This window comes from Uloborus diversus, chromosome 2, assembly GCF_026930045.1.
Source record: "Uloborus diversus isolate 005 chromosome 2, Udiv.v.3.1, whole genome shotgun sequence".
Taxonomy (NCBI): domain Eukaryota; kingdom Metazoa; phylum Arthropoda; class Arachnida; order Araneae; family Uloboridae; genus Uloborus; species Uloborus diversus.
The window spans coordinates 109,720,734-109,792,822 of NC_072732.1; the positions used below are offsets into that span (position 1 = coordinate 109,720,734).

At 32.1% G+C, this 72,089-nt stretch overlaps 2 protein-coding genes across 2 annotated transcripts in view; one reads left to right on the plus strand and one right to left on the minus strand.

Moving 5' to 3' along the window:
* Nucleotides 1-11,438: 11,438 nt before the first annotated feature.
* LOC129217231 (heme-binding protein 1-like) lies at nucleotides 11,439-47,146 on the minus strand. The gene is made up of 5 exons (XM_054851505.1): nucleotides 47,096-47,146; nucleotides 41,645-41,730; nucleotides 31,280-31,409; nucleotides 24,577-24,748; nucleotides 11,439-17,075 (listed from the first exon to the last, which is right to left on the minus strand). The coding sequence occupies exons 2-5, from the start codon at nucleotides 41,720-41,722 to the stop codon at nucleotides 16,868-16,870; spliced, it is 588 nt and encodes a 195-aa protein (XP_054707480.1). The 5' UTR covers nucleotides 41,723-41,730; nucleotides 47,096-47,146; the 3' UTR covers nucleotides 11,439-16,867.
* Nucleotides 47,147-48,344: 1,198 nt separating this feature from the next.
* Nucleotides 48,345-72,089, plus strand: part of LOC129216476 (prolyl 3-hydroxylase 1-like) — a 42,906-nt gene continuing 19,161 nt past the window's right edge. The window contains exons 1-6 of the mRNA XM_054850691.1: nucleotides 48,345-48,773; nucleotides 57,615-57,767; nucleotides 59,908-60,079; nucleotides 66,804-66,929; nucleotides 67,248-67,384; nucleotides 67,834-67,923. Coding sequence (XP_054706666.1) covers nucleotides 48,345-48,773; nucleotides 57,615-57,767; nucleotides 59,908-60,079; nucleotides 66,804-66,929; nucleotides 67,248-67,384; nucleotides 67,834-67,923 — 1,107 coding nt within the window. The remainder of the gene's footprint in view (nucleotides 48,774-57,614; nucleotides 57,768-59,907; nucleotides 60,080-66,803; nucleotides 66,930-67,247; nucleotides 67,385-67,833; nucleotides 67,924-72,089) is intronic.

Genomic DNA, 72,089 nt, shown 5'->3' on the forward strand with positions numbered 1-72,089 from the left:
GAAATGATCATTTTTCTTTGTATGAAATGCGTACACACCTTTTCAAAAAAAAAAAACTATTAAAGTTTCTTTGGAATTTGAAACTTTTCGTCAAATCATTAAATTAGATTTACAGTTGCTTTAAAACTCTATTTAGCGAGTGAAGCGGTTTTTACTGCAATTTAAAATGTTTCGCCAAATAAACAAAAAAAAGGACATCAAATAATATCTTTTAAATGTAAAAATGGTTCCGCAACTCTATTGTTTATCGCCAAACTCGCCCATCAATCATGCTATCATAATCCATCTGTCTAACGAAAAAAAAACATCCAGTGGAACATTCAAAAATCATCGTCAGAAAAAAAGAAGGAAATGTCGTACATTAAAGTTTCTTTTCTTCAAAACAAATCGCCAAAACAATGAATTACATTTACGGTTGCTTTAAAACAATAATCCTAGACTGAACTGCTCAGCACCTAATGCGCCAAGCGACCACGCTACCGGATCCTAGCCCTTTTGCGAGTAACGCGGATGTTTTTTTCTTTGGCAATAATAAATGTTTCACCAAATTAACAAAAAAGTATAAAATCACATTAACAGTAGCTTTCAAATCTTTATATATAAAGAGCTGCGTCTCCCGGCATTGCTCGGTCTACCTTGAGAATGAAAATTGTGTCAAGTGACATATATTCAACATTCAGGCTTGAATAAAAAAAAAAAAAAAAAAAAAAAAAAAAAAAAAAACACCATGCAAAATTACTCTTCCAAACAATGACGACAGATATTAAAATACTTTTAAGAAATTAAAATGCGAAAGATGGATTTAAAAAGCGTAACCGTGGAAACGCGAAAATAAAATGATTGACAACTTGAATCAAAATGACATTTTTCGAATTTGATTTAAAAACGTTTGTAACTTTTTTTCCTTTGAAGATAGAAACAAAGTTTTTTGACCATAGGTCGAGAGAGATCTGGAGTAAAAAATGTTACTTTTTTCAATGGTGTCAAAAAAAAAAAAAAAAAACTGTAGCACAATTCCTTCACTTTTGTTGATAGATTTAATGAAGAAAGTAGTGCCTAAATTTCAGCTAAGCCAAAAAACGTTCGAGTTAAAAATGCAAATTACTCCCGCAGTAATTAAGTTAGAGCATGGAAGTAAATTGTTTAGAACGCAGAAAATTCTACCCTTTTCAACGATATATAATATTAATATGTGCAAGTAATTTTTCACTCCCATATTTGGGAATTTATGTGAAGTTTGTGCCTAAATTGGAACAAAAAAAAAGAACTATTCATGTGATTTTTTTTTCGAACTATAGCCTATGTTACTGAGTAAGAAAGCACTTTTCATATAATGAAGGAATTTTTCAAATAGGTGTAGTGGTTCCGGAGATTACTTCGAACATATAAACACAAAAAAATGCGCCCTCTCTCTTTATAATATTAATATAGATTATTATTATTATTATTATTAATTTATATATATATGTATTATTATTATTATTATTGATATATATATATGTATTATTATTAATAATAATAATTTTATATATTATAAATTATTATTATTGTTGTTGTGTGGTTTTTATTATTAATTTATACATTAATAATAATATTTATTATTATTATTATTATTGTTATTGTTAGCTTTATTTTATAAATTTCATTTAAATTTTGGCTGCGAATTAGGAAAGTATGTGCAAAAACTCTGTTTAGAAATTGTTTTTTGTATATTTGGACAAAATATGCATGTGGAGCAACTTATTTGTGTATATCTACAAATATTAATTTAAAATACTCAACAAGTTTTCTCCTCCCAATAGTTAAAAATAACAATTACTGCCGTTTTAGGGGGGCGTATACCCTTTCTGAAAGCATAAAATAAAACTTCTTCGGTTGCGGTAAAAAAATCTTAGGAGAACCGCAAGAATTTGCGAGAAATTACTTACAACTGACGCATCATAGCAAATCAAGTCTCTTTTTTCTTAAACACATTGTTTGAAATAAATCATAAATAATTTCCTTTATGCAGAAAATCATATGGTAAACAACAACGTTTTGACGCGCAAAATTTGCAAATTACTGCATACACATGTTTCGAGGTTTTAGGGAACCTATTTTTCAATGCAAATAGGAATGCTTTTATATGAAAAGACACCCTGTAAAAAGACTGGATACTTTTTCATCCAGAAGCTCACTATTTACATTGAAAAAGAGGCTCCCTGAAACCTCGGAACACGTGCTAATTTTATGTGTCGAAACATTGCTGTTCACCATATACTTTATTTTTTGTTTTCATTTCTTTATGAACAATGACGAGTGAACATGGCAGGTTAAAAAATAATTGTGCTCCATTTTTGAATGTCATCTGTTTTACTGCCATGGGCAGGTAAACGGCGGCAGTATCTGGAGAAATGAGTTTTCAAGATATTTGAAGAAAAGCTTTTTAGATTCAATACTAACAATAGAGTAATGTTGGAACTATACGTTTTTTTCCAGCAGAAACCAAATAAGCAAGTAGTGCAAAAAAGCTAACGTCCAATAGATGACAAAAAAGCAAAAATAAATAAACAAATAAATAAATAATGAAAAATTTGCAGTTACTGCCCTTTAGCTGACCATGGCAGTTTAGTGGTCGGAATGCAAACAAATTTGGTATTTGAACTCATTTCAGCACGTCAGTGTACGACGACCTTAAACGTAATTTTTGAGTACTTTAAGAAGATGTGTCTTTCTTCCATACTCTATATCGAACAGCGCTGAAATGCATATCTGGCTAAAAATAGAAATATGACTACCGGCATTATTTTCAACTAGCATTGAAACAAAATGCGGAGGAAAAAATCCAATTATTTGCCGAAGATTAAAGTCAAAACATTTTTGATTTCTAACAATTATGAAAATATTTGCGAAACATTTTGAGGCAAGAAAATTTGTTGATACATATTGTATAATGTTTCTAAAAATGTAACTATTCTCAAGCGAAAATACAATAGACATTGCGAAGTGTTGCCATGGTGTCAGACATTTAACTCAAAAAGAAAAATTAATGAATCCTCTTTCATTTCTTCTTTTGTCTAAAGAGTGAATGTTATGGGAAAAAATGAATTGTATTTTTAGCACGTTTCAAAAGTAATTACGTAAGAAAATCCAGTTCCAATTTGTGCTCCAGTTTAAAACGGCTCAATTAACTATTCATATTACAAAGAAAATATACTTAGATATTCTTGAAAATAATACTGAAAATACAAGCAATTTTCAGAAATTTATACTCATGTTGTAATAATGTGTTGCAAGTTAAAAATTGATTTTGTCATTATAAAATCATAAATTTTTTTTTCTTAACATTTTAAATATAAAATGAGCCCTAATAATTTTCGGTGAAGTATTTATTTGTTTAATATTGAACTTATTTCTATTTTGAATTTTTTATGTAATTAGATAAGTGCATGCGGGGCAGAGTAGATAGGGCAAAGTGAAAAAGTTCATTTCATTAACTTATTCAATAATTTAATAAATAACTTGCTTATTCATTAATTAATTTACACGCTTTCATTTAATACTTCACTTATTTATTTCTTTTTTTTTTTCATTCGTTCAATTTTTTCCTTATGCATCTCATATTTTATTTATTCATTTATTGATTCTCTTACATTAATCAGTTAACCAATTTATTTATTCACTTATTGTTTCATTATCTATTCATTTATTCATTCTTTTGTGTAATTCATTTGATCAAAAATGTTTTTTTTTTAAAGGGAGCTTGTCGTAATCACACACGTTAGAAGTGAAACTTTTGTGTTGAAGGAAAACGTTTTAATTAATAGTTAATTAAATTAACTAACATTTAAATTTATTTTAGTCATCAATCACTTTTGAAAAGCATAGATTGTGTTTATCATTCATTTATTTACATAAAACTATACACAAATGTGACACTGCGCATCATCTTCTTCATTCTTAAGCAGAGAAATTATCCGTTTATGATAACTACTAGTGGTACCCGCACGGCTTTCCCGTAGTTGAAAATTAAAAGGTCATTCGGTTCGCCTGTATATTTACGAATAATGGATGACGAATTTCTCGCCAATTGGTTATGTTCATTTGCTCTCCCATTCCAGGTCATGATAATTTCGTAATTTACTCGTCCAACTTATGATAATTTTGCTCCGGAAAATGTTCTTAAAATTGAAATAGAAGAAAAACAAAATCGAATTTTCGAAAAATCGCTTCGAGGTGCACCCCCCCCCCATGCTACAAACTAACTTTGTGCCAAATTTCGTGAAAATCGGTCGAAGGGTCTAGGTGCTATGCGCGTCACAGAGATCCAGACATCCTACAGACATCCAGACAGAGAGCCTTTGAACTTTATTATTAGTGAAGAAAACAAATACTGACAACTATCGATTCTAAGTTTTCTTGAAACCGCGAGAAAACTGCATCAGTTGTTGGTTCATGACGTGCAGTTTTTTTACATTCTAAACAATCACCGTTCTCTCACTCCACGCTCTTTTTCTTTTTGTGCTGACTTATGGATGTTCAGAACAAAAATGTATATTTTAATGAAGAAAATAAATTATAAACAACGAGAACACAAAAAAATACTTGAAATGCATCGTTATACACATTTGTTTCAACGGATGCTCTGTAGATAACCAACAGCTGTACTCAGTGATTGACACGCCGCCTGAACGCAGTACAGCCTACCACAGACAACGAGGAAGAAAGAAAGTGTGAAGAGCGCATGTCGCGCTCCTCTCCGATTCCCGAAGGGTAACGAGACATTGCTCCCACTCTACCCGACAGAGTTTATCTCCACCACTTTTCGTCACACAAAAAAAGTAGCGGATCAGGATTAGCATAAGAAGTTCCACTTCAATAATCAAATAAAAAATATTTCATCAGAAAATTATTTTATTTTTCACTTGCCAAGCGAAAAAAAAAAATATCCACTTATACGTAAAGAGGTACAAATTTACTGCAAAAAATTAAAAATAACGTTTCAATGCAAGTTTTATTATAAAATACATTATGCTTTCTTTATGCATCCTAATTTTTAAAAGAAACTGCATTTCGAAAAAGGCAAGTTATCTTAACTATTTCATTTTGCCCCACATTCCCTATATGCATAGATATTAAACTTTTGCAGAAGCGGTATATGAAATATTTCGTTTAATAATTATATCTTCGACAGAACTTGTATAAAAAAAAAATTGATAAACTGTTTTCTTAGATTTGCCATGAAAATCAAGTTTTAGTGCCGTTTTTGCAAATAAAGACGTTGTTCAAATATGTTTCAATGGTGGCAGGGAAAAGTTTTTAAATTTGTGTTTAAAAACAATAATTGAAAAAAAAAACTGTTCTTTTTTTTTTTTTTTTACATTTAACATTTTTCGTAACTATTAAACTAAGCGTTTTTTTTTTTTTTTAATTTTCTTTGTTGATGTAACTTATACTAAAATCTAAAATTAAGAATTTCTGCTGTTGATAAGCCAATTTCCCATTTTTATGTTCATTAACTTAATGTTTTAAACGTAATCTTATAGCAAAATAACCTAATGTTGTTGTTGTTGTCTTGTGCCAGCTAGGCTGGCAATATGGAGTGCGCTGCTTCACTTTTCCAACTGTAACCTAATTTGGTGTGAAGTCCAACTTCTCCACAGTACAGACATGCCATAAGGACCCGTTTAAAGGGTAGGCAACCATTCACAGCATATCAACACATTCACACAAAGAAAGGACAAGGACATAAGAGAGAAAGTACATCCAGGTCCGAGCCGGGATTCGAACCCGGGACCTCCCCATCGAAAATAACCTAATAAATGCATAAAAAAGAATACTTCAAACCTAATTTATATGACGCTCAGATGCAAAATTTGTTCTCATAAAATGAAGAAAAATGAAAGCGACCGGTCGCCTTGTCTAGTGGTCAGATAAATCTGACTGCGATGGGAAGGTCCCGGGTTCGAATCCCAGCTAAAGCATGGATGTACTTTATCTCTCTTGTCCTTTCTTTGTGTGAATGTGTTGTTATGCTGTGAATGGTTGCCTACCCTACAAACGGGTCCTTATGGCATGCGTTTACTGTAGAATTCGGACTTCACACCAAATTACGGTACACTTGGAAAAGTGAAGCAGCGCACCCCAAGTTGCCAGCCAAGCTGGCACACGACAACAGCAACAAGAAAGAGATACATTTATGCGCTCGTACTAATTAAACAATAACCTTCAATCGTACAACTTTCATGAACATAACATCCAAATGCTCTTTTGTTCAGCAAATTTCACCTCTTTTCTATTACTATTTCCGACATAATAGAATTATTTTACAAAACTTTGACGTCCTTTAAAGAAAAAGTGTCATTACAAAAACCAAACCTCCAGTGTTGAGTAAAATAATACGAACTGTATACACCTAACAACGCCTTATTAATCAATGTCATTGGTACAATGGAAGAAAAGTCATTTAGCCATTCCCACATCTATTAAAAGCAGCATTAAGCCTCGTACTATTTCTGACTTGAAATCAATCATGTGTGTATCTGGGTTTTATTTATTTATTTATATTTTTTTGAAGACAAGTTTCATCACGTAATTAATACAGGTCAACAAGAAATTTAGGATACAAGGTTTCAAGTTTTGTTGAATTAACATTTTATAACAATTAGTTGTGTTTTAAGATTTGTGCTGTTTGTTGTCTTTTCAAGATCAATTTCAGTTTTATGAAAACATTGAAAGTAGTTTTTTTAAAAAATATAGCCCTACAAGTACGGGCATAACCACTGATTACATGAACAACGGTACTTTTAGAAAAGTGAGTGGTAGTTAAAATACTATATATATCAGCTACAATCGAGTCTGCTTATTTAAATAGCTAATTTGCCACGATAAACTATAAAAATAAGAGGAATACCCGAGATTACAATGACAAATCACAATGGTTTGGTACATTGAAAATCAATTAGGTTGAAGGGGATATTCTTTTAACCAATATTTCAATAGTCCCGAACTTAAACTTTTCGAAGGGCTGAATTTCTCAATTTGCCGAATGGAACTCCAAGTTTTGCCAAGTGATGATAATTTCGCCGAATACAACTCGAAACTTTGCCGAATGATGATAATTTTGACGAATCATCAGCCAAAGTTAGCCGAATAAGGAAACTTTTTGGAAGGTCACAGTAACTTCACGTCGGTGCGCCCCTGTTTGCTGGGTGTTTTACATCATTACGACAGATTTATCGAGACTGGCCGAGCAATAATGCACTTACCCTGTATGGGGAAAAAGCAACGTGACAACGTGTGGGGAGGCATGTTTCCCTCGGACCATTTTGCCCTAAATACATTCAGTTGAAAATTTAATTATTCCGTTGGGTGAGCTAACATAGCAATTGCTATTCTTGTAGTCATTGATTTTAAAACGCTGGATGAGAAATTTGAAGCAAGTATTATTTAAAAAAAAAAGTTTAAAAAACTAAAAAAAAAATAAATAAATAAATAAAAACACGCTTTTGTAAAATGAACTAAAAAGTAAAAAATAAACTTTGGATGACAGTAATTGACCAAACAACTTAATGTAACAAAAAAAAAACCGTGGGGTGCTGTCGATTTACATTTTGGCATGGACAACAAATCGAAGAAATTCAAGACAACTGATAAGAAGCCCCCCACGCTTTTTGTATTACATTAAAATTAAGTGTTTGGTCAATTACTATCATCCAAAGTTTTTTTTTTATTTTTTTAGTTCATTTTTCTACAAAAGCGTGTTTTTTTTTTTTTTTTAGTTTTTTAAACTATTGTTTTATTTTTCTTTTTTTCTGTTTAGTTTAACTTGTTTACGAAAAAATATTCATTTCAACATAAATCAAAATCTTTTATATTCAAGAAATCCCCCCCCCCCACCCACACACACACAGAAACGACTAAAGGTCTTGGGCAGCATTCGAAATGCGGTCTCTCGAACTCCAAAAAGAATAACTATAACCCTTAACGTGTAATAGCCGAGCTCTAAAAACATTCAACTGCGCTGATATATTGCCTGTCGAGTAATTGTCTAATCCAGCTAATCCATCTCAGTCATCGATATATGTGTGCGAAAATCATATTTACATTACTTTGAAAATTTGAGATACATTTTAATAGACGTATTGTTCAACAATGGCCTGATCAGTAATGAATTGCCTATTGAAGGCTCACCTAAATTTTGGCATTAAATTAGTTAAAAACAATAATAACTCATGTTCTAATTATTTTAGAGCAATGAAACAAATTTTGTCTGATGCAGAAAAATCAAAGGCTTTTATAGATATTTTTTAATAATTTTTGCGGCATTTTTAAATATTTTTTAAAAATTGTTCTTCTTCACATTGTTGGAATTAAGGCCAAAATATTGATTTTAATTGGAATAAACTAACAATTAATAGTTGATTAACTAATTGGATTATAGAATATTGCATTGTCATCGGGTCTGAGGTCGCGTGCTAAATTTCAAAAGAATCCGATCGCAGGAAGTGGGCGAAATTTGAGTCGCAAGATTCCGTTACAAGATACATACATACATACATACAGGTGAAGCTAATAAAAGCGTGTTGAAAACGTTACAATATAGTCAAAAGTAAACTCCTGCAGCTCATTTCTTTCATTTTTCTGCAGAGCAAAGTCAAAAACGTCCTCTTGAATATCAGTATACTTTGTTTAACACATTGGGTACTAATGAGGGATAAGTAAGTCCTCTCTTCATATTAATTTTCAATAGAAGACATTTTGCATGAAATCATACAGTGTTGCACTTAGGGTCACGTAGTTGCTTTGCATCTAGGTCCAGATCCTTATGTTATTAATAGAAAATCTCCCGTTAAGGTATGACAGGTGAAAATTACTTCTACATTTGAACTAAGCAATTGCTCATTTGATGATATTTTGGTAGTTGAAATTTTAACCCTTACTCCGGTGGATGAACCTTAAACTCCAGTAGATAGCGTTCATTATTGACCACTTTTTCGTTTCTTCATTCTCTTAAAATGATAGTTTAACCAGAAAAAAGTTAAATTACCGTATCCAGTTCAGCATTGTCAAAATAAAACATTTTTCGGCATGTCAAACTTTGCCAGAAAATATCGTCAAATTATCATGCCGTGGCACGAGTTTCATTGTTGGTGATGTCAGGAGCGTTACTCGATCAGTGAATTCGCTATTATATATATATATATATATATATATATATATATATATATATATATATATATATATATATATATATAGGAGGATGAGGATTTTAATGAAAAAGATTTTGGAAGTTAGTAGAATGATGATGTTTACTCTTGAGGTTTAGAACCAGTTGTTTAATAATAATGAATAATTTATGCAAATACATAAAATTTCAACTAACAACTTATTGCCTTAAAATAATGGAAGCTTAAACAGTAACTTAAATGAAAAACCAATGCTATGTGCTGATATTGTTACTTAGATAAAATTCACGTGTAGTTGTTTCCCATTCATTATGGTTTCAAAACTTTGGATAATGGTCCTAGAGGTACAGTGTCTTAAGCCAAAGGCCATTTGCAATTTTATTATACAGAAATGAATATTTTCAGAATTCATAACCTAAATGGAGTGATTGATAGTATAACAATGCGCAACAAATGAGTTTCACACTAATAAATAAGTCGGTCAATCCACTTTTGTGCAATAAAAAAAAGCACCCCTAGATACACAAGTTCCCTCTAAATTTGGAACTTCAGATTTCAACAATTTCTTTAACAAAGAAAATAAACATACTTTTTCCAAGAAAAAAAGTAGCTTAAAAATAATGAAATTCATCATGCAATGCACAGTTCATAGTTTTTTGAAGTAACATTTTAATTTTTTAATTTTTATGGAGGATATTCATCTATGTATGACAAGGGGGGCCCATCTCTCCAAGAGCAATGGTGTATCTCTTCAAATGCTTCGCCACCTGAATCTAAACCTTTCCCATATGAAGTATAATTACAACAGTGTCAAAGTTACTGAATCAGGGCTTACAGAGTAATTGACCTTTTTCTGAAAATTGTTGACTTTTAGACTGTATCATTAAGCAACTTGATTCGATTCCCTGGGTAACAATGAAGTACCTTTGTGCTGAAAATATAATACAAATTTAAATACTACAAATTCGCAGGGTACTGCAGACATGTGTTTTAGTTTTGCAAGGAACCTCTTTCTCAATGCAAAGAAGCGATCTAATGGATGAAAAAAGCAGTGTGTCAAAGTTACTTGCCTACGTCTTGGAGTAATTTACCTTTAATTTCGATTTTTTTTTAAATTAATCGCCTTTGAGACTGTTTAATTGAAAATGTTGATCAAGTCACATAGCTTTCAATAATAAAAGCTTAAAACAATAATTTTTATACTTACAATATGTTTTTTCAGAATAATATATTATATAGAGCACAATATAAGTAATTTAAGAAGGTGCAATGAAGTTTTCCCACTTTTTATTTGCTTTAGTGTGTGAATTAACTTGCAAAATTACTCAATTTCAAAGACCTGTATCTTTTTTGCAAAGCAAATACACAAAACAATATATATAACATGCATAATACTTGAATGGAATATTCAATTGGCCAAGCTGGAAATTGTATTTTTAATTCCATCCCCTTTTGGTTTACAGGGGTTTAAAAATGTCATTTTTCAGATTTTTGAGCGGCTGTAATCTATAAAGGGTAAATAAACACACAGCAACAGTTACATATTCTTATTAGTGTGGTTCCAGTGATTAGTTTTTGTTATATTTCATTTTGTGTTTCCGTCCACAATGCGAGTTATCCCCCTTTGAAATGAGTACAAATTTTACATTTGACCTTGAACTTGAACCTATTGCCATTATTTTAATTATTAAGTTAAAGCCACATAACTCAGCATGTAAGACTATCATCTTATGTACTTTAACATCAAAGCATAAAATTAACTGCCATAAATGTAATTCAAATAGATTTTGGCGAAAATGCAAAGGTCTAAAAAAAGTTCCATTTTTTACTACAAAAACCACTTTTGATAACCTCTAAAAAAATCAAAGGTCCAGTTTAGAGAAAAAATAAAAGTGGTTTTAAACATCTTTCATATGCAGATTTTTGGGTTATGAGTTTCAAAAAAATTTAAAATGGTCGAGCACACTCATCCGTCGAACCTGTATGGTTGACCTTTTTTATTTGAATTGGCCCAGAGCCGGTTTCTGGTCGCCACATTTGTATTGGTCTCCAGAGCCTGTTTCTGGTCGTCACATTTGTATTTGTATTGGCTCAGATCCTGTTTCCTGTCGTCACATTTGTATTTGTATCGGCTTAGAGCCTGTTGCTGGTCCTCCCATTTGTATTTGTATTTAATATGCCATAAAATAAAAATTATAGATGATTGCCTCTAGCCCAAATTAACTGAAAATGTGTACAGAAGTGTAAAACATAAATAAAACACAAGTATGAAACATTCAAACTTTCAATTTAATTGCAATCCATAGAGTTTGATACATATTTTTCACACCTTGCACAAAAAAATTAATATGAGACTAATATGGATTTTGATCAAAAAGACACAATGTACGTCCCACAAGAATTTGATGTGAGACATTTAAAGTTTATAGTATGAATGAAATTTGAGTATATACATCAGAAATAGATGCATTCGGCAAACAAAACTTCACAATTTGTTAGTAATTTTATTACTTGTAAGTATATAATAAAATATCACAGGTCAAGTAATTGCAACCTACATTCATGAATTGAAGTTTACAGAAATATCAAGTATCTTATGCCATTCAGCAATCAAACATTAATTATATACATAAATAAATACAAAGAGCATAGAAATAAAAATATCTATCAAAATTTTAAACTTATGCCATAAAAATAAGGCAATACATACAAAAAGGAACTGATTTTCAAAGATTTCAAATAGTTTTGCACATGACGAAAGTAATTTCAATGATTTAAATATTATGCACATAAATTAGATGCAAAAATAATGTAAAATATACCCAAGAACCTTGAGGAGCTGAACATCACTTTTCTTTCATGAAACATTTATACTAATATTTTTAACTATTATAGTTTGATATTTATCCTTTTAGCCTGATAATTGAATTTCATAGTGACAAATTAAGAAGGAAGATTACATCTTTTTATATTACCCAAGAAAGAAACATATATTTCCTCTCAGTTTCTTTTTAAAATTAAATCAATAGTAAAGCTAATAAAGGGACAATGTAATCCTACTGCATTGGTGTTTTCATTCAATGAATAAGTAATGAAATAAATATGCATAACTAAAAATACTTAAAATATATTTAAACAGTTCCGTTAACATTTAACTAAAGAAACTCAAAGGTACGAAAAACATACGTACTCGTTCATGTGACTACTAAAAAAACTAATGTAAACATTTTGTTTCAACAGTTCTGTCCTCACGGAAAAAAAAGGAGAATCTATAAATTATTTCATTGCTCTAAGTGTTAGATTAAAAACATCTTTTTGCTAAAAGAAAAACAGTAAATTTGCTTTATACAAATTTAGTGATTAGTATGATTTAAAAAAAGTAACTTTTATCACTATTATTATTTTACATCAGGAAGGAACAAAAATTAGTAACTATTTTGCTTCCTTTTTTTTTATTTTAAAAGCTATTGATAATAGCTTCTATTCTGATTTCCTCATGGTATAATGACTTTTGCAGAAAAGTAGAGCCTCTATCTAACATGTTGGACAAAATTTATATTTGCTAGAATATTAGATTCAAGTCAATGACTCAGAAAGTGCTTTTAGAAACCTAAACATTTTTTAACATTTAACATTTTCTTTGAATCATGAGTGAAAATTACGGAATATTAAAAAAAAAAAACACTTCAGCATCATTTCCAGGTCTCAGGATATACAATACCAAATATTCTGAAACTAAGGGCACATATTCATGAATGCATTGATCACTGCTTTAACTACAAATACAAATATTAAGAAAGATGATTTACATGTTTTCACTTATATTAACTAAGAAAAAATCATAAAACTTCCCCCGAAATCGAGGAATGACGGTCATTAAATATTGCATAGTTCAGACATACAACTTTTATAAAATTAATCCAAACAGCAAGATACTTGAATATCAACAATAAAATACTTTCATTTATAACAATTGAATTAAACTTCATGAGGCATTGATTAGCCATGACTAGACATTTGTAATTAAAAACAATTAAAAACAAGTTACACAAAGCTTGTATGAAAAGTTTCAATATTTTGTGTATCAGGCACTGAAAATATCATTAAAAAATTTTTGCAGTTTAATTCAAGAACTTTCAATTTATTATCTTTGTAAACACAGAATAATAATTAAAATAATTACATAAATAGATTGATTTTAAAAAAATAAAGAACAAAAACAAAACTTTAAATGTGCATAGAATACTAGAAATAAATGTGCCTTAAAATAGAAAGAATGAAAAGGGCATTCTTAAAACTAAGTGAATGAACAAAAATAAGGAATGAGGTAGAAAAAGAAGGTGAAAGAAATTGTAATACATACATTTTTAGTACTATTCACATTAACTTGAAAACTTAATCAGGCACTTTCTAAGAACATATTTTAAAACATTAACTATGCGTTGTCTTAATTGTGCTAAATTCATTGCCATGAGAAAGTTAAACATATTTTACATGAGGAGGAAAACATTCAATAATTACATCATCAAGCAGAAAAGAAGAGGTTATAAAGGCAGTACTTCGCTAAAATTAGTTGGCTATATCGATTAGTCTTCATGCTTTATTTTGTGTTAATGTGACATTATTATTATAAGTACTCTAACTGCTTACTGTAATCATTAGTATTTTAAAATATGGATTAAATGAAACAAATAATTAACATTGAAACTCTTGGCATCTGACAACTGGGACTAAATGTTTAAGTATCAGAAAATATGCAAATAAATAGCCCTATAATGAATGTACTTCCTAAAAATTTTTAACCTTGGAGGAGAAATGCATGCCGAAAATTTAAGTACCACTGTTCAAAACAATACTGAAGTGCTACAGGAAAATTACTCCTTCTGAGTAGCTTTTTAAGTCATAAATTTTGGTTTGAAGTACAGTTTTGAAAAAAGTACATTACAAAGCGAACATTTGCGATGCTTTTGCTTCTATAAAAATACATTACAATCTAATGCTAACAAATAATAAAGGCTTGAAATACTTTCAAAAGGAAGCATATTTCATTTATAGGCACAATGTTTCTTAAAATGTTTTATCATCATGTTTATAGTAATAGTTAAACTGACCAAAATGGTATTGTTTATATGAAGACCTAATCTAGCCATGAAAATTTAGTAAAATACTGCACCTTGAGACAAGATTAAGCACTTTTAATACAAATTACATTCACCACAAAAGCAATTTTGTGGGAAAGAAAAAAAAATCCAAAATGCCATTTTACACCAGTTAACTTGTTTTAGCAAACAATACTGTACTTACAAGTTTCCATGAAACAAAAACAAATATCCAAAGATTTTTAAGATTCATAAATCTTATAAATATCTGTATATTCTAACACTGAAGAAACACTTAAGATGGCAGTGTAACATGATAAACCTACATTAAAGCTTTTCCAAACACTTTTAAGTAACTACCATTTACATGATATAACACACATCTATATAATGTAGAACTTGTCAACAGTTTCATGTGATTCATTAAAGCCCAAAATATAAGTGCGTGTTTAGAAGATGAAAATTTGCTTTTGACAAGGCAAGTACAAAAATAATATGAAAAATTAAATTAAGGATGCTACTTTAAAATGTATATACTATACATCTTTAACATTTAAATTAACATGAAAAGTAAACATATTTTTTTAAGATCACATTTCAACTTGCTTTTAAGTGTCAATTTGGTTTTAGTTATACAGTACTTAAGACATAAAATTTTGACACTGATTTGCAGCTTTTGAATTACAATTAAAATTTTTTAATTGAAAATTTGAAAGGCCAAATTGACTTTCATGTAGATTTTAAAGTATTGATTTTAAAAATTTAGTACTTTTCTCTAAAAATTACTTTTATCATCAGCAGTAGACAATATTTTGCTACAGGCATAAAAATATGCTTTTTTTTATACAAAAGTTTATTTTCTAATCACATTTAAAAGTTCAAGGACTTTTTGTGCTCTAACTTCTTGATTCAAGACTACAAAAGATGTTCATGCAAATGCAAATTTATGTCTTGCAGTCAAATTAACAGAGGGAAAATAAAATATAGGCATGATTCTACTAAAACATACGCTTTTTCTGGTACCATAGCAAAAATCTTTTGGAATTTATAAAATGTAGCATATCACACAATAGCTTCAATAGAATACTACAGAATACAACCTTGTTAGCTTCATTTTATTGGAATAAGAATGTTGCCAACAAAGAATTCATAACTTAAAACTTAAAAGTACACACATGAAAATTGTTTTTTCTTAACCAATTAGAAATAAGCAAGTAAACATTCACTGAAAATATAAAATCTCAATATAATAAAAATAATTACAAAAATATCAAAATATTTTTGGAATACCAACAGAAAATTAAAATAGAAACATGTCAGAAAGTAGGAATATTTAATATAATCTAATATAAAATGAATGGAATGTTTGATTTACTGACCTATTTTTTACTCTACGTAACTTCAATGCTAATTTACCCCTAATAAAGTTCCAGATCATTTTCTGTACTGTGTGAGATCAAATAAAATGATTTCAAGAGTAGAACTTAGGTTTAAAATTTAAAAAAAAAAGCATTTTTAATGAAGAAAATTTATACAAATACACCAAATATTTGAATTTCTACATTCTAGTACAATATGAGTAAAAGTAAAAACAGGGATCAATCACATAACACACATTCTAGACATAGAAAAATATTAGCAATTTTCTAAAATGCATAGCAATTAAGTATGTACTAAAAAATGATATTTTAAAAGTGATATTAAAATATACAAGAATTAAAAGAAAAATATAAAAACTGTACCAGAAACAAAACTTACAAATTGATAAAATACTAAGCACAATTAAACTAAACAAAAAAATGTTGCATTTTTCAAAAAACACATTTTATGTACATTTTATACACAATAATAATACAAACAATTGTGTAAGTGTGAGCACTGATTTAAATCACAACACTATGTTATTCTAAAAAAACAAAAACAAAAAAAAATCTTCATAAAATCTGCAAATTAGTCTGTGCATTTTTAGAAAACTTCTAACTGTATTATTATAAGTTTCGCTGATCTAAGGAAACATGTTATATAGAGTAGTAATCAAGAATATCAAGTATTCGTAGATTATATTGCACAAATACTAACATCAACACTCATCACAGCAATCTAACTATTAGAAATATCTCAAGGATTCAAACAAAAATGACACATTTTTTTTCAGCCTCAATTTCAGCTCAGTTGATATGCTAACTATCAAAAACAAAATGAAAATGTATTCTACAAAATCAATTTTTAAGTACACTTAAGTATAGTATTTTTAAAAAGCTTTAAGATAGATTTTTATGCAATATGATACATTGAAATCTATGTAATTAGATCCATTTTCGACAGCTCACCATTTTATGGAGATACATAATTTAAAAATATGTATAAGTGACCAAAAGTAAAAAAGAAATATTTGGCATATTTATAAAATTTTGTTTTCCATAAAACATGCAGAAAATCTTGTTTAAGTAAATATCATTTTCAACTTTTAATTCTTCAAAACACATGTGCGGCATATGACATACATGCAACAATGTTAACATCTAGTTTCACATTGTTTTTGCATGAATCAAATACGATTGCTCTTTCTCTAGAATATAGCAACACATACTTTAGAATGATCTACTCTGTAGGGGTTTGTGGATCGACAATAGATGATGATTTCTTAACAATCCACACTTCATTTCTTCTGTTGAATGGTTTGAAAGGGGGATCATACCCAGCACGGTGATACTCAGACAGATCAATATCATCTGGATTTTCTAATTTTGATTTTAAATATTCAAATTCTCTTTTCCAGTCAGCATCTTTTGCCATGCCACCAAAAGTCCTATAAAAAAAGTGTTACATTGAGAATAAACTTTTGAGTATTATTAAACCTTGAACAGGGTTCATACTCATATTTAAAAGTGAAAATAGAAGACTTTTTAAGGATTCTCAAAAAATTTTAAGGTTTCATCGGAAATGATTAAATAACTTTAGGTATGTTATTACGAAATTTTAAGTAGGTTAGTGTACAAAAGACAAATAAAAACTATGAAAGCTTTTTACATAACTTGCCCAGACACATTTGAACAGAGCCGTTGAACAGGTCTGAAATATAAGGGGTTGTACAAAATTGATGGCCCTTAATTCTTGCAAACATATCTCAAATACAGGAGAAAATAATAAGTTTCAGTTTTTTGGTTTAAGAAAAAGTCACTACTAGGTCTAAGTTTTGACAATATGAACCTAATCCTGAGTATAACATTCAATCCATGCTGTGGCACGGGAGTGAGGGGGTCTTGAAGCTCCCACCGAAAAAATTTCAAATTTGTATTAAAAATGCATTTTAGCTTAATATTTTTCAAAAATTTGCAATTTCACTTTGGGTGACACCCGGGGCGGACCGCTTCATTTCATCATGAAATTCCAAAAAAATTTACAGGCTACGAAGCCTAAACCATTCGAGATTCACCATAAATATTTTGAGTGTTTTTTTAAATACATAAAAAAAGCAACCATACCAAGTTTCAATACAATCCGAGACTGGGAGTTGGACCGCATGTTTTTGATCGACTTTTGCATTTTTTCTAAAATAAATTTATGAAGTAAAAATATCATAGAAAAAATGAATAAAATAAGCAGGTTTTGAGTAGCAGATGGTAAAAAAAAAACTTCCAAAATAAAAAAAAATGATTGAAATATTTGCAGGATGCAAAAAGATTCAAATCTCAAACAAGGCATGCAATTTTCGGCAAAACACGTGTTTGACGTCGTTGGCATGTTTTCCAAACAAGGCTAAAAAGAAATCTTTTAAATTCTCAGCACAACTATTTCCATCCAGATACAGCTTGTTAAAAATGAAACTTAATTATTTATAAAACTACTAAAAATAATAAGAACAAACAAAAAGAAACATCTCAATGGAACTCTTATTTTTTTACCATTAACCCTTAACTTATTTAGTATTAGGAAAATAATTTAGATAAGTATGGCCAGCTTAATAATTTGTTGAAAGGGTCCATGAAACATAAAAGTATCAGAATTTTAAGTTAATAGTGCTTTCTTAAATTTATAACATATAGGTATATACAGAAGTATAAATTCCTGAAGTTTGATTCCTTCAAAAATAAAGTTTCTTTTCAAAAAAAAAAAAAAAAAACTCTACAAATAAAAGCAAAATATTTTTATGTTTCATTCTGTAGACAGCATTATTAAAAGTACCCAATACTACATAAAAATATAGAGGTTTTTATAATAATCTCTAAACGTATCAAATATAATTTTTAAGAAATGATGCATGAAATATGTTGTTTTGAAGCAGCATTATATAAAGAATAAAAAAAAAACAATTTACTGTCGGAAAAAAAAAATCCCAACACCAAGAAAGACCTGTGCTAGATAAACGAAATTTGGTGGGCATGTTTATACATCTGAATCAATTAAAATGTCCTGCTTCGCACATAAGCGTGGTGCCTTTGCTGACCACTCAGAACTTTTAAATTAGGGTTGCTTTAAATGTGTCCAGTAAAGTTTGAGAGCGTTCTTTTTCTGTAAAATTCGACATATTGAGTTGATGTTATACAAGAATGCCTTCAACAAGACGAAGAATGCATTATCAACAGCTCACGGAGTTTGATTGAGGTCGTACAGTAGGGCTACAAGACGGCATGATTGTTGGGAGCAGTGGTCCAGGGATGCAGGGGCCTCAAGGAGATCGGTTTCCGGGCGGCCACGTGGTAGTACTGAGAGGGAAGACTGCCGTATTTGTCATACGGGTGTGGTGCATCATACTGCATCTGCAACACAAATTCAAGCTGCAGTTGCGGCCACAGTAACACAACAAACTGTCAAAAATTGATTACTTCACAGACAGCCCTGAGCCAGGCACCCTGTAGCGTGCATTCCACTGACGACAAGACATTGCCGTTGCAACTCCAGATGTGTCAAGCCAGAGCTCATTGGAAGAGGGGGTGGAAATCTGTTGTGTTTTCTGATGAAAGTAGATTCTGGTTTGGTGCCACAGATGGCCGTGTGTTGGTCAGAAGGAGACCAGGGGTAGGCCTGCAACCAAACTGTCTGTGGACTAGATTCACTGGACTTATGCCTGCAGTTATGGCCTGAAGAGTGATTTCTTATGACAGCGGGAGCACACTCCTGGTTATTCCAACACACTGACTGCAAATTTGTACGTCAGTCTGGTATTTTAACCTGTAGTACTGCTATTCAGGGATCACACTCAAGGGGCTGTCAATTTTCCAACAGGATAACGCTCAATCTCACCCAATGTTGCAATGTAAAGTACTCCATAGAGTGTTGACATGTTACTTCGGCATGCCAGATCACCATATCTGTCTCCAATTGAGTATGTATGAGATATCATTGGGCGATAACTCCAGCATCATCCACAGCCTGCACTGACCGTACCAGTATTGACATAACAAGTTCAACAAGCATGGAATTCCATATCACAAAGTGACATTCGGCACATGTATGACACAATGTACCCACACTTGCAGGTTTGCATTCAAAATTATGGACGTTGCACGTGCTATTTATGTAACAGCATTGCACATTTGAACTGCATTTTCTTGAGCTTGAATTAATCTATGATCTTGAAAATTTAATCAATTAAACATTGGGGTGGGCCGAAAAACAACTTTTTTTTCGATGATGGGTAGAGCGAAAAAAGTGCCATTCCTAGAGAAAAGTGCACATAAAAAATTTGATTTTTTTCTGACAATTTCTTGATCTGACGCAATCGGGTTGAAGTTTCGAAAAAATGCTGTTTTTGACGTTTTTAGCCAAAACTATTCAAAAAAGTACGTTTTTTTTTTTTTTTTTTTTTGATGATTAGTTACTATTAAAAGGTGCCATTGGTGGCACTTAGCTCCTATAAAAATGTTGGGGTGTGTGGTATAGTTCTTTCTTTCCTTTTCCACAAATGAGTAGAAGTTTTGGCAATTTTCAATTTTTTAACGTTTTCAATAAATTTTCCAAAATAGTAAAGATTTTGTTTTTACCATATTTCTCCCATATTTCTCTGCCATAATTATGTGGTTTTTTCACATGTGATGCATTTTCAGATGCATGGTACGTCAAAAGTTAATTACTTATTGCATATAAAATTTTTAATTTGAAAGGTTCTCCTCGAAAACTTTTTGCAGTTGTATTCAAAATTAACCCATTAAGCGCCGCTATATGAACCACATTGAAAATACTTAAGTTTTCATGTGTTTTGATATTCAATACACATCTCTAATCATATGTAGCTGAAATTTCGCAAAAATATTTATTAGGTTAGGAGATATGGTATGGTCCCAAAATGGGAGACTTGGCGTTTAATGGGGACAACATACATATCCCTGCCACTATGTTGATACTTGAATAATTTCTGGCTAAATCCAATTAGAAAGCCCTAAAATCGTTTTTATGTAATTAATATGGCTAGGTATTGGTACTTTATGTACATATTTAACATATTCAAGCTTTAAAATGTAGAACTTTTAAGTTTTCATGACACCCAAAGCTATACATTTTGGGCACCCTTGCAACAAAAGCTGTGGAGGTCAGCCCCAGAGGTTAGCAGTGTATATTTGCAACATTAATAAGTATTAGTATGCTAGTTATTTTCAATTTCTTGAGCCGTTGGGGCCCCTTAAGAACGTCCCCCCCCCCTCCCTCTGCCCGTGCATCACTCCCTGTCTGGTTTTCATTCTTGTTCCATTCCTTCTTATACATTTTTGTACAAAACGGAACTTTCTCACACATTTTACTACCTTTTAGCAAAAAAACTTAGGATTTTCATACACAAAAAGAGAAGTGGTACCTTTTTTCTATTAACCATGTAGGGGGATCGAGCAATAGTAAATGACAATGACATGTTGACATGAAATGTCATTTACCATTACACAATACCACACTATATGAAATGTATCTTATAAAATGGAACTAAGATATTTTTGGGCTCCCTGATGGTGTAATTGTGTTATAGGCAAGAGTTTTTTTTGCAGTCAACATTTCGGTTGCCTCACAAAATGTTTGATGACATGATTTATTCATCATCATAATGTTTTTAGAGATAAATGTCTAGCATGCTTCGCATTGAGGAATTATCAACGGTCATAGATTCTCTGATTTCATCCAACAAATTACGATAAATGGTAAAAATATAAAGTGAGACAGTTATCGCATTATCTGTGATCTAAACGATTTCGATTAAAGTTTTTTTTTTCTCAACTATCTGAAAAGAATTTGGCGATTCACAAACAAGTGATACTGCACTCATCTTCTTGTTTTAAGCTAAAATATATTATTTTAATAGTGTCTGAAGCTCGTAGCAAAGTCAAAAATTCTTACAACATTTTTGATTTCAAAAAAAAAAAAAAAAAAGGTGAAGAAATTTCTCTATTGAAATTCAATCTCCCTAATTGAAGGGGGAGCACCCTCAAGGAGGAGGGGAGCATGGAGCTGACTGAGCTACAAAATATTTTTATGGAGGGGGAGGAATATTTTTAAAGGGAATTTGAACTCCTTTTACGGAAATATCTTTCGTGATCTGTAGAAATTCAGAGAGATGCGTCATCCTCCTTAGGGAGGATTGGCACCCCTGTTTTTTCAGAACTTTCTTCTAAACGAATGGAATGTTACTTGTTTTGATGAAAGCACCTGCTCTTGACCTTGAACAACAAAAGAGTGTTTACAATGAGAAACTACAAAGGGGGCTGTGACTTCAACAGGAAAAAAGGGGAGAGTTCATTCATGCAAAATGGGTGAAAATGATTTCTACTGGGCATGACTTGCTCTGCTAATCAGAACACGCCAAGTCTCCCATTTTGGGACTTCTGTAAATAAAGTCCTCTAAAACTACTTTAAATTATTTTTCTTGGCCTCTGTTGGATGTGATTTGAAAAAAGGTCTATTGAGCTTCATATTCCATATTCCTAATTTCCTGCATTTGCATTTATTATTTTTAGGGAATTTTTTCCCTGTGTAATGCAAAAACAAGAAAATTTCGCAAAATTTAAATATTTTTCAAAAAAGAATTTACATTCCAAACCTTTTTGAAAAAATTACCAATAAAGTTTGGTTCTCTATCATTCATTTCAAAAAACTTCAAAATGATATCTTAATTACTTGATGATGAAAAAAATTTTAATTGAAGGTTCCCAAAATGGGAGACTTGGCGCTTAATGGGTTAAGGTTAAACAGCACATAACTCAACAAAGAACTAAAGATAGTATGGATGTACAAAAAATTTCTGCTTGTACTTTCAGCAGAGAGTCTGTATCTACACTGATTTAAGCAATGAAAACTTTTTTCGGATTGAATTTCTGCATTTTAACACTTTTACTTCTGTAACAGTATTGCTACAATGAAAGCATCTTTCTCTTCGTGGCCATCTGCAAGTTACATGCTATTTTAATAGTATTTCTATTTCTACACAGAACTGGCTTAGGACTTGAATTTCAAAAATTGTTTCGGATACTTATCGTGGATCTTCGGATGCTTATTCGTTTCTTGTGACGAAAAACCATGAATCGAGGTTGGCTGACATTGGTTGAAAACCAAACCAAAAATATCTTCGTATTCAGTTAACCTGAATTTTAATTTTAGAACTTTAAACCTTAAACACTTGAATTTCTTGATCCTTGTTTCTTCTTTAAATTGCCATCTATTAATTCAGTTAATATTCATCACAATGTTTTACTACCTTGGTTTTCATCAGTTTCCATTGTTGTTGTTATGAATTCTTAGGAAAGCCATGATATTTAGTTTTCTAAATCCCCTTCGTGTACCCTGGTTGTTTCGTTAGGCGAATCATATGGGCAAATCAATTCATTTTGCAAACAGTGCGAGACATTGTAAGGCATCTTTGGGTTTCGAGGTACTTAAGTGCAAGCAAAGAGTTTTGTAAGCAACTGTGAGCCACTTAGACTACGTAAAAGGTCCTGGTTGGCTGTCTTGTAACTCTGGAGAGCACAGTTCAGTTGAAATAGTTGCACAACTATCATTATGTGTTTTGGATTTGTGCTCAAATTTTCAGTATTCTCCTTTTCTTTTGCCAATGCAGAAATACATGACAGAGGTAACCTAGAATGATAACGCAAGTAGATTTTTGCATAACACCAGCTTTGGTTTGATTGGACCAGAACGTTCTTAGGTTCAGTACTTTCTCTATCTTATTTATCAGGTGTCAGACCAGGAGTTGGTTCGTATGAAAAATGTAGACCAAATGTTGCAGTTCATTATTTATTTCCTTCTTTTTTTTAACACCTGCAATGACACAGTTGTTTTTTGTTTTTCTTTTCATGTTCTTACGGGTGTGCCGTTTCACGTGACTGTTTTTAGTTAAGATATAATAACTTTGTTCTTATTTTAAAATATTTACCAGAGATTAAGAATGAATTCTGCATTACTCCCATTGGTTTTGAATGCTAATCAAACAGAGAGCTGCACTAAGTTTTCTAATAGCATATTTTAAATTATAAAATTTATATGCAATAATATAGCACACCATACATCTAAAAATGCATCACATGTGATAAAACCATAGAATTATGGCAGAGAAAAATGGCTAAACAAAATTTTTACTCTTTGAGAATTTTTATTGAAAACGTTAAAAAAAACTGAAAATTGCCGAAACTGCTACTCATTTGTGGCAAAAGAAAGAGCTATGCCACACAACCCAAATTTTTTATAGGAGTTTAGTGCCACCAACAGCACATTTTTCATGCAACTCATCATCGAAAATAGAAACATACTATTTTAACTAATTTTGGCTAAAAACATGAAAAAACAGTATTTTTTCGAAACTTCAAACCAATTGCAGCAGATCAAGAAATTATCCGAAAAAATTCAATTTTTGTATGTGTACTTTGCTTCATCAATGACAATTTTTCCGCACTACCCATCACTGAAATAAAAAAAAAAGTTTTTCAACTCACCCTATTAAACATGTTAACTAGATAAATGCATTGTCCAAATTTCATCGGTCTGCAATAATTTTTTCTTGGGGTAGGAATTTTTTTTTTCCGTCAGTGTGCAATTGAAAGCAAATGTAGAACCAGATATCCAGTCCAAATATCCATACTTGTCAGGGCAAGATACACCAAATATCCGATATAGAGTAAAGTCATTATTCACTGCATTTCTAATTCTTATTGTCTTATATTGTTGAAAAGATAAGTATTGAAAGAGATATTACTGCATTATATAACAACACAATTAGTTTTTAAAAATCATTGTTTTTGAATTTTAAATAAAAATTTACTACATTAGTTAAAATTTAAAATATAACTAAAGCAGTAATAACAGTATTGGATGTGTGAAATTATAAAAATGCCTACCTGGCATAAACTTCTCGAGCTCCAGTTTCAGATAAAGCCAAGTCAGAATCTGTAGGATTTGGTGGATTCTCTAACTTTGAAGGAAGAAAGAATGACACAGAATAATCTTTCGCTCTCTCTTCAACAGGACTCACATGGAAGACAACAGGAGTAGTCATGTCAATTGACAAAGCTACAAAAAAACAAAATTAATCTCACATTGATAAAGCTTTAAAACTAGAAATATTCAAATTAATTTTATGAAGATACTACATTGAGCTCTTTATTGCAATAAAATCATTGGAAATATTTTAAGTATGCAAAAGGTGCATCTACTAAATAAGCAATTATTTCAGGAATCAATAAAGATGAACAAAAAGAATAAATGGTAAAGAAATTTATTTTTATGCAAAAACTGATATATTATATAGGGTAATAAAATTCTAAATGCAGTAGTTCAGTGAACAAATTTATACCCATACATGAAATGCACATAAATATATTAACACCGCTGAAGATGAATAGAGAATAAAAGTACTGTGAAAAATATAGTATTAAGTAGTGCACCATTCAGAATTATGAAAAATTATAACTATAATATAGAATAAACAAACAGAATGGTTAACCTAGAAAAAAAAAAAGGGTGAGTGGAATTAATTGAAATTTTAAAATGAAATTGTATTGGCCTTTCAAGCTCTCAATGTCATCCTTGTTTATTCACTGTGCTGAAATGGGAGAGTTTATAGCAATATGAATTCAGAGCAAAATCTTGAGCGCAATACCATGGTGTAGCACAGAAAAAAGATTAAATAGAAGAGAAGTTTCTCTTCCTTCTCTCACCATACTAAACAAATTTTGCAGGGTTCTGTCTTTCATGGCATACTAGGCATGTACAAATTTCGCGACCCTTTCCCCGTCCCCCATGTCACCTAAAGCCCCATGGAACCTTCCAAACGTTTGGAGCTCTAAAACACCCTACTCTCATAATATCAAAGACAAAGGTGTAAATGAAAGGTTTACACCATGTACAAATTTCTTTTTTCTTTCACACTTTATCCTTTCAAGATTTAGTATACTGTTAAAACCCATGCGCGTCTATCTGTGTTTGTGAACCTATATCTTCTAGACTATCAATGTCTACCAGGTTAGTTCTAGTACCGATGGACACAGGACATCCAGGGAAAGCCATTCCACCTTGTCTCATTCCTCTAAGCCTTAGGGGGCCAGACATCCGGTCCCTGAGGATATCTTTACCTTTAGGTATCCTCGGGACATCTAGGGACGAAAGCATAAAAAATCATCAATTGTCACCCACGGCACGCGAGCATTGAGCCATCCCAGGTGGGGAATGGAGATTAGCGAGCAATAAGAGCAGGAGCGGAGCCCTTCTAGTCAAGATTATGAAAAATGTTCAAGCTAAAACTGAGAACTATTTATTTTATGTATAAAAATTTATTGCCATGATTTTACAAGGACCCACCATTAAAAATTTACGTTTACTTTATCTAGAAACAAATCATAATTGTTGGCTTTAAAAGTACAGCAACCGACAGAGTGCAATAAGAATACAATAGCAACAAATAGGAATACAAAATATCATGCTTATAGCTCATGAAGTTTAAACAGACTCCAAATAATATCTACACAACTACTAAGGATATATTTTTTAGATTAGTTTGAAATGTTCATTTCTTGGGTTTTGCTAAGTTTCTGAAGTTGGATTAAATAATTTCAGCATTTCAATTCACAAGTGCTTGAGTCCCAGAGTGAACTACCCGTTTAAACTATCAACAGCAAAACTGGTTTTGCACTATGCTGATTTGAAAAGCTTGCAATTTTATTTCTATCATTCACAGGATACCCCAGAAATTTTTATAATAACCTTAAATTACACGGCAGATGCAGAAAATATTTTCTAAAATAATATTCCAATTGGTTTTTTTTAATAGCATTTCTGTCATAATAATGCAATAATACTTTGGTATACACATCTTGGCTACATGGCATGCAAGTGGGACCACTCACAGCAGGGGGCTAGACCAATATGTGGAGCAATTCATCTTAACAACTCTTGGCAAACCCATTACCCATTGCCATGTGCAAATGACATCAAGATAACATCAAGAAAGGTAACGTAACTCTCACATCACAGGTGAAGCCACTTATCAGTGAAACTCACAAACTAATCAATTTTAACATTTCTATGCAACCTGAAAACTGTTCATTATAGAATAAAATATAAATTAAGGAAAAAAAAATAAGTTAAATATAATGTTTATTTTTAAAACCAAAATATGAGAACTTTTAAACTAGTTTATAATAGGGTCATTCCATGTCAAGTGATCCAAAGTTTTTTCCCTCAACTTTTTGAATTTCTTTGAAATTTGGTTCATCAATTGTACCCTTCAATGTAATTAAAAGTTCAAATTTTTAGAATTTCATCCATATTATTTTTTTTATTTATGACACTTTGATTTTCCGAAAAATCCTCTTTTTTTCATGGATGCTTAAACATAAAATGGACGATAACTCAGCATCAAATATAGATATAAAGATTTGGTAAAAAGCATTAAAGTAAATTAATTGCTGTTTAATAGGATATGCAACATGACTAATTTCAGAAAAATTTTAATTTTTAAAAAATGAAAGTTAAATTTCTCAGAAAAGGTATATTGATTTTTTTAAAAAAATTGTCAAAAATTTGTGTGTATTTTATGTTCATTTGTGCAAAGTTTCAAATTGGGATCTCAGTGGGATCATATTTTTATGAACTTTTAAATAAAATTTGACTTATGAAACAATGACATTTTTCAGATTCTAACTAGTTAAATGTGGGGTTCTCTTACTGGGGATGGTCTAGTAAGTAGTAATTGATCATGACTATGCTTGAAATGAGCTGACATGAATTTGTAGATTGGTACCTCTCCCCCCCCCCCCCCCCTCCAACACACAACTACTTTTTATCTTTTTTTTCCCAAAACTGTATTCAAAAAAAAAAAAAAAAAAAGCTGGCAAGTGTAAGAGTTATAATCATAATAAACTGGGATGCACACTGCTAAACATCAGTAGTTACTAAGGCTTATTAATGGGGGGGGGGGGGGTGTCATAAAAACTAAAAGTCAGAAAAATTTCAACAGACAAATAGAAGCTCTCGTTTGCAGCTTTTTTCTTTCGGAAAGTAGGACAGTAGGGGGGTATGGGGGCAATCTGGACTGAAACTTAACAACATGGAAGGTTATGCTCAAACTAACAAAATTTGTTTGATCTATAATTGCTTTTAATATATGTATAAATAGATCTCGCTACATTGCTCTCCTTTACAACTGAAATTAAAAAGAAAACTAGCATTAAAGAAAAGAAAAAAAAAACAGCTGCACTCCAAATGTTGTAGAAAGACGTTTAGTTTTATGTGCACAAACATATGATCTGATACTTAGATTTATTTTTAGTTTAGTGTGAAAGGAATGGAATAATACTGAAACAACACAGGGGGAAATACTTCTATTTTGCTATGATCTTGGGGCAAACTATTTCTTTCCTCCCTCCAAAATTGAAAGTTGGTGCAGGGGTAGGCAATGAAATGAATCATAACTTTCTTTATCAGATAGTGAATTAATCAAGTACACTTTGTAAAGTTCGGATTGAAAAAAAAAAAACACTTGGTCTGAGAAAAAAGAAAGCATCAGGTGAGGCATGATACTAGTATAGTGTTCATCATATGTGTGTACAGGAAGGGGGGATAATGTACTTTGTTTTGCTTTAAAGAAGAACATTTACCAGCTTTTAATATGTTTTCTATTCATTTTGTTTTATTTTATTCATTTATTTATTTTTTACATTTTAAAAATAGTTTTGAAAAAAAAAGTGGTGATGTGGGGGGGGGGGGGGGGCTTTTCTTGCTTTAAAGAAGAACATTTACCAACTTTTAATAAGTTTACTATTCATTTTTTTTTATTTATTTTTTACATTTTGAAAAGTTTTGAGAGAAAAAAAAAGATTAAAAGTGGCGGGGAGGGGGGTGCTTACCAATCTACAAATTCATGTCAGCTCATTTCAAGCATAGTCATGATCAATTACTACTTACTAGAACATCCCCAGTAAGAGAACCCCATATTTAACTAGTTAGAATTTGAAAAATGTCATTACAGTGAAATCTGTGTAAGTTGACCACTTGAGGTGCATTATTTTAGTGGTCAACTTAAACAGGTGGTCAACTTATAGAGGTTGAATTATATGACATAGATCTAATTCTGTGCCTAAAAATAGCGGTCAACTTAGAGAGGTGGTCTACTTACAAGGGTGGTCAACTTTACAGGTTTTACTGTATTTCACAAATCAAATTTTATTTAAAAATTCATAAAAATATGATCCCATTGAGATCTCAACTTGAAACTTTGCACAAATAAATATAACATACACACAAGTTTTTGAGAATTTTTTTGAAACAAATTCATTACATCTTTTTTGAAAAATTTAAAATTTAAAATTCATTTTTTTTAAATTAAAATTTTTTTTGAAATTAGTCATGTTGCATATCGTATTAAACAGCAACTAATGTACTTTTAAATGCTTTTTACCAAATCTTTCTATCTATATTTGGTGCTGAGTTATTGTCCATTTTATGTTCAAGCATCCATGAAAAAAAAAGAGGGTTTTTCGAAAAATCAAAGTGTCGTAAATAAAAAAAATAATAGAGATAAAAAATCTAAAAATTTGGACTTTTTACTACCTCAAAGGGTACAATCGATGAGCCAAATTTCAAAGAAATACAAAAGGGTGAGGGAAAAAATTTCCCAAATTTTGGATCGCTTGACATGGAATCACCCAATAATGACATATAGTATAATAAAATGATAATATTTTTAAGTCTATCAAACTAAACATAAAGATTTTAAGGATCATAAGCACCTCAAACTTAGTATCTTACTGTCGTAGGAGCCTTTACTGTAGTTCCGTTAACCTTTCAACTAGGGATGCGCCAATAAGTAAATTGGTTGATCACAAACTACCTAAAGCGCTCATATTCAAAAATGACACAATACAAAATGTTATTAAATTCAAAAATTTTCTGGTACAGATGTGATATACCCCCCCCCCCCCATTTGGTAACATCCGATTTTTTGCACAAATTTTAAATATTTTTCTCGCCAATGAGGCGATAATTTTTTAAGCATGGTGTCCCTGGCGAAACTAACCTGTGTTTGGCAACCTGAAGGCAATCTTAGATCTGTTCAAACTTGTTCACTTTTTATCGGTTCCACGTTAGATAGATTGTTTTTTTGTGCAATATACCTTATAGGAAAGCTTATTTTGCGTTGGTTTAAACTCAGTAGTTGTGTTTTGATGAATAAATATTAGAAAATGCCAGTTTCTTCAAGCTTAAGTGTTAATTAAGAGTAAAATCCAACTTGGGATGTGTCTCGGTAAGGGGCCAAATTGTTTCATATGTTGTATTTCAGCCTGAGTGTGAGGATTTATACAATAAAAATGTAAGTTTTTCTCTTTTTAGAATTCAAAAAAAAAAAAAATTCTCACTTCTGAAATTCTTTATGTTTTCACAAAATCTTGAGGGTGTCTTATAGTTTTAAATTTTATGGTTACTGCATGTAATTTTTTTTTGCAAAAACAATACAGTTATTTTATTCTAAAAGTTAATTCTTATTGATGTCAAGAACTATTCAGGCATATTCTGTAAACGTGCCTCCTTTAGGTACTGAATTGCAGAAAATAAGTTGAATGTAAAATATAATAGATATTCTTGGTATGTATTTTGAAAGCATTTCTGGATAGCAAATTAACGCATGGTATTTTTGTATTGTTTATGTTTGCAATGTTCTGTCGAGACATTTTTACTTTTCATACATCGAAATTTGAATAACTAAGCATTTTTTTGGCTGAAATACTTATATTTTGGGGATGTTTTCTGCTTTAAACATCACTTATTGAATAGCTTTGTTCTTTTTTAGTAGAGTAAAAGAAAAGTTTGTTCGATGAAATGCATATTGGAAAATAGCTTTTATTTCTATCGGAACATATTTCTTTGGTGAGCTGTGATAGTAATTTGTTAATTTAAGCATTTTAAATACTTTTTAGTAGTTTTTCTTTGTGTACAAAAACTTTCTAGTTTCTGGTATTTTTGAATCAAATATTCGCGATGTTTTTTGCTGTGGTTTTATGTTGTTTTTACATATTGTGATCTGAAGTGCTTTTATCATGTTTTTTTATCTGAATTTTTCCTGTTGGCGCTAAAAAAGCATCCCTAAGAACGATGTATGACATATGTCATCACAAATCGTTTTCTTGGCAACACTTTCTTGGCGCCAACATGAAAAAGTCGCGAAGGGTGGGGTATATGACATTAGTTCCATTTTAATTTAAACACAAGAAGATCAGAAAAGAGAAAAGACAACACAAATGGAAATAACATATACACCCAAACCTCTTTTTGTGCGGGAGATAGGAACTGCATAAAAAAATTGTATAAAAAAAGTTTGTCCGTTTTATAAATAAAATCGTCCCTTTTATAAATACTATCGCCAATTGACTCCCAATCTGATTGAAATTTTCATACACCGCACAAAAAAGTTCACACACAAAAAAAAAATCGCACAAAAAAAAAGACCGCACAAGAGGTTTGGGTGTATATAAATAAAAAATGAAAAAACAATACAACTCAACTCGTTTTTAAGTTTACATTCCATGTCTAGATTAATCATTTTCATACCTGCTTCATTTTTTCCATTGATATAATCAAAGAGCCTGCGAAAATCTTCTCGTGAAAATTCGTCAGGTGTTTTATCATGAACTGAAAGAGTCACCCACTGACATTCAGGATATGATCGAAGTTCATAGTCCTATAGGATTGTAAAACAAATTTAAAATAAGAGAGAAAAGCATGACTAAGCATTGCAAAAAATTAAGTTCAGTCACAGAAATATCTGTAAAATGAATATTTTATGTAAAAAATTTTAAACAATATTACAGATGTTTTATTTGATACAGATGTTTTATTTGATACAAATACAAATACAAATGTGACGACCAGCAACAGGCTCTGGGCCCAGCTAGGCTGGTCCTAGTCAATTAATTAGTCCCCAATGAAGATCAATGGCCCTCTTAAAGCTATCCACTCCCTTGCTCTTTACCGCCTCTTCCGGTAAGCTATTCCAAGTGCCCACGACCCTGCTAAAGTAGTAGTTTTTCCTGATTTCCAAGTTAGCCTGACATTTAAATAGCTTAAAACAATGACCCCTTGTCCTGCTTTCCCCGCAAAAATTTAATCCATTTACATCTTTCATTTTGATAAATTTAAATAACTGAATCATGTCCCCTCTGACTCTCCTTTGCTCCAGGCTATACATGTTAAGCCTATTAAGTCTGGTATCATAATCTAAATCTGAGAGTCCCCTTACTAATTTAGTTACCCTTCTTTGAACCCTTTCCAATACAAAAATATCTTTCTTAAATAAGGTGACCAAAACTGAACAGCATACTCCAAATGAGGTCTTACTAAAAACCTATATAAAGGCAGAAGAACTTTCTTAGATTTGTTTGAAATAGATCTATTGATGAACCCAAACATTTTGTTGGCTTTGTTACTAGCAATAATGCACTGTTGACTAAACTTGAAGTCCTGATTTATAAAGACACCCAGATCCATAACATTTTCTGCCTGATTTATGACTGAACCCTGTAAACGATATCTCATACGCTTATTTCCATGACCTAAGTGTGGCACTTGACATTTCCCTACATTAACTGCCATACCCCATTTATCTGCCCACTTAGTAATATGATCTAAATCCTCTTGCAGCTGTTTTACTTGTTCTTCATTTTCGACAATCCCCATAACTTTTACATCGTCAGCAAAACAATTCATGCTTCCAGAAATATTTTCATTGATGTCATTCATAAATATAATAAACAAAAGAGGCCCTAAAACTGATCCCTGAGGAACCCCACTTAAAACATCACTCCAATTAGAATGATTTCCTCTCACAACTACTCTTTGCTTCCTACCAGTAAGCCAATTTCTAACCCAAAGTAAAGTTTTTCCTCCTATTCCAATTGCTGAGAAGAGCAACATGCGGTACCTTGTCAAAAGCTTTTTGAAAATCAATATAAACAACATCCACACATTTTTTGTTATCTAAAGCTGAGGTAACCTTGTCGTAGAAATGCAATAAATTAGTGGTACAGGATTTACCTTTCCTGAATCCATACTGCAAACTACTCAACAGACTATAAGTCTCTAAGAACATCATGATCTTAATTTTGATCAAAGTTTCGAAAATCTTACAAATCACCGAAGTCAAACTTACAGGTCTATAATTCCCAGCAATACCTTTAGACCCCTTCTTGAAGAGTGGCGTTATGTTAGCCAGCTTCCAGTCCTCTGGCACCGTCCCCGAGTTTTAAGAAGCATTGAAAATATTCAAAATAACATCCACTAATTCCTCTGCACATTCAACTAAAATTTTTGGATAGATATTATCTTGTCCCGGAGCTTTAGTTGCTTTAATCTTTTTCAAATGAAATAAAACCTCCTCCCTGGAAAATACAAAATCCTCAAGCTGTATAATAGCTTGTGTCTTGTTAGTGACAACTGTTGAGATACAGTTATCGTTAAACACACTGGAAAAAAAGTTGTTTAGAACATTTGCAATATCCCTATCGTTTTGGATTAAATTTCCATACTCATCAACCAAAGGCCCAATATGACTGTTTCGAGCTTTCCCAGAATTAGCGTAAGCAAAAAACCTCTTAGGGTTCCCATCAATGTCATCTGCCAGCCTTTGCTCCAATTCCCTTTTCTGATCTGTACCAAATACTTAAAATTTCGCCTCGCCTTACCATACTGGAGCCTCTCCGCACTCTGACCAGTTTCTTTAAACTTACGAAAAGTGGCTTGCTTATAATGAAGAGCTTCTTTAGTCTCCCTGGAGAACCACATGGGCCAAATTTTGGTACTAACACCTTTTCTCCTAAATGGAACATAGTCCCCAACGGTTTTAGCAAGTTTATCCTTAAATTCCGTCCACTGCTGATCTACGTCGCTATTTTCCAACCCTGACGAAAAAACCTCTTTCAAGCTCTGCCTAAGTGCAACAAAATCGGTGTTTCTGAAATTGGGCACAAACCTAAAATTATCATCTCTGCACACTTCAAATTTAACCCGGAACCTAATGCTGTTATGATCACTATCTCCAATATGCTCGCCTACACTCCACCCCTGAACAAAACTACCTATGTCACAAAAAACTAGATCCAAAATGGCCTCCTCTCGAGTTCCCTGAGTTACAACTTGATCTAAGAAACAGTCACCAATTTCTTTTAAAAATTCCTCTTCTTTGCCATTACCAGGATAAAAATTATTCCAATGAATACCCGGAAAATTGAAATCCCCCATTATGATAACGGATCCCTTACTGGACATGTCACTAATAATACGGTACATCTGTTCATCATGTCCCTGGTTTGAATTAGGTGGCCTATAAATGTTTCCAAAGCGTAGCTTTATGCCCTTACTGCTCATCAATAGATGAGCAGATAGTTTACAAAATTCCTTACATGAACATAAAGAAAAACTGGACTATTATAGAAATTTAGAATACAAGCAAAAGTAAGAGTTGAATAATTTATTAAATATGAATCTGCTAAAAACTTTAAAAATATCGACAAGTTTTATAAAAAGATAACCACTTTTATAATACGTACTACAAATTTAACATTAAGGAATGGCCAAGTAAATTTATGCTTTTCCCATTGTGACTTCCTGGGACAAATTTTCGTTTACATAGATTTTCGTTTTTGCGTGAATTACATTACATGACTTTCAAAATGTTTCCGACACAATTTTTGCGGAATCTTATGTAAAACGATCCCCTGAATCACCCAAAAATTAAATTTCAGAGCTGCATATTGCTGTTGCAAAGTAAGAGGCAAATTTCAAAAATTGCCATTCTGCAAAAACTAAAAAAAATACTGTATTTCAATTTGTTTCTTCTATTTAAAATAGCTCAAGAATTGAATTTTTTTTAAATGAAGTTATAAAATTCAAAGATACCTAAAGATTATTTTGAAATAATAAAGACACTAAGAGAACAGAAATTTAAACTAATCAAAAATTGTTGAAATTTTCATTGGGGAATTCATAAAAATCATTCAATAATTGAAAAGAAATGTCACACTATAAAAAAAAGGCTCAGAAAGTAAGATTAAGTCAAGATTAAAAGATGCTGTACCTACTTCTTAGTTATTGGTGAAATTATATTGTTTTCTCTTTATAGTAAATAAAAGTAAGGTTTCTAAGAAATTCTGGAAGGAAGCCTGTGGCGGACCTGCGTCCAGGAGACCCCATAGCACCTACAGCCTTGAAATTTTGTAAGAAATTACTTCAAGCCCCGGGGGTGTGCACCTGGTGTTTTATTTTTTAAAATTCGAATTAGTTTTTTTTTTGTAATTAATTTTTTTAACTCAAAAATCGTGTAAATTGCCAATTATTGCCAATTAAAGGGGTAAAAAATTACTTGCACATATTAATATTATATATCGTTGGAAAGGGTAGAATTTTCCGCGCTCTACGCAATTTGTTTCAATGCTCTAACTTAAATACGGCAGGAGTTATTCGAGTTTTTAGCTCGAACTTTTTTAGGCTTTGCTAAAATTTAGGCACTACTTTTTTCATTAAATCCATCAGTAAAAAGCAAAGGAATTGTCCTACAGTTTTCTTTTTGACACCACTGAAAAGAGCAGCTTTTCTTACTCCATATCTAACTCGACCTATGGTCAAGAAACTGAGCTTCTATCTCCAAAGAAAAAAAAAATTAACAAGCCGTTAAAAATAAAGTTTGAATAATCCTCATCTCCATTAAAATCATTGATGTTTTATTTAGCGTTGCCATAGTTGCGGCTCGTTGATTTGCATGTTTCTTTTTTCCCTTATTCACAAACTTTAAAGGTTTCGATTTTCACAGAAAATCTTACAGGGTTCGTACTCAATTTCAAAAACTAAATAAAGGAGTTTTGGAGGAGTTTTGAAGGAGTAAAATGAGGATTTGAAGGAATACATACTAATGGGCTGTCCTTAAATGTTGTCGATTTTTTTTTTTTTCAACGTATTTGAACCCCTACCCTCTTAGACACAAAGTGTCTCACTTCATCTTACTCCTCTTGTCACAAGTTATTTTTATAAACATATTGTTATAATAACTGTGTGATGTCACTTCTTGTCACCCTCTCTCTTCCCCTTGTCACAATTTCGTGAATCAGTCTTCCTCTCAAGGCATGACATCACTTGTAGATGATCCATTTTACAATATTATAACTGCCATTTGCTAAACAATTATGTTTTTAACACAATCACTTAATATAGCACATCTGCTTATGTATCTTTAAATAATAGAGAACTTTTGTAGCTGAGAGTGGTGGAAGGAAATGCAGTAATCATGAAACTTGAGAAATAGTCAAGCCCCATTTAGGCATGGTTTACTTTAATTATGAAATGTCTTATTCATCTAATAATATTTTCACCCCTTCATCACCTTTATACCTTCACCTTTGTGACAAAGTTAAGTTGTCGATCAAAGTATGTATTTTAAGTTACTGTCATAGAGGAAAACTATGTAGTCTTCAACTAAAAAAAGAAGGAGTTTTGAAGGAGTTCAAACCAAAATGAAGGAGTTTGAAGGGCCCTTCAAAAAAATTCCCAAATGAAGGAGTATTGGAGGAGTTTTGAAGGAGCGTACGAACCCTGATCTTAGGTTCAACTCAATTCAAGCCCGAGCTCTTAGCCCTTACTGCTCTGCAAGTTGGTACAAGTTACTTTGAAACCCGGGGAAGGGCACCCCTTCCCCGGAGCTTTTTTGATCCAAAGGGAGCTCATAATGCGTTTTTAATCTGTTTCTTTCTAACTGACGATTTAAATCTTTGCGAATCAAATAAGATTGCGAAGCAATCTTCCGGTGTTGGTGAGCATTAGCGAGCGGGGTTCAGAGCCCACTAGTGTATTAAAAAAATAATTAAGACATTTCTTGATACAGTAATAAATATAAGGGGTGGTGCATCCCCACCTTATTGCTACATTATAAACATACTTAATTTCATTTTAAATCTTACTTACATCTGTGAATGCAGCTTGAATAAATATAAAATATACTAGAAGTTTCTTTGATGAAGAATTGTGGTGCAACTTGTGTGTAACACAAAATGTTTCTAAATTTTTTTATTACTTTTTTTTTACAATTTTGTTCAGACATGGGGCTTATAGGAATGTGTTGAATCATCTGGTTTTGCACCAAATATAAATAAAATAACTCCTAGAAAAAAAAAGATCATTTCTGATGACTTTTAAAATATTTTAGAGAGAAATGCCTCCATATCAGTCTCCTTTCTTGCTACAAATTTTCATGTTTTTAACTTTTTCACCTCTCTACTCCGCAAAAGAATGTTAATAGTTAATATAAAACTCCCTTCCCCCTTCACATCAAAATAATGGCTATGAAACTTGAAAGTATTAAAAACTGATTATGACAAAATGTTCTGCTCTATCTCAAAGAAGGCTTAAAAAAATTACATTATGAGTTAAAATTATATATATATATAAACAAAACCTAGTGAATAAAGTTTATTGATAGCAAAGGCCAACAACAGGCCATGTCAGCCTAGTTAGAAAATAGGGGTCCTCCGGCTCGGAATAGAAATGGTATAAGCTTTATGTCGAAAAGGGGAACCCAATGACTAAACTAGTGTTCTTGCTAGGCCGTTTTTGAAGGGCGCAGCGCCCTGCCCTTTTCCATATCAGCAGAAAGTGCCCTATCCTTCTTTTAGATCGCGAAATGCGCACGGTCCTTTTCAAAAGTAAGAAATTGCACCCTGTGTTTTTAACCCATTAAGCGCCGCTATATGAACCACATTGAAAATACTTAAGTTTTCATGTGTTTTGATATTCAATGCACATCTCTAATCATATGTAGCTGAAATTTCGCAAAAATATTTATTAGGTTAGGAGATATGGTATGGTCCCAAAATGGGAGACTTGGCATTTAATGGGGACAACATACATAACCCTGCCACTATGTTGATACTTGAATAATTTCTGGCTAAATCCAATTAGAAAGCCCTAAAATCGTTTTTATGTAATTAATGTGGCTAGGTATTGGTATTTTATGTACATATTTAACATATTCAAGCTTTAAAATGTAGAACTTTTAAGTTTTCATGACACCCAAAGCTATACATTTTGGGTCCCCTTGCAACAAAAGCTGTGGAGGCCAGTCCCAGAGGCTAACAGTGTATATTTGCAACATTAATAATTATTAGTATGCTAGTTATTTTCAATTTCTTGAGCCGTTGGGGCCCTTAAGAACGTCTCCCCCCTCCCTCTGCCCGTACATCACTCCGTGTCTGGTTTTCATTCTTGTTGCATTCCTTCTTATACATTTTTGTACATAACGGAACTTTTCCCACACATTTTACTAACTTTTAACGAAAAGCCTTAGGATTTTCATACACAAAAAGAGGTAGCTTTTTTCTATTAACCATGTAGGGGGATCGAGCAATGGTAAATGACAATGACATGAAGCACTATATAAAATGTATTTTATAAAATGAAACTAAGATATTTTTGGGCTCCCTGATGGTGTAATTGTGTTATTATAGGCAAGAGTTTTTTTGCAGTCAACATTTCGGTTGCTTCACAACATGTTTGATGACATGATTTATTCATCATCATAATGTTTTTAGAGATAAATGTCTAGCATGCTTCCCATTGAGGAATTATCAACGGTCATAGTTTCTCCGATTTCATCCAACAAATTACAATAAATGGTAAAAATGTAGAGTGAGACAGTTATCGCATTATCTGTGATCTGAACGATTTCGATTAAAGTTTTTTTTCTCAACTATCTGAAAAGAATTTGGCGATTCACAAACAAGTGATACTGCACTCATCTTCTTGTTTTAAGCTAAAATATATTATTTTAATAGTGTTTGAAGCTCGTAGCAAAATCAAAAGTTCTTACTACATTTTTGATTTCAAAAAAAAGAAAAAAAAGTGAAGAAATTTCTCTATTGAAATTCAACCTCCCTAATTGAAGGGGAAGCGCCCTCAAGGGGGAGGGGAGCATGGAGCTGACTGAGCTATAAAATTATTTTATGGTGGGGGGAGGAATAGTTTTAAAGGGAATTTGAACTTCTTTTACGGAAATCTCTTTCGTGATCTGTAGAAATTCAGAGACATGCGTCATCCTCCTTAGGGAGTATTGGCACCCCTGTTTCTCCAGAACTTTCTTCTAAACGAATGAAATGTTACTTGTTTTGATAAAAGCACCTGCTCTTGACCTTGAACAATAAAAGAGTGTTTACAATGAGAAACTACAAAGGGGGCTGTTGCTTCAACAGAAAAAAAGGGAGAGTTCATTCATGCAAAATGGGTGAAGACGATTTCTACTGGGCATGACTTGCTCTGCTAATCAGAACACGCCAAGTCTCTCATTTTGGGACTTCGGTAAATAAAGTCCTCTAAAACTACTTTAAATTATTTTTCTTGGCCCCTGTTTGTTGTGATTTGAAAAAAGGTCTATTGAGCTTCATATTCCATGTTCCTAATTTCCTGCATTTGCATTTATTATTTTTAGGGAATTTTTTCCCCGTGTAATGCAAAAACAAGAAATTTTCGCAAAATTTAAAAATTTTTCAAAAAAGAATTTACATTCCAAACCTTTTTGAAAAAATTACTAGTAAAGTTTGGTTCTCTATCATTCATTTTAAAAAATTTCAAAATGGTATCTTAATTACTTGATGAAGGAAAAAATCTTAATTGAAGGTTCCCAAAATGGGAGACTTGGCGCTTAATGGGTTAAAAAGATCCCTCAACCATCGTTTCGACCTGCCGCGATAATGGGGCAACTTTATTTGTCCAGCGATCGTCTGCAAAAATGCCCATGTCTTATCCTTGTTCCCAGGAATATTCACCCTGAAAACGGCCCCATAAACAAAAGGGGAAGCAAATACCTAGGGAAAGAGGGCATGAGATTCTCAGAATTCAAACAGGCTTATCAGTAGGAAACAAAGCCATGTTCTTCCTTCTACTGACGGTGGGTTTTTGAAAGGTTATGGGAAGAGTAGGGTCCTCTGGGAAGGGGAGAGATCATTGTTTCATTCCTTCCAATCCTTGATCTTCTGAGAATCAACTGACATTTTCCTAATGTTTCAGCCCTTTGTGTCCGTTTTTCATTTGCACGTGGAAATTAGGCTTAGCTAATTTTAGGGCATTGCTAGTGATTGTGTAGCAAGCTTTTCATATCTGTTTCAGGAAAAATCACTTTCTGATTGTTTCCTAAGAAGAACACAGTACAAAAAGCTTACTGGGCTAAAATGCAAGGGTATTTTTGTAATATCTTGGATTTTTAACCCCCATCCCCAGCCCCCTCCCACTAAAAAACCGTTTGAAATGGAAACATATCGCATTGAAAGGGTGTTCATTCAATTCTTTCCTTTTTGCTAAGTATTTTTATTATCTTTTTAAATGATTCATATAACAGATTTAAAACACTTATCGACATAATAAAAAGCATACTTTTGACATATTTGTGCTTTTTTTCTAACTAAAATGATCTTGCACTGTTTCTTTTTCTTTTATAAATATTATACAATTGATTTAAAAAACAAATCACAAAATTAAAATGCCGATATATTAAATTTTTACAAAAATTGTCTGAGACAAAAATCTTAACTTGGCATAAGCTGCTTATGCACTGCATTTAGGAGCGCATACATCTGCCAACACATTTGTGTTATGAATTTGAACAACTCCACGACTGGGAAATAGAGCTCAAATAAAATCTTTTTAGTTTCGCAACTTGCTACCACTGCATTTTTGAACCACTGCACACAGTATTTTAAGTTAATTATTCTATTTGAAGTATAACATATTTAAAAAAGGAGAATTTACACTCATCACCATTTTGATCTCTACTAAAATATTTAATGGCACAATTAACATTACTAGGCAGTTTCTTTGGTAGGAAGGGGAGATCAGTAATTAAATACTGTTCTTCTTAAATTGAAAGTCAAAGGGTTTTGAAATGCCTAGAATTTTTTTTTACTCTTATAGGTAGTTAAAATTATGGCCTGAAAAGTGTTGAAAAACACCCAAAGTCAAGTTTCAGCATTAGCTAAATGTTCCAATCGAGTGTGGAAAATGTGCTTAGCTTAGTTGACATTTATGTGTGAAGGGGGGGGGGGGGGTTGAACTAACCCTATTCTGAACCCAAGTGCGTTTTCTGGATAAAATCATATTTAATACTAAAGTCAGTGGTGACGGCGGGAAGGTCATGGTGCAGACTAGACTGTTTGAATTTTTGCAAGGTGTTTTAAATATTATTTCTATTCTTATTTTTTTTTTGTGGGGGGGGGGGGGGCACTCAATACTTTTTGAGAGGTGCATCATTGGTCTTGGGTGGGGGGACACTGCTGAAATAGTGCCCTTTTTAAAAAAGGTGCCCCTTTCAAAGGCCAGCACCCTGCCCTTTTTTTTTCTAGAGTGAACACTAGACTAAAACTTACCCCCTGACTTGACCCTGCTAACTTGACCCTGCTAAACTTACTTTAGCAGGGTCGTGGGCACTTGGAATAGCTTACCAGAAGAGGTGGTAATGAGCAAGGGAGTGGATAGCTTTAAGAGGGCCATTGATCTTCATTGGGGACTAATTAATTGACTAGGACCAGCCTAGCTGGGCCCAGTGCCTGTTGCTGGTCGTCACATTTGTATTTGTATTTGTATTTGTAAACCGACGGGCCTACTTGGGCCTACTTTGGCTCTTGGCCTTGTTGATAGTCTAGTGAGTGCTCTTTAGTGGCAATAAATTAGGGGTAAAAACATTAATATGAACATTTTTAATTACAATATTACAATTAATATTACACATTTTTATTACAATTAATATTACACATTTTTATTACAATTAATATTACACATTTTTATTACAATTAATGTTACACATTTTTAATTTTCGGAATTGTCCATAAATTATTACATTTCCTACCAGTCAAAGAAAATTTCTAATGCATTAAAATTTGAAATACTCACATCTGTCTTAGAAAGTACTTCATACTTAGGCTGCTCACTTCCCACAATGGCACCTTTCATAAATTTTAAGAAGGCCATTTTAAATGCTGGAAAAAAAAAAAATAATTACAATAAAGAAAATTCAAATATTTTAAAAGATGGGTTTTTCTGGATGAAGACAACTACTGCTAATGTAGTGGCCGTAGACCACTAAGCATTAAATTGTACTTCTTCGCAAACAGAATGATAAGTTCACTTAACACAAAATGTAGTTCAACGTGAAATATGGGTTTTATCTTTAAAAAAAAACTTTTTTTTCCACAAAATCTTCATAACATTTTTTACCGTCTTTGATTCGAAATTCCTATAAAAAAATTACCTAAATTTTTAAGTGCACAAAATTAATGTAAATATAAAAATAAAATTTTTATTTTGTACATACAAAATTTATCAACCACTGGTCTCATGAACTCTTGAATTCTATGTCACAGTAGTTGGAAGCAATTTTCCCTGATAGTGGACCAGTAAATCACCAATGATTTTGAGCACTGCATCTCAATATTCACCTTCAAACATAACTAACAAATATGTATAATTTTCTATATTAAAAGTTGATGGTAGTACACAACATTCAACTGTATTTTTTTTTTTAAACCTAGTAGTCATCAGAATGCAATATTAAGTAGTTTTAATAATCTTTATTATCAGAATCTTTATAATTTTAAGATTCTTCATCATTTATTTTCTCTGGAAAAACCTCCTAACCTTTGATTTTCTCTTTTTTTCATCCTGCCCTTTTTATGACTTAATCTTGATTGCTTTCCCATTCGTTTTTAAACTCTGTTCTTTGCTGCTCCTCTTTTTCTATTATTTTTCCTGCAAGTTTCATGAAGTATTTTTTTTTTTTTTTTGAATACAGTTAGTAATTATAACCAGGGTTGCCAGATTTAGGAACAGTAAATACGGGACAGGCTTCTAGGAGTGAAGGGTAGGGGGGGGGGTGATATTTTTGAAGTTGAGGGCAATTACTGGATATGGTGCATTTTTAAGGGGTGCTTTTCAAAGTAGAACATCTCTTCATGATAAATCTGAAATATTCAATCGTATTCGCAATAAAGCATTAAATCTTACAAAATGTCGCCGATCAAAGTATAAAAATTGTTTTCATTGCGATTGACGATATATTTCCAACATTAGTCAATGAGCAAAGAAGAAGCAATCATTCGGTTCCTCATGGTCTGCCACCAAAACAAAAACCAAATTAAAACAAAATAATTTTTGTGTTTGCTGCCACATGATTTTCTTATTGTTCTTTATTTCAAATTTTTTGTTTTACTTTATTTTTTCCTTTAAAATAATGTCTCAGTTTGTTAAATATTGTTATTAGCTAGAATACGGGACTTTAGCCGTCCCGTGTGGAAGTTCCCCGGGACGCAGGACAGGTTTTCAAAATACGGACTGTCCCTTGAAATCCGGGACGTCTGGCAACCATGATTATAACTCAGATTAAGAAGTTCCCCCCACAGATCTTTAACGGGGAGCTGCACCCTGCCCTTTTTTAATTAACACTCAATGGGCCCTGCACCTGCACTCTTTTATGCATTTCTCATTAGGCTTCCTTGCTGTTTTTAAATTTTGACAACCATACTTCATAAAAAAGCTAATGTTTTTTTGAAAGGATTCATGTAAGTTAGCCTTGAAACATAACCTATAACTCCCCAACAATCCTTATCCACTTGAATTTGATTTGAATTTTCTCAATTTTCGGCATAAGCAGTCACTTAAGTATCTTAACCAAACATTAAAAATATTTTTATTATTTGAAAAATAATGACAACAGAAAAAAATACTAGAATTTTGCATATGGATAAAACTCAAATAAATAAAAAAAAGTTTTCTATAATGCAAAATTTCAATTTAAAAGTCTTTTTAATTCAATCAAAGTATCATTTTATGCAGAAGCACCCAACCTCTTTTTGGAATAGGGGAAACACTAAAGAGATTTATATTTTTATTGTTGACAAAAAAGTCTTTCCAACCAAAGTTTCTTTCCAACTCCAAATGTGATGCCACAGTTGCCCCTTCCCACATTTTATCAGGAGTATATCTGACACATTGGTACATTTTATTAGGTAATCTAAGTATAATGTAATTTATTTCCATTGAATGTGCTAACTGCAAAATTCAATGAAATTAATTATTCACAACAGAAGATATTGAAATCTATTTGAACAAACTTCAAATTTAATTTTTGAGTTTGATGGCAGTGTAAATTATAGTCCCTAAAATGATTTTCAAATAAAAAAAGAACCGACTTCAAAAAAGAAATAGGAACGAAAAAGTTTAAAAAATAATTGGTCATACTTACATACAATTTCCTACCCAAACGTATAAATCAAATTTATTTTACAATTCCAGTACAAAAATCAACTAAACTAAACACCCAATTATAAAATAAACACTGATTTTAATGACTATACAATTAATTATTTTAATACCTAACTAATTATATATGATCTTTTAATTTTTAATTACCATTTGAAGTCATGATTAAACAAAAAACCATAAAAATCATTTCACTAAGTGAGACGCTGTGAATTTGCCAATAACAAAGCGGGAATATGAAATTTGAAGAGTTCCCTCCATTTCTCCAGGGTCCCTCATACCCACACTTGAAAACCATTTGACGACCAGGAGAAGTATACCGGTTCAAACAGAAAAAGAATTTTCCTAATCAGACCAGGTGTTTTCTAGTATTTGGGGAGCATGGTGCATAACAAAATTCCAACCAGAGTTCGAAAATATCATGATATTTTCAAAAATTGAAAATATCCGATATTTTGATATATCGAATATTTTGATACGTATCAGATATTTTCAATGATCACAAACTGAAGTCTTCAAAATAGTAAATGTGTCCTCAAATCATTCTCTATTTTCCTATATTATTATTACACTATGGGTTGTAGACTTAAAATTAAGTTTTCTTTCATTTTATGTATATCTAATATTTCATTTTATATTTTTATCAATCGTAATGGAGTTAATTTAGCATTAGCTGTTTTTTTTTTTTTTTCATTTTCTCACAGCTGTTTGACTCATTTTTTCTTCTGTTAACTACTTTTACAGTTATATGATGCAAAAAGATGCATTAGTCTGCACAATCATAAGATATTTTCTTTTTTTCTGACCAACGATTAATATTTAACTTTGCATTTTAAATATTAAAATTGTTACACTAGTAATAATTTTATGAATATAAAATAAAAAAGGAATATTAAAAAACTTTGTTACATTAATGATACATTAATACAGTGAAACCTCCCATAACGGACACTCCCGAATAACGGACACCTCTAATTAACGGAAATTTTTGCAAGTCCCAGTCCCTCAATATAGGCCATTCCATGTAATTCACTCTGAATAACGGACACTCCGAATAACGGACAGTTATTTCACAAAAAATTTCCCGCACTTCCGTTTTTTTTTCTTTTCTTTTCACAGAATATCTTAGTATCTGCTTGCCTTACTTACAAAGCTTTTCATCCTCCACAACTGATATTCCACCCCCCCCCTCAATTCTTTATCACTGTTTCTTGGAATTAAAAGGGTGGTAATGGGCAGAGGCAGCGATTGGGGCTTAAAAGTTGGGGCAGAAAAAAAAAATAACTAAAAGGCATGGTACTTTTTGCGGGCAGCAAAAAATTAAAAGGGAAAAAAAGTCATAATTTTGCAACGGCTGGTTTTGAGAGTATTGAAGCAGAGTGAAAACTGATGTCAGTCTAACAATTAACGTACGTTTTTCTTAAGATTTTAATGAATTTTGTACACAATAACTATTCAAAAGTCAAGATAAAAAAGAGGAAACTGGGCTCTTTTTCTAACTGGGGCTCTCGGGAGATGCAATTGAGCAGACCGGCGCCGGTAGTAGTCGGCTTTATGGCGCCGTGGTTTCGTTGGGTTGTTTAATTTTTAGATATGAAAAAGATTTGCCCATATTCAAGGTCATATTTAAAGCTGTCAATCATGCAATAGCAATACTCGAGATAAAATAAATAAATTAACCATAAAAAGTTTTTTTGGGGGGGGGAGAGGGGTTGCTCCGCCGAATCGTCGCCGTTGGTAATCAAAAATGAGATGTCAAACTGTTTTAACCGATTACATTAATTAATTAAATGCTTTTTAAGACAAGTTGTGTGCTGTCAGTATACCTTTATTAAGAAAAAACATATTAATTACACTTGATGTAAAATGTAGTAAACCTTTCGCAATTGTTTCGATTGTGTTCTACAAAGGGAACAACAGCCCACTTTGAAAAAGGTAAATTAAGTAGTTCCTCCTAATAGCGGACACCTCCCAATAACGGACAAAACGTCTGGTCCCTTGACTGTCCGCTTTTCGGAGGTTTCACTGTACATCATAAAAATATAGTTCATAACTTTTTGGTCATTTTTAATGATAAATGAACATTACTATGCTTAATGTAATTTTATATTGAAAATACCGTAGTTGAAAAAATAAATATTGAAAATATCAAAATATCATGATGTTTTCAAAATACATAAAAAATGCACCATTCATGCCAAAACCACGTGACCTGTTACATATCGCGCAGCTAACAAAAACTGGTCTACGTAGCCACAACGTATGAAGTTTAAAGTTTCTTAGATTTCTCTGGGACCCCTCATCAGATCCAGACAAAATTAACATGGGACCATCTGGAAAGTATACCCTTCCACACAAAAAAAAAAAAAAAAGAATTTTTCAAATCGGTCCAGTATTCTTGGAGTAAAACAAAAACATACATAAAAAGCCGCAAGACGAAATCATAACCTCCTTTTTTGAAATCGGTTAAAAACTATCTTCAAATGTGCAAACTTCTTCAAAATTAAGTATTTAACTTGCTTTGAATAAACTAACATTCAGTATCATAGTAAAGGACTATAAAATTTATAGACCCTAGCAACATTTACTCCACTTGACCCCTAAAGGACTTCCAATAAAACAGCCTATGTGTATTTTAGTCAGCAATCAAACATATTGACTACAGGTCAAGTTATGCTCCCAATATCATTTTTCATCCAGAAGATAATAGAATAAGATAGATGCTTTTGTAAAACCGATTTGCTCTTTAAAGAGATACTTCAGTTTGCAAGCATAGAATATTCACAAGCTTATAGAAACAAACTCAGCTTAATCCATGTAAAAACAATTGAAAGTGCTCTTCATTTAATCAGAAAAATTTTCTTAAAATTAGGTAAATTATCTTAAAATAATTTAATTATTTATATTTATCCTTCAAGCAGTGATACTATGAATGCCGCATTTATTTTGTTTTACTCAGAAGTGAAAAAAACTACATATAGATCATTAAATTTCCTGACAATACTGAAAAAAAGGAAGGAAGAAAGGAATATAGCTTTAATTAATAAGAAGAAATATTGAAATAAACAGATATTTTATTGACCTTACTCTTTATCAAAAGTTCAGTCTGTCACCTGTCGAGCGAGGCGATGCTGTTGTAGTAAAAGTAAAAGTTATTAAAGTTACGTGCAAAACGAGGAGCAGTTAGTTTTGAGATTCAATTTGTAGCTAATTGCTAAACTGTTCTTTCTATTTCGCTTCACTCACAATGTTTATGTTGAAGGCATCAAGATTTTTTCGCTTGAAAAATCATAATTAATTCTCAAAAGAAAAAAATGAAGATTTTTGCAGTTACTTTTGGGTGCATTCGGAAACGCGGATCGGTCGCCTCGGTGCAACCGCAAGCGTTCGGAAACGCTTGCGGTGGAACCGGTGACGTCACTTAACCGCGTTCGGAAACACTGCGGTTGTTTTCTGGCGGTCGACTTGGTAGCAACCTGTGGCACCGCTGTCTGGAAGCGGTTAGCGAGATCATAAACGTCACAAAGTCTGTGTTGGCCAATCCGGTCGTGTTTCATGTTTTGATCGTAACACACGTGACTTGCCTACTATGAAAGTTACGCGTTGATTGGAGTGTCGTTTGCTGCTGAACTAGAACTACCGCGGTTTAACCACGAGCGTTCGGAAACACAGCTGTTCTACCGGAATTCCTAGAGAAATTCCAAATACGTCATAACCACACCGGACTAACCACGCGGTGTAACCGGTGGATCGTTTCCGAACGCAGCCAAAGGGTGCATTCGGAAACGCGGATCGGTCGCCTCGGTGCAACCGCAAGCGTTCGGAAACGCTTGCGGTGGAACCGCTGACGTCACTTAACCGCGTTCGGAAACACTGCGGTTGTTTTCTGGCGGTCGACTTGGTAGCAACCTGTGGCACCGCTGTCTGGAAGCGGTTAGCGAGATCACAAACGTCACAAAGTCTGTGTTGGCCAATCCGGTCGTGTTTCATGTTTTGATCGTAACGCACGTGACTTGCCTTTTCATGAAAGTTAGCTTTGATTGGAGTGTCGTTTGCTGCTGAACTAGAACTACCGCGGTTTAACCACGAGCGTTCGGAAACACAGCTGTTCTACCGGAATTCCTAGAGAAATTCCAAATACGTCATAACCACACCGGGCTAACCACGCGGTGTAACCGGTGGATCGTTTCCGAACGCAGCCTTTTTTCTTTTGTCGTCTGCCCACATCTGTCCAAAACATCTGTTTTAGCGCAACTCCCAGATGTTTACATTTGTTGAGAAAATGTGCGTGGTTTTCAAGTTCCTATAAAGTGTATTACTCGTTAAAAACTTAATGATGTATTACATTCTTGTGTTACTTTACTTCACGTTTTCTCTCAATTTTGTGAACTTGGAAAATTCGTCCGGTTTTTCAAAAATAACGTATGAAAACTTTTTTAAAGCAGGTGTTGATGCCTATTTAGAGAACCGGTGGAAAGATTGTGTGACATTGTTTGAAAAATCAATTGAAGATTATATTTATTATACAACTGTCACAGTTCAGTGCCGTAAGAAGTGCGAATATCCCAATTTAGATAATGTGTGGAAGGAAAATATAAACATTTCAGACATATGGGAGTTCCAGACGTTTATAACCGCAAAAGCGTTATGTCTTATGAAATGTCAAAAATCTTATTTTTTAAATCGGCCTAAAATATCGAAAGAAGTAGATGCTGATTTTGAAAAGAAAGTTCCCTACAATTATTTGCAACTTTGTTATTTTAAGGTTTGATTTACTTAATATATTAGTTATTGCTGGGTCATTCCATGTTAACTCAACACACCCATTTTACCTCACCCCCTCAGATTTTGATAAAATTTGGCACACATATAGTGGGCACTAAGAATAACAAAAATACAAAATTTCAAATTTTTATCTTGAATAGTTTTTTGTGTTCGGCCTTGTAAAGTTTTCAAAAAATCGTGAAAAAACTACAAACAAAGCAATTTTCAAATTGCTCTAAAAGCTGTCAAAATTGAGTTAGAGAGGTGGAACCGGTGTTATTTTGTAGCTTTTTTAATGCTCTTTTAAGAGATATGCAACATGTCCTATGTAGTAGTAAAAAAAGTTTTTTTGGTGCAAATCAAATTTTTGATTTTGATTTTTTTCAAAAAGTACCACTTTTAAAATTTTGAAAAAAATTCTATAAATAGACAGTACTTTCATAAACTGCCATGCAAAGTTTTATGATGGGATGGTAATGGGATCTATGCCAAAAAAAAATATTACTGACCCCTATTTTTCTTAAATACCAGATTTTGACCAAATAATAATTATTTTATTGTAGTAAAATATATTGTAGTAAATGCTTTCATGACAGATATGAATGTATTGTACTTTAAATTCTTCTTATAAAAATATTAGTAAAAATTAAGGCAAATAAAATACCAAAATTTAAAATTATATCAATTTATGCTGTATGAATACAAATACAATAAATATTTACAATAAAATTTTCATAAAAACAGTTTTGACCAAATAATAATAATTTTAATGTAGTGATATAAGATTTTATGAAAAATCACTTGAGTAGGGGAAACTGGGAGGTTTGACCCACTTTTTACTAAGCAGGGTTCGTACGGGTCATGGAAATCCTGGAAAGTCATGGAAAAAAATTTAGCGAATTTCAGACCTAGAAAAGTCATGGAAAATTGAAATTTTTGTTCAAAGTCATGGAAAATTATTTAAAGTCATGAAAAAATGTCTTGGGCAAAGAGAAAGTAACAGTTGCTAAAAGAACATCAGAAATATTGAGTGATTTAAGTCTTACATATTAAAACTGGAAAATTAAATGATCGCAAAAACAATTCTGAATTTTGAAATCTCACTACATCCACTTCTGTAGCAGCCGCTCGTCTTTTTTTGCAATGTGATTTTACTGCTTGGACATCACTCATTTTGCATTTACCATTATTTTCAAGACTTTTGTTATTCTGTAGTAGTGAACTTGCATTCTTGATTTTGCCACGCCCACTTAGAAAATGCAATTAAATTGCAGTTTGTTTTCATCACTCGTAAAAACTTTATTACTAAATTTATCAGAGTTTACCTCAATTTGTTGAAAGTTTTAGAAGATCTTTAGTCAGGTGATAAAACACAGAAATAGGGGAATTCTAATTCTCTAAAACAGTATTGCCCAACATACGGCCCGCAGAACTAATCCATGCGATCCACTGCTACGTTCAATGTCATGAATCTATGTTCTGGAATTGCAGAACCTATTAATTTATATGCATTTGAAAATGTGCAAATAAGTAAACAAGTATGTTTGAAACAGAAGATTTATTCGCTACTGAATATATTTTTCTTTCTTTTTTTTAACTATAAATATCTGGTTTAGAATCATGAATTTACTAAAGAATGACTTTTCTTTAAAGAACCAAAGTACTGTCAAGTTATGTGTATGCTTAAATGCACTGCTGATGCTAAAAGGCAATTTTTGAAGCAAATGTAGTGAAACTTAGTAATGACTCATTCAACCTTCGTCCCATTCATTAACATTCTACCTGTTTATAAAGATTATGAGACATTTAAGCACCGATATTTTTCATTCACTGTAGTTTTACTAACTTAACTAAAAGTTATATGATGAAGTCAAATAAGAATAGTTGAGTTTTTAGGTGTACACTGATATTTTTTCAATCGCAAGTAAGTGCTTCGATGAGGTAGAAGCATTTACGTAGAAGTTTCGCTAATGCTCATTTTCAAAAAATTTCCAGTTTGAAATTAACCTCTTCATGTAACAAGGTCATGAAATTTTTTTATGAAGTCATGAAAAAGTCTTGGGAAAGTCATGGAATTTTTTCATCCTAATAGAGTATGAACCCTGACTAAGGTTTTTTTTTTTTTTTTTTAAAGTTTGAATAAAAAAAATTCCTGGTTGACTTTTTTCGAAAGGAAATACATCCAAGCAACTTTTCACATTGCTGTTATTTATTTAAGTTAAAAATTATTTTCTTTATTAAAGATTTTTCAAGAGCGTTCAAACTGGGTCAAACCTCCCCACTTGAGGGACGTTTGACACACCATAAGAGAGGTTTGACATAAAACTATATATACCCTATATATAATATACATTAAATTGTTTATGAAATAAACACTCTGTGCTCATAATAAATTCATAAAACCTATATTTCTAGGCTATATATAAACTGGTTTTGGGGCAAAACTGCTAGTTCTGTATAACATAATGATGTTTTAGAAATCTACAATACAAGTTGAACATACTTTTGTTGTTTGGTGAATACATGAATAGTTATCATTAGTCGACAGCTTTACAATAATTAACAGATTTTATAAGCCTTTACATTTATGAGTGATATAGAAGGGTGAGAATTATTTTAACTTCATTGAAAATTTACACAGAACTAAAAATATTAATTTTAAACAAATAAGAAATCACTACTAACTTAGAAAAGGTTAAAGAAGTGAAAGTGTTGAGTATAAATCAGATTTTATGTAAAGAAGGAGATCCATGTTCAGAAGTTCACTGTTTAAATTTTGAATAAGCCAATTGGGTTTGGTCTATATCATTTTCTAGAAGAGCGTAAGTTCTTCCTGTTGGAGTAACAGGGTCCACTCTTGTTAGTATGTTCACAACAGAGACCCACATTACATCTGAATGCCTGGGGTAGGAAAAAGATTTGGTTGGTCCACTTGGATAAAGAAAAGCAATTTTAACTTCAGCTTGTTCTTCGCTTTTTTCTAATACATAACCAAGCCACCAATTGTTGTCATACACGGCAGTAACGTAGCCTCTTATATCTTCAAATGTAAGTTTCTCAGGAGGTTTCGTTACCTCCTTTTCCCACACCTGAGTATCATTTGAAAAGTACTTCACTAATAATTTTGAACCACTTTTAGGGATGAACGAATGGAACTGCTGTGTACCTTTGATTGTTAAGGCTTCTTTAAATCGGGGCTGTAAAATCTTATCAGTTTCAATGTAATCTTTTTGTGTGGAAAAGGCAAAATCTACTTTTGGAACATTTTCGACTGCCCACTCAAAAAGATCTCTTGGTGTTTGGATCTGGTTTTCGTATGGCCTCTGCAAACTTGCTCGAGCTGCCAGTCTCTTAATTGAACCGCCTACTCCATCACAAGGCCCTTTTCCATGCGCCGTGGCCGAAAAGTACCAGTTCAATACCGAAATCTTTCTGATGAAGACAGGGGCGTAGCTAAGGGGGGGGGGTTTTGGGGACAAACCCGCCCCCCCCCCCGAAACGTTAGTCTCAAAAAAGAGAGAGAGAGAAAGAAGAGAGAAGAGAAAGAAAAAAAAGAAGAAAAAGAAAAAAATCAAACCGACTTCTTTCTGAGTAACAAAGGTCAAAAATTCATTTCGCTCCCCTCCCCCCCAATGCCATTGAAAAGCTGCTCCATGTGTGACCCTCAAGCATAAAGACGTCTACCTCTGCTGCGACAATTTTTTGATAATTGAGTGAAATTTGACACTTCGCTTTAGAAATGAGATTGATTTGTCAAATCCACGAATACAGCAGCCTTTCTTTGCCATAGATTTTGCAAATTGTTAAATATGTTTAATTTTTATGAGCCGCGCAGTGGGAATATTGCATACAGTCGAATCTGTATATTTCGAACTTCACATTAAAGAAAAAATCGAGATAAAGAGGTTTTGAGATACGGGGACTTTAAGAAACTTTTTATAGAAATTTGAAATACAATGGTGAAAATTTGAAATCGATATTAAAGACAATATGGGCTCTTGATTAAAATTCCTCTTTATTAGTTTTGTTAGGTATTTATTCTATTATTACATTATTAAGTGCTTTATTGCGAGTTTAAGGAATCATTTTGACAGTAAAAGAAACTTTAAGCATATCTTTTTCAAGAAAAAGTCTTTTATTGCTTTTTGGTCCCTGTTTTTTTTTTTTTTTTGGATTCATTATTTATCCTTTAAAGATTAGATATTGCTGCAAATCTAACTTGGTCAGTATTCTACGGTTTTCCTTTTTTTCATCACTTGAAAAAAACTTAAACTTTCTTTTCACTCCTATCATTTCGGTTTTCTAAGGAAACAATTTTAAGAAAGAGAGCAACAAAAGAACAGTACTAATCCAGATAACAGAGCGAAATGGTTTTTAACTTAAATGACCTTTAACCATGAACTTGAAATGTTCATTTTACATGTCAAACTTGTGAATTTCACCCCTTTACTCTTCTTCCAAGAAAGTGCGCGAAACGACTGTCCTTTGGTTAATCTTCCTGGAAAGATTATTCGTGCAACGCATTTCTCCATTTTTTCCACTGCTTCCTTTCAGGGGTGCCAGCTTTTGTAGATGTGTGTTAGCCTCTAAATTAAGCAGTCACACTGAACTGAACGGAACATGCTCATCAGATATGTGATTTCCCCCTGATTTGGATAGACTGGTTTTGACAAGACGTTGCAAGAAGTTTTCACTTTAAATTAAATGGAGGGAAAAGAAAAAAAAGTTGAATTTTCTATAACATTAAAAAAAAAAAAATCTTTGCTTTTGTTTTCTTTGATACAAGTATCGGAATTGCGACACCCCATTCCAAAGTATGTAATATTCACCTCCCTCTTATTTTTTTTTAAACTAAAAAAATTTATATGTATATATATATATATATATATATATATATATATATATATATATATATATATATATATATATAAAGAAGTAACCCCCCCCCCCCCCGAAAGTCGGGTCTAGCTACGCCTCTGGATGAAGACAAAGGTTCAAAAAAATTTTCTTATTTTTGTATTGTGCGCCAGAACCGTCTGAAAAGTAATAGATTTTTTTTGGAAGCTTTTGGAACTTATTTGTTAAATAAGGAATGAGTTTCTTGAGAAAAGTGTAGACTGCGATTGTATTGTGTTCTAGGCAGTCAGAAATGACAACGAAGTTCAAGTGTTCAATTTTGCCGTTCTTAAAGTATATCACAAAGGGATGAATGGTGACCTGCTGACTAGTCCAGTGGTAGCTCTGGGCTCATAGGCGGATTTAGAACCGAGTTCCTGGGGGGGCAGCTTTTTTTTAGCATTATTAGTTGTATTGATTACAACTGGCTGGATTTAGGCTTAGCGTGCCCCAAAGCTATTTCAGGTTTTTGGTCTCTTTGGTAGTGTGGTCAACTTTTCTATTGGTGGCAGAAAAAGGCCATTCTTTAAAGCCCCCCCCCCCCCCCCCCCATGCATTATACATAAGGCCTAAGGTGGAAAATGGAGTCTTTTTTAAGTAGGGAATAGAGTATCTCTAATTTCAGGGGGTCGGGGGTTTCTCCCCCGGAGGATTTTTTGTAAAATAGATATAAAACTCTGCATTTTGAAGCCTTAGAAGGAGCAATTGGAACTACCAAAATCTTGGAGACAAATAGCAAAATACTCTTTTGCAAATTACGATAATACACAGTAAAAATTGTTTTTGGGTTGACAAATCAATTACAGCAGTTCTCAGAGAGAAAAAGCGAGAAAGTATAGAAGATTATGCATTGTTATTCGCTTACTTTGGCTGTCGGTTCAATTCAATCAGTTTTTGATCACACCTCCAACCCACCGACAAATACAACAAGGAATTAAATGCAAAATGATCAATAGTAAAAAAAAATGTTTTAAAAGAAATGGTATATGGATTTAGAAAATAGGCCCATTTGGACAATTCATAATTTAAACACTTGATAAGAAATAAAGTTGAAGCACACTTTGCTTAGGAATTTCAAAGACTCATCTAATCCGTTTCATGGACTTGAAAACAGTTAAAATTATTTAAGGCACTTAAATTGGCCTTTCCAGTCTCTGTAATTTAGTACTTGATTGCACTGTTTTACAGTATTGTTCTAACTTTGTAAGAAGGAACTACTTTAAGTTTGGGGCCTCGGTGGCCGAGTGGTGTTGCTCAGTAATTGCTTGCATGCAGAGAGGCATTGGTTTGATTCCCGCCTACTGCCCTGGGTGTTCTTCTGATTTCCTTGTATTGTAATAAATCTGAATTGTGCTATCTGTCTTACGTGTCTGAGCAAACGTCGGACTTCCACCTAAAATGGGGCTTAGTCAAACGAAAGCCGCTCATATTAGCCTCAAAAGTGGATTAACGCCTTCGTTATTCAATACCTTGGGTGTTCCAAGGGGCATCAGGAACAACAACAACATTATAAGTTTAAAAAAAAAAAAAACTATTGATTTCTCATTGCAACAACTTTTTATTTTCAATTACAAGAAGTACAAAAAACAAAAAAAAAAAAATAAAGGTAGTGTTTTTTTTTTTCCTTCTGGACTGAACAGATTAACAATGTGCAGAAGAAGTAAGATAAATGCAAGTACTGCAAAATAATTTCCAAAATTACTGCATTCGGGATTAAATAAACAGCAATATATGAAAAATGCGAGCCACAAAAATTTATGTCAAGTAATATGCTACAGAAACGCGAGAACCATGATTTTTATATTTTTGATGCAGGATGTGGCAAAGAGCTAAATTTGACACATTTCGGCATTTCTCCCCCCTACCCCTCATCATTTGTTATAAATTTTTATGGTTTGTATCCACACTTTTGAAAATTTTCAAGATTTTCAAGCACTTTAAAATAGAATTTATTTTTTCAAGTACTTTTCTTATTTTCTTTAAAGAACAAATCATGAAATTTTCCGGAGTTGGGGGCCTTTAACAAAGCGGGTGCCCTCAACTTTAGCTTGTTTAGTTTATAGGTAAATCCGGTTGTTTTTTAAATCTTTGTTTTAGTTTCCAATTTGTTGAAACAGTCGTTGATTATTTTAAGTATAAAGGCTGATTACTCATATTTTCACTCATATACTAATGGTTTTCAATTCAAAGTAGTCGTTTTCAACACATTTCAACAACCCGGTGACAGCTTTACTCTTTGTAATACAGTGTACGGTGCCCCCCCCCCCCCCCCCCCCCCCATCAGGAAAGGAAAGTCGCTATTTCTCTTCATTTTCACTTGTAAACCTTCCAAAAAAAGAAAAAAAATCATGATTTTTTCTTTTCACATTTTTGAAGGTGTGTTGTTACCATGTATAAAGTCCTCCCAAGACTGGGGGGGGGGGCATTGACCCCCCTCTCCCCCCCCATAAATCCGCCCCATGTCTGGGCTTCATCCTGTAAAACTATGCTGTAATTTTCAGAGAAATCACATGTAATTACAAATTCTGACTCTCTGATGTTTTCTTTAATGTTGTTGAGGAATGATGCTTGTTGCTTTGCAATAAAATCATGTCGGACTAAAGAAGGCATGTTGCTGCAAAATAAATCTGTAAATTCGTCTGAGGTTTTCTCAAACATCTCTAGGTTGCAGCGATTGACTGACACCCATTGGCGAAACTGAACTTTTTCAATTAAGTTTTTTCAAAAGAAGTTTCTAAAATTTTCCGTAAAGCAGCTTCTCCAGGGCAATTCTCACAGTTCCCCATGTTGCAATCTATTGTTGATGGGTTACAAAGCATCTTTGCAATACAGTCCTTGTAGGTTTTCAAGTTACCATCTGTAAGTGAATTTAGCTTAGCATTTTCCATCATCAACTTTATGTTTTGATGAGTTGTGCACACACATACAGAGTGTGTGCCGCTCTGCTCAGCTAATATACAGTGTTTTGGTTTTAATTCCGTGAATTTAGAAAAACCAGTTTTTATATTTGGGTGCTTATCTTTGAAATGATTATAAGCTTCTTTTAGATTACACAAAATAAGTCTTTTTGACATTTTTTTTTCTTGCCTCCATCTGGCAGAGTAAAGTTTAAATAATACAAATCTTATTACTAATAGCATTTTCTGCTGCTGTTTCAACAACAGACTCATCAACAGTAGGGAACTTCCTATTTCCTTTTCTAGATCTCATCATTTCTGTTATTTTAATATTTTAATACTTTACCAAGAAAGAAAAATCAATTTTCTGTAAAACAGTAGCTATTTTCTCAATTTTAGTTCATTTAAACTCATCAGATTTATTATGTACAATGAAATAAGCTTTTTCTGTACTGTACATTGGTGGAGCAGCTTGGGACAGTGTTCCAACCTGCTGCACCACTGTGTATCCCAATCTGCCCCACTTAGATTATTATGTATCAACATTTTAAAAGTTAGACTTCACAGCACAATCCATTTTTTAAGCTTTAAATTATTTATGAAAGGACATGTTTTAATTCCCAAATGCTCTGATTGAAATTATTCCTACTTTAAAAAAATTAACAATGAAACCACCTATTAATGTAACTCCGAACCTTTCAAAACAAAGAAAATTAGATCAATCTTTTCCTGTTTATGTGAGAAATTCCAAAGTACACTGAAGAGTAAATCCCGCTGTCATTGATGATGTCCGAAGAGAACTAATTTCTGGTTGCAAAATTTATGGTGTCCCAAGGTGGGCCATGTTCCAAGTTGCCCCACCTTTGCCTACTGTTGTCTATCTTTCTGCAAGTTTAGGATGAGGAGCAAGCAGGGAAATTTTCTGAATAGATTCACTAAGATGCTAGCCTGTATTTGTTTTCCATTCTCTTTTTTTATGTTCTTTTCTGGAAAGCTGAATATTTAGTCGATAAATATATATTTTAAGCGTTTTTTATGAATTTTTTCAGATGAACGAAGTGGAAAAAGCTGCCTCATGTGCTTACACTTTTCTTATCCATAATCCAGGGCATGAAGTAATGAAGTCAAATCTTCAGTATTATTTATCCATGTCAAACATTGATGTTGACAAAATCAAGTATTTAGAACCAAAGAACTATCAGGTGCGTTTTATATATTTCAGTAAGTGATTTCTGTCAAATGCAAAGAAAATCAAATTCAATCTAAATATTCATCAAAGTTGCTTGGTTTGAGCGGCTTTTTTTTAGATAAAAATGTTTTAAGTTTTACCATAGCAGCACTAATGTTAAAATATTTTGAGTTGTTAAAAAAAAAGAAATACTCCTGTAATAGCTAAGTGTTTTAAAAAATTATTTTTCGTATGCATATATGTTCTTTGTCACAAGTATTTTTCAGCAATATCTGTTTGAAGCAAATCTGCCTTTAAATATGGGATTTGTATTGCCTTAAGTTTTCCTATGCAGGCTGATATTAAGTTTTTTAAATTTTTCAAAATTGAATGAAAAAAATGTTCAAATTGAAGAAGGAAAATGGAAGTCGTTGCCAAGATTGTCCAAACAAAAATGTTTCTTCAAATCAGAAAGTCCTCGAAAGTTATTGGCAGGAGAGGGGATAAGCAAAGACAGACAGACATCCTATCTTAGACATTCCTATCTTAGAACCATACTTTAGTTTTTATATGTTTTTCAATATTAATTTAATTATTTTATTAATTTGACTAGACTAAAGAAAATAGACTGTAATATGGGAAAGTGAGAAGTGAAAGGATTTGTGGGCAGTTTCAAGTTTTGAGTAAATTGTGTTCCAGTCCTGGGTAGGCTTTCATTGAAAAGTTTTCCTAAATCATGCTGTGTAGCAGCAGCTATCAATGCTACTAGTACCAGCACTTGTCCTATGACAGAAGAGAGATTCATCTATCATTTGTACTGGTTATCTCTAAATTTTTATTTTTTGCATTAACAAGGCTCACCCCCCCCCCCCCTTGAAATTAGAACTTCCTTGCTTTTAATATTGTTTTTTCTTTGAAAAAATGTAAAAACATTTCTTCTCCAGCAATTAATGAATAAGTTATTAAAAATGTCAAAGTTTAATAACTCTAATCGGTACTGAAATCAGTTTCTATGAAGAAAATATTCTGCTAAACCATGGGGGAAAATCTTACCCCCCCCCCCTCAAAATTTTGCATATGGGCGCCCTTGTCACTACCTCATGCAAAAATATTAATCACCTGTAATAAATAAGTAATGTAGCTATAGAACAATTTTATTCATTATTGCTTGTTTTTTTTATTATTATTATTATTAAATACTAGCGGGACCAGCGCGGCTTTGCCTGTAGTAGAAAATTAATAGGTCATTTGATTTGCCTGCATATTTACAAATGGATGATGAATTTCTCGCCAATTTGCTATGTTAATTTGCTTGCCCATGTTATGATAGTTTGTTTTGTTTACATTATGGTAATTTGCTCGTACAAGTTATGGTAATTTGCTTGTACAAGTTATGGTAATTTGCTTGTACAAGTTATGGTAATTTGCTCGTACAAGTTATGGTAATTTGCTCGGTAAGATGTTCTTAATGTTGGAATAGAAAAAGAACAAAATGGAATTTTCAAAAAGTTGTTTCGAGGTGCACACCGTCATGCTGGAAACTACTGTGCCAAATTTCATGAAAATCGTCTGAATGATCTAGGTGCTATGTGCGACATAGAGATCCAGACTTTAGCTTTATTATTAGTGAAGAAAATTAGTTTTAAATCTTAGAAGCTATTTTTTAAAAATGTATTTCTAAACTACCACAAACTGTCTCTACTTTGAGAAAAGATCAGAACATAAAAAGTAAGAACAAAAAGCAATCTTTATTAATTTTTTCTTTTTTTTTCTAGAGTTTTTTTGTCATAAGAGTTGCTGGTAATTTTTCTTATCTGCCATTGAAATATTTTAAATAATCATTTGAAATCCAAAATTGTTTACTGTTCTACTTCTGAGAAACAATATTCCACTAATAAACGCATATTTTTCAGAAAATAAATTAAGCTTTCTCTTCACTAAACAGTTAATATTGACTTCCCTCCTCCAACACTTAAACAAAATTTCTGATCAAAAATAATTAAGCAGTGATCAGCTAAGAATGTGTCTGCTATATCTGTTAAAAAAAATGTCTCATTATAATTGCAAATTTGTTACATTTAGTTGCATAAAGAATTTTTTAACAAATAAATCTTCATTATTTTCATTTTACCACTAACTACGGAAAATTTGAATTTCCTGAAATTTCATTGCAGGATCTTTTCTTGAAAGGAGCACTTCTTTATTCGGAAGGAAAATTTGCTGACTCCATAGAAGTAATAGAAGCTTCTCTGAAAGAATATCTGATTGCTGAAGAAAATTGTCGTTTCCTGTGTGAAGGAAGCTTGCCAGAATTAATGCAAGAAGAATTATTTGTATCAATAACTAGTAAGAATTTAATGATGTCATGAAATTTTGATTTGAAATAATTGATGAATAAGTGAGATGCCTCCAGCTCACTTACTTACTATTCCAGACTGATGAGTGCACCACAAACGCGAAACTGAAGTCTTTTTATGTGATTACTGGGCTTCCGGTGTATTGCACGTTAATGTCATGTGGTTAAATGTTGTTCTTATTCTATGCAATGCAGGTTGCTGCTTTATGTAAAATCTCAATAGTTAAATTTTTTAACTCTATGCCCTGAGGAAGAAGGTTGCATAGCTTTTACCTCTAAGGTTGTTTTTACTACTTATGTAGGGAAGAAGTTCATACCAAAAATTGCAAAGGCAAGACTGATATGAATGCTTTTTTGCTTTAGATGTAGTTCTATACTTCAGAATCATCAACAGGTTAAAGCCATTGTCTGTAAGGATCAGGCAGGTTGTGATTGTTGGGATTTTTAATTTTCTTTATTTTCACATAGGTTGTTTCTTATCATGAATGTAATGTAAATCCAAAATTTGAGCTTTGTCTGACTCACCGTTTTTGAGAAAACAATTTTTTTTTGTTTAGGGGGCGTGGCACATTTTTGTTGGTTTTTCAAATTTTCAGATTTTAATGTGCTTGTTGCTTGAAGCACCCTTATAATGACATGGATTTTTTAATTCCATATTACTATATGGCTCTGTTAGATACTGTTACAGCTGTCAAATCGGTGACACTACGAGGGCGACGCCCACAAACTCTGTTTAAAAATGACAGAAAATGAATTTTTTTTTCTATATTCAAGGCCAATTTTCTCAAAGCGCCTTCATGATGACACCAACATTTTTAGATCATTTTCTAGCCACACTTACATACATCAAAAATATGTATCAAAATTGGTGTCACTATAAGGGCGCCAGAAGATATTGGAACTTTTATTCGATAAATTTCACAAAAACACAAATATTTAAAATCTAACTACAACTGTCGCCCTCATAGCAAAGACATGATACTAAATTAGGTTGATAACCAACATGTTTGTCTAACATTTGCACAAAAAAAAATCGGTGTCACTCCTATTATTTTTAGAAATATAATCGTTCAAAGTTAGTACGTTATGGCGTTTTTTTAATATTTATTCATTTAATCTTTTCACCCCCAGATAGTTTTTTTGAGCATATTTATTTTTAATTTAATACAAAAAAGTATATCTTTTAACATAAAAAGCTTTGGGCAGTAAGAGCGTCTTTTTCTTGAATAGAAAATGCTCGTTTTGATATAGGTACAGGCGGATGCAGAGGCGTAGCTAGACCCGACTTTCGGGGGGGGGTTACTTCTTTTATTTTATATATATATATATATATATATATATGTGTGTGTATGTGAACTTTTACATACTTTGGAATGGAGTGCCCCAAGTTCGATACTTGTGTCAAACAAAACAAAATGAAAGGATTTTTTTTTTAATTTTTTTTTGTAATGTTTTGGAAAATTTAACTTTTTTTTCCTTTTTCTCCATTTAATTTAAAGTGAAACTTTCTAGCAACAGGTCTAGTCAAAACCAGTCTATCCAAATCAGGGGGAAAATCAAATATCTGATGAGCGTGTTCCGTTCATTTCAGTGTGACTGCTTAATTTAGAGGCTAACACACATCTACAAAAGCTGGCCTCCCTGAAAGCTAATAGATGGATCCATTTCCGCCTGTGAACTGGATGTTCGACTTTCAATCTCATCGTAGGTCAGACTATTTTTACTAACTTGGTTCGCACTAAAAGCATGAAATAAAATAAAAAAAGACTTCTTGATTATAACCTGCAAAAAATGAAATGACTTTTCATATCGTTATATTTATATGTTGCTTTTTATATGTATTTACATTTATGCTAGTTCTAAAGCAGTTAATAAAATTTGAATTAAAAAAGAGGGAAGAAATATAGGCGGTAGAAAGTTATTTGCACAAAGCTGCATACCATCTGTTCTCCTTTCAAGTTTTTATTTTTAATTTTATTACCTGCTTTAGAATTTACATAAATATCTATTTGAGAGAGCAACAGCAATTTTCGAGTGTTATAAACAGAAATCTTGTTTATTTTCTACTTTTTAATGCGAACCAAGCTAACAGAAATAGTACAGAACAGTCTAGATTCATTTCGTTTTTAAACATTTTATTCCTGTAATGCTATGCAATTTTTCTTTTAAATTAAAATAAAATTTCCTTCAGAAGGGTTCGATGGAATTAATGCTGCTTCAGCACTTCGTACTCGTTTTCTTCAGAGGACGTTAACTTTCTCTTTTTAGAGCAACCATTTTCGTCATTTACATTTTTTTTTTGGGGGGGGGGTTAAAAAGCTTGTTATCGGTTTTGCTCTCTTCATTATACAACAACGTTCACTTAGAATATACTATTCTAAATAGTTCAGACTGCACGTTTTTAAAAGAATACGCAGTAAATATTGGCTGACATTTTCGACAAATCGATGTGATTGCGGTGGATTTTCTGGTTAGCAAAGGCCGTTTTGACTATCACAGCACAACTCCAACAAAAACCTTATGTCTCGAATTCCGGCTATGCTATCATTTTCGGATTCGAAGCGCAATGATCTTCAAAGCAGCAAGCAAAAGCATTTTCTTCAACTCGAAACAGAAAGGGCTGAGGGGGCAAAAAAAGGAGAAATGCGTTCCACGAATAGGTTTTTTAGGAAAATTAACGAAAGGACAGTCGTTTCGAGCACTTTCTTGGAAGAAGAGTAAAGGGGTGAAATTCACAGGTTGAGTATTAGTTGCATTATGGATGAGTATTTCAAGTTCATGGTTAAAGGTCATTCAAGTTAAAAGCCATTTTGCTCTGTTATCTGGTTTAGTACTGTTCTGTGATCGCTCTCTTTCTTAAAATTATGATTCCTTTAAGAAAACCAAGATGATAGGAGGGAAGTTTAAGATTTTTTCAAGTAAAGAAAAATGGAAAATCCTAGAATATTGGCCAGGTTAGATTTGCAGCAATTGCTAACCTCAAGAGGATAAATAATTAATCAAAAAACAAGAAAAAGAAAAAATCAGGCACCAAAAAGCAATAAAAGACGTTTTCTTCAAAAAGATATGCTCAAAGTTTCTTTAAACTGGCAATAAAGCACATAATAATGTAATAATAGAACAAAGACCTAACAAAACTAATACAGAGGAATTTTGATCAAGAGCCCATGTTCTCTATAGTATCGATTTCAAATTTTCACCATCATATTCCAAATTTCTATAAAGTTTCTTAAAGCCCCCGTATCTTAAAACCTCTTTATCTCGATTTTTTTCCTTCCTGTGAAATTCGAAACATACAGATTCAACTGTATGTAATATTCCCACTGCGCTGCTCATAAAATTAAACATACTTAACAATTTTCAGAATCTATGACGAAAAAGACTACATATTCGTAGATTTAACAAATCAATCTCATTTCTAAAGAGAAGTGTGAAATTTCACTCAATTATCAAAAAAATGTTGCATCACAGTGAGGAGTGAGGTGTCTTTACGCTTGAGGGTCAATCATTGAGCTGATTTTCAATGGCACTGGAGGGGGGGGGCAGAGCGAAGTGAATTTTTGACCACTGTTATTCAGAAAAAAAAAATTTGATTTTTTTTCTTTTCTTTTTCTTTTTTCTTTTTTTTTCTCTTCTCTTTTCTTTCTCTTCTCTTTTCTTTCTTTCTCTCTCTCTCTCCTTTTTTTTGGGACAAACATTTCGGGGGGGGTTTTGTCCCCAAAACCCCCCCCTTAGCTACGCCCCTGGGCGGATGTGTTGTGCATAATATGTATAGGTTATCATACCAATATTCATCTTGTTTTTTCGGCCAAACAAATCTATTTATTCCAATTGTTCTTAACATACATTTGACCTCAACTTGCAAATTGATTTTATACGAAAGATGTATAGAGAGAAGCTCTTACAAACATCTTATATAAATGCTTCAAGTTTTCAACTAATAAATACCCCTGCATTGCCACAAGTTCAATTTAATGAAATTGGATGGGCCCTATCTTTACGAGCTCAGTTCAAGTTCACTTCAAAACAGAAGCAGTATTTATAAGAACAATTTACGTTTGGTGGAAATACTGGGAAAAAATAACATCCCTGACAAGTTGCACACTTGATGAGAAATAAAGTTTGTAACGGTGAAAAAACTGTTCCTTGCTTCAGAGTATTGTACTATGAACCAAATCCTATCCCTTTTTTTTCGATGGAAGAAACAAAAAAACGAATGCATTCTCAATACATCAAATGAGATTATTGAAGAAAGCGAACATTCAGAATCTAAAACTGAATTTGAGGATAACGTAGACCAAAACGGAGAAAACATTAAAAATCAAATCAAACCAATTTCAGAAAGACGGTCATCTCTTATTGAAAACTGCTAATTTTGTAGCACTAAAGCATGGGAAAACATGGTATCCCAGAAAAAGAGTAGATGTTGACCATTTGCAAGTTTATGTCAAATGCATGTCAAGAACAATTGGAATAAATAAATTTGTTTGGCCGGAAAAAACAAGACGAGTATTGGTATAATAGTCTAGACATGTTATGCACAATAGATCCACCTGGTACCTATATCAAAACGGGCATTTTCTATTCAAGAAAAAGACTCTCTTGCTGCCCAAAGCTGTTTATGTTATAAGGTACACTTCTTTGTATTAAATTAAAAATAAATATGTACAAAAAAAATCTGGGTATGAAAATATTAAATAAATAAATATAAAAAAAACGCCATGACGTACTAACTTGAAACAATTATATTTCCAAAAATAATAGGAGTGACACCGATTTTTTTTTTTGTGCAAATGTTAGACAAACATGTTGTTTATCAACCTAATGTAGTTTCAGATATCTGCTATGAGGTATCAGTTGTAATTAGATTCTAAATATTTGTGCTTTTGTGATATTATTAAATTAATATTAATAAAAATTCCAATATCTTCTGGCGCCCTTATAGTGACACCGATTTTGATACATATTTTTGATGTATGTAAATGTGGTTAGAAAATGATCTAAAAATGTTGATGTCATCATGAAGACGCTTTGAGAAAATTGGCCTTGAATATAGAAAAAAATTCATTTTCGGTCATTTTTAAACGGAGTTTGTGGGCGTCGCCCTCGTAGTGTCACCGATTTGACAGCTGTAACAATATCTAACAAGACCATATAGTAATATGGAATCAAAAAATCCATGTCATTATAAGGACGCTTCAAGCAACAAGCACATTAAAATCTGCAAATTTGAAAAACCAGCAAAAATGTGCCACGCCCCCTAAACTAAAAAAAATTGTTTTCTCAAAAACGGTGAGTCAGACAAAGCTCAAATTTCGGATTTACATTACATTTATGATAAGGAACAACATATGTGAAAATAAAAAAAATTAAAAATGTCAACAATCACAAATGCTTTAAACTGCCTGATTCTTACAGACAATGGCTCTTAACCACTTTGACACACACTGGCAAAACATTTTTTGATGTTTTTATTGAACCAAGTAAATGGATTCTAAGAAAACTTTCCACTGTAAAAAATCCCTTGTTAAAATTACATATATATGTAACATTGCAAATGATTATGTTGACTAAAGGGGACCTCACAAATTACACAAATCAGGTGACAATATTACTCAAAATGATATTGCTTCAAAGAATATTTTATTTTTCATTTATCTTCTATAATAACTTGCCAATCATATGTTAGTATGGGTAAAATGCATTTACATTTATGTAAGGGAATAATTTCCTATCCTTTTGAACATTACTGACCTAGCTGGGCCCAGAGCCTGTTTCTAGCTGTTACTTCGGGATTTGCATGTGTTATTCTTTCACTAAACCAAGTATTATATTTTCTGGGAGGCATGCGATGACCATTTAGAGCTGGAAAAAAATCTTTCGGATTTTGGATAATGTGCCTTATCTCCCAAAAAATATGCTTAATGAATGAAACATGCATTACTAAGTTTAATATGCTGAAACAATTTTATTGCCATTTATCTTCCAGTTGAATGGTCACTTGGAACACACACATTTTTTGTGATTTTTTTTTTTTTTTTTTTCAAAATTGGTTTTCTGGCGAAATAATGTTGGTTGTGTTGTTAAAAAATGAATCTGGATTTTTCTTTACACTTTGGAGGAAAACATTTATTACAGCTGAGCAACATTAGTAGTGACATTTTCTTGTCAACTTTTTCAAATTTAATTGAGCTCTCAGAAAAAATGCTCTTTTGTAAAATTTGTATTTTGTAACACCTAATGTTGTTCCAGGCGACCATTCAGTTATGCAAAAGTGTTCAAAAACAAGCAACACATTAATTGTAATGCTGCTAGTTGTTTTGAAAATTACAGTAAAATGGTATCGGGAAAAATGAATGACTGGATGTTTTTCACCGAAAAAATACTACAGCCTACACTTACATCATACTTTGTATGCGACTTTTGTTGGTACATTAAAGCGACCTTTTCTGTTTGAATGAATGATTTTCCTTCTAGTTTTCAAAAATGTAATTCTATAAAATTGCAAAATTAAAATATATATATGACAGCTGTATTTAAGTTTAATTATGTATCTATTTTCATTGAACTTAGTTTGTTCGTTTTTTTTTTATTTATTTTTTAAAATATTTTTCAGTGTTTTAGTTCTAACAGTTCTTTGTATAGTCTTACAACTTTAATTTTAACATTTGTCATATTGTATTTAATATACATCTGTATATTTTATGTTTTTAGATCATTGGACGTATTCATTGAGATGCAAATTGAATTGTCCTAAGAAACTATCTTACATGTTTGGACAAAAGCATGATCAATTATTTACAAATCATTATCACTACCTGCAATTTAATTATTATAAAGGTATGCTTTTCTTTCATGCTGAATATTTTATGTATTTTCTTAGCTGTATAATTATAATTTAATGAAATTTTGTGTTGACTGAAAAATAAATCAGATAAGATTTTGTATTGGATTGCTGTTTAATAAAAATTTATGAGTTAAGTAGTTTCCAGTTACTAAAAGAAGATCTAGTGTCTTAAGTTTTATTGTGACGTGCAGTTGTTTTTAAAATAACAATAATAATAATAATGCTTTTAGTAATATGTTTATAAAATGAAATTGTTTTGTAGAGTTATGTAAAGAAATCATGTTCTTAAAATCTAAAAATTTCCTTTTTAGTTAATAAATTTAAAGAGACATGTGCAGCTGTACAATCATTTTTACTTTTTCATCCCAATGATGAGACAATGCTAGCTAACAAGCATTTTTACGCATCCCAACCATCCATTTCTGAAGATTGGTTCACTCCAAGAAAGGTTCTAATTTCTATATGTTATTTAATATAGGTGAAAACCATTAACTAATTAATTTACAGAATGTATATATCTCATACAAATATACTTATTTTTTCTAATTACTGTAAAGATTGGGCTTTGTTCATTTTTATTTACATAATTATATTATTTGTTTTTAAATTGTGATCATGTAAATCTGTGGTATTCATGTTGGATATAGGAAAATCATAAATATTTATATGTTAATTATCTCATCCCTTCACAATATTTTACTGATCACTAATCACTAATCAATAGAAGTTTTATGAATCAAGGTCCTTTTTTTTTACTAATACAGATTTTTTTACTATATTTTTTTAATCATTTTGTCATGCAAGAGGTTAATCATTTAAAGTTTTAACCATATCATAAAAAACTCCCTACTATGTGAATTTGTCTATGACTTTTAAAACTTTATTTTTTTTTTATAGGAAGCAGTTGATTACTATACCCAATACAAAAGAGAATCTAATTTACTGGAAGCAATTGAAAATTTCTTCAAACTTGAAAACACTTCTGAGGTAATTTTATTTTGTTGTGTTTAGAAATGATTTTTTTTTTTTTTTTTTCAATTTCTAGTAAGAACTTGACAGTTCAAAAATTGAAAAGTCTTTATTTTCAAATTGTACTTATACATGAGTGCTTAAAATTTCCATCTCACTTAAACATAGAGTGTAGGAATAAAAAACACAACTTTTACTATTGTTGTCTTGGAATATAGAGGCAATTTGAGGAACAAATCGTAAAGAATGAGACACCAAAAGGGGATCAGTTATAAATACTGGGATTATAAAATGATTCTTTGTAACATTATTAGTGTCCAAACAATTTTCAAAAGTATTTCTAGTGGAAATTTTCTCATGAAGATTTATTTTATTATGATACCTTTCTTTTCTATTTTTACATAATTTAGTATTAAATTTCAGTAGTTTCAGAAAGTAAATATGATTTACTTTTAATTAATATTATATGGAATGTTCTGCAATATTGGTTCCCTCTGTTCAGTGTTTCTTTCAGACCTTTTGCTCCGAGGGGGCACTTTGAAAGTTTGGGGGAGGGGCAAGGATGTATTTAAAGGGGGGTGGCAGTTTAAGAGTTCGGAGGGGTCAAGAGCGTATTTAAGGAGAGGGATACGCAGCCCCCCCCCCCCTACCTTCAAGAAATAAATTCAAAGTTACTTACTCTGAATAATTTTACAACTTCGACTTGTAAAGTTATCTTAATGTTTGACTTGCCCGCCCCCCCCCCCTCGAATAAATCAATGTATGCATCCAACAGGTTCATTATATCATTCCCATAAAAATGTAACACATCGAAAGACTGGCAGTACTACAATATTAAGAGAAAAAAACTTTTTATTGGAAAATACAAAAAAAAAGAAAGACAATGAAAACATTTTTTAATTATTAAAATGTACACAAAATGGCTCTAAGCAATAAAAATATCATCAAGTTTCATATTGACAATCCTCCGTCCCACTGCAAATGCATAAGAAACTTTTAAATTTATAAAACACGCAACAAAGCATGAATATCATGCAATAAATTTTATTTTATACTAGCAAAAATACCCGGCGTTGCCTGGGTCAGTAATAATTATGAGAAAAAATCGTTACTTGCTTTTTTTTCTGGTTTAAAGAATTTAAAACACATCTTTTTGACATGATTAAAAGTAGAGTTTCTTCCTTACCCATAAAAGTAAAATAGCAATAAGTATAAAGAACAAAATAGTATTGATTTAGAAAAGAAAGCAATATATTTAAGCATATACAAATTTCCAAAACATGAAATTATTCTTCTCATGTTTAAAAAGATTAATCTGTTGATACTTTTTTTTTTTTAACATGGAGTCTAAAACCTTCTCTGTATTTCTATTGACGTTGCTCTTAATCCCCTTATACTTGCTTTAGTTATTTTGGGAAATTTCAATCATTGTGGGCTCTTGGTGCGATTTTACCGAATTTGCGGGAATCGTTTTGGGATACCTTCGATGATGCTCCCTCCTTCTTTCCTTACTTTGTAAAACGATAGATTAATTTTCATTACAAAGATATTATTGCCAGGTGCTGAGATACTTTTGGTCACCATAAAATGGCGCTAAAGAGTTTCATTCGAAATGTTTCCAAAATAAGTAGTAAAATTTGGCGATTGTTTGAAATTGTGCAAAAAGGAAAAATTAATGGAAGTTTTTGTATTGTTTATGTATTTGCCTTATTTAGTTGCTGGATTATTTAACATAGTAAAAAAAACTTTTTTAAAGATTCTTTGATTGGCGATATTTTGTTTACATGGTGAAAACTGAGAAACATTATGACGTAGTCTTCGGCTTCAAAAACAGCGACATTGAAAAAAACTGTCAAATGCATCAACTACGGAAATATTTCTGCAAAATTTTGGCGATCTGCTGGTTGATTGGATAATGAGTAAGTGTTCAATCAGCATAAATAGTAATAAAAACCATTAATTACATTAAAGTTCCGTTTAAATGGAAAATGATCAGCCAAATCATGTATTATTTGCCAATCTTGTGCAAAAATCTTACTTCAAGATTTGACTTGAGAAAAGCCTTGAACAGTCACGAAAAGCAAAGATAGTCAACAGTACAACAATAGTCGCTTACGACAGGGAGACGAGATGATACACTAAATACTGTATTGAGTTTAGGAAAGCCTTCGAACATGGAACTAAAAAGCTCATAACTCGTTTTTTAATGTACTTAGAAATTTCGAATAAGTGCCATCTTCAGCAGAAATATCAGAGCTTTCGATGGACATATAATGTAAATATGTGCAAGTATTTTTTCATCCCTATATTAGAGAATTTATACGAAAATTGTATTTTATTGCTCCCCCAAGGTGGGTTTTGCCCCCCATAACGGGACGAAAACTACCCTATGTGTTATTCTGATGCATAAGCTATATTATTGTAAAGTTTCATCAAAATCCGTTCAGTAGTTTTTGCGTGAAAGAGTAACAAACATCCATACATCCAAATATCCATACATCCAAATATCCATACATCCATACATCCATACAGACAAACTTTCGCATATATAATAGTAGTAAGATTAATCTCATTTACAGAAACAAATATTTGTTAAATTGCTCCTTCTGAAGTCGAATTTTGCTTTATTAAACTGTCTGACATTTGGGTTGTTTTTCCTATTTTTCAAAAATATCTTTTTGTGAAAGAACATAGTCAAAAACATGGGGTAAGTTACTTTTTTTTTTCTAAATTATGACTTATTTTCTCTCTTAAAAAATAATTTTAAAGGATCTTCATCCGTTTGTAACAGCATTGTAAACAGAGGCACATTTAAGGACTATTTATTATTAAGTAGATAGAAATTTTTATTTAAAAAAACATTTTGTATGGAAGTTTATGTTTTTTTTTAAATATCTACATGGTTTTGAATGTTTGAAGTTAATGTCTACTAAGTAAACAACATTTATATTGTTTTCATTGTGTTTATATTGCAGGGGTTGAAGTAGTCCTATATAACCTATATTTCCTATATTTTCAAAAAAAACATCAAAATTGTCCTATATTTCCTATATTTTTCAAAAATGTCCTACATTCCTGTTTCTTACCCTATATATCTTTTAAAAAGAACAGTAAACTTTCTGGCATTGGATTTTTCGCTGAAAGAACATGCCCAAACGAATTTCAAATTAAAAAACTCAACAGCCTAAATTCTGCAACAGGCACCTTCTCTCATTGGCTACAGCAATGTGACGTCATTCTATAGTGGGCGGAGTTTCGAGAACTAAGTCTGAAGTTGGTTTTAGAATTTTGCGTTTGGAGCGGGGAGGGGTCAACAGCCGTTTGTTTTGTTTTCCATCATGGTATTCGTTGGTACATTTTTGTGTTCAGTGCATTTTCTGATCGAAATGTTCTAATTTTCTTTTTGCAATCTTTTCTTTTTGTGGAATTTTGTGATCGTGGAATGTTAGTTCCTTATGATGTTAAATCGTATTTTGTTGTAATAAGTGGAATTATAATGGCGAAATCGCATCGCTTAACAAAATTTCGTGTGGAGTTGTTGGACCAGGAGGAACCATTCTGCAAATTTTGGTGCATAGTGCATAAAGGAGAAGTTGATTTTACCGCTTTTTGCCATTTTTGCAACAGTTCAGTGCCCATAAGCAATAGTGGATTTTCGCAATCGAGGCAGCATGCTAAAACATTCAACCATAAAGAAAATTCTGAAAAACGTCTGAAGGATCCTTCTCAAGCTCTGTTTGTTCTTAATACAATTGATAAAGGGTTCAGTTTAGATATAAAATCAAAGAACAGTGGAATTGATCATGAGTGAGGAAGAGAAAATAAAAATTATCTTTGTTCAAATTTTGTTTAGTTATTTAGGCTATAAAGTACACTGGTTTTTCAAAAATCATTCTTTCAGATACAGTAAAGTCATTTCAGATGTAAGGTATAATTTTGTTTGAGGTTTTTTTTTTAAACAAAATCATTGATAAGAATAACTAAGTAATATATGATATGTATTATTTCTTTTTTTATAGCAAAATTATTCATATAATGTGTCCTATATTTATCCTATATTTTTTGTGGAAAATGTCCTATATGTGACAAGTCAGTCACTTCTACCCCTGATATTGTCATATGGATACTTGATCCCTGGGATCATTTGTCCCTCTAAACTAGAGATGTGTCATTCATGAACAAAC

Bases quoted from the DNA above. Each gene is read 5' to 3' on its own strand.
- LOC129217231 (XM_054851505.1), bottom strand. From the start codon at position 41,722: ATGGCCTTCTTAAAATTTATGAAAGGTGCCATTGTGGGAAGTGAGCAG. The intron at 31,410-41,644 runs GTGAGTATTTCA...ACAATCCTATAG, and splicing joins AAGTACTTTCTAAGACAGAT to GACTATGAACTTCGATCATA. The intron at 24,749-31,279 runs GTATGAAAATGA...GTTTTTTTGTAG, and splicing joins CAATGGAAAAAATGAAGCAG to CTTTGTCAATTGACATGACT.